The 72,089-nt window shown below is 41.7% G+C and overlaps 2 protein-coding genes and 1 long non-coding RNA gene across 3 annotated transcripts in view; 1 reads left to right on the forward strand and 2 right to left on the reverse strand.

Annotated features, from left to right (window-relative positions):
- Positions 1–2,807: 2,807 nt before the first annotated feature.
- LOC121073588 lies at positions 2,808–42,826 on the reverse strand. Its single transcript, XR_005821825.1, has 3 exons — positions 42,619–42,826; positions 17,153–17,261; positions 2,808–3,009 (listed from the first exon to the last, which is right to left on the reverse strand). It is a non-coding gene; the product is annotated as an uncharacterized LOC121073588 (long non-coding RNA).
- A 9,979-nt stretch (positions 42,827–52,805) lies between these two features.
- On the reverse strand, positions 52,806–60,403 carry ZNF503 (zinc finger protein 503). Its single transcript, XM_040564604.1, has 3 exons — positions 59,332–60,403; positions 55,228–58,247; positions 52,806–53,261 (listed from the first exon to the last, which is right to left on the reverse strand). The coding sequence occupies exons 1-2, from the start codon at positions 59,647–59,649 to the stop codon at positions 56,727–56,729; spliced, it is 1,839 nt and encodes a 612-aa protein (XP_040420538.1). The 5' UTR covers positions 59,650–60,403; the 3' UTR covers positions 52,806–53,261; positions 55,228–56,726.
- Positions 60,404–60,887: 484 nt separating this feature from the next.
- The window catches only part of LRMDA (leucine rich melanocyte differentiation associated), a 691,516-nt gene continuing 680,314 nt past the window's right edge, over positions 60,888–72,089 (forward strand). The window contains exons 1-2 of the mRNA XM_040564606.1: positions 60,888–61,300; positions 68,398–68,480. Of these exons, the coding sequence (XP_040420540.1) occupies positions 68,439–68,480 (42 nt within the window). The 5' untranslated portion in view covers positions 60,888–61,300; positions 68,398–68,438. The remainder of the gene's footprint in view (positions 61,301–68,397; positions 68,481–72,089) is intronic.

Consider the following 72,089-nt stretch of genomic DNA (forward strand, 5'->3'; position numbering starts at 1 on the left):
GGAAGCTTGGGAGAATTTAGATCCATCACTTTGGACATGATTTTGATGAGGGGGGGAAAAAAAGTTAATGATAAACGAAATAGTCTAACACATTGAGATGGTCTGTATTAATTTAACTGTAGATGCAAACTAGCAACCAGGCTACATATTCTAGGACAGGCAAATGTCCCTAATAAAAATAATAAATAAAAAATCTCCTGTTTGCCATCTTGATCTTTCCATTATTCCTTCAAGCTGTCTCTGAAGGACAACATGTTGTATTAACTCTCCTTTTGAAAAAAAGTAGGTCTTGGTGAACAACAAACTGCAAAGTGTAGCGACTTTAATGAACTCCAAAAAAAAAAATCTGAATCTGAAAAGTTTACTTAAACTTGAAAGGCGGGTTGCAAAAATCAAGCCATGGAACAGAAGAAATACATCAGAAGGCAGAGTCAGCCCAGGTTTTCATGTGTTTTGAGTGCTCCCTTTGAAAGTGGCATGTGAGTCAAACCAAAATATCACTGATGTGATAAATTTACAGTCTGTCTCATCATCTTTCTTTATTTTTATTAATAGTACTCTATTACTGCTGCATAGCTTTGGAACCAAGGGCTGGCATGCTAGAATGAAGGGAAGTTTTTATGGAGTGTTGGGGTTGAGGACAGTAGACTGGAGGAGCAGAGTAAATACACCTCACCAGCCCGATCGGGGCCCAGGTTAACAGGATGTTTACTTATGCTATAGTATGAAGTCCTACAAAATCAGGTCACGGCAAGTTAAATCAGGTATTGTGGGTAAAAGACTAGTTAGGTAAGTGGTGGAAGGCAAAGATAAGGGAGGAAGAGTGTAGTATTTTTTCTGCTAGGTTCCCCAAATCTTCCTGCATCCTAGTGTCCCAGTTGCACGTGGGTCAGAGGAAGAGGAGAAAAAACTTTCCCCGCCACCCATTCTTCCTTTGCTGCAGCCCAGAATGTTGTTACTCCCAGCAACAAGGTCAAAATAAAAAAATACTCTTCTTTATCTGTGGGCAGAAGAATCAGTTTTGTCAACTGTAGCAAAACATTTTTTTCCACTATTATATTTACTACTTTCATAAAGCCTGAGTTAAGATATTTTTGAGTTTACTCACAGATTCCCAAGTGGCCTTCCTCTTATTCCACTGCTTTGTCACTATGGGGTTGGTCTGGGAAAGAAATAAAGGGAAAAATGGTAATGTTATGCTAAGCATACATATAAAAGTATATGGAGTGTTGGACAGATAGCAGTGCTGTAAGAAACCATATTTGTTTAAAAAATATTCATTTTTACTTTCCTTTTCAAAAAATATCCGAGCATATTTGATGGTATTGTAGTGTTCATGGTGGATCTATCTACATTCTACATTCCTGGGGAAGTTCCTATATATCCCACTTTTTAAATAAGCTCACGTGACTCATACCATCTGCAAGATACAGCTGAGAAATGTTAGAATGCCTGCCAGTGAGGTTAGTGACAAGCTGAACATATTTGATGAGGTCCTGGGAGGTCTAAGCCACAATTCTGAATAGGACGTCTCCAAGACTAAGATGGCAGTACACAATGAAATGTGTTACAACAGGATAGGGTCTGGAGGAATCAATTTGATTTCTCACTCTGACTGTGAGTGCTTTTGCAGTCCTTGAGTGCTCACAGAAGAGTATCGCTCTTACTGGAAACACACTCATGAGTTCAACAGAATGTATATTAACTGAAAATAAAGAACTGCAGATAACAAAATAGATCTGAGTCAACAAACCCTTAGTAAGATCGTGTTAATAAATGACACAGCTATCTGAATTTTGATACCAATCTTTCACACACTGTAATTGAGACTGAGGTTTTATATTCGATGCCTTCATGAGCTTCCACCTTGGCATGCCTGAGCTTGCATGATATTTCGTGTAGACCTCTGTGATGTGTATGTATTGAAGGCATGCATATCTTCTGTTGCCCATCAAAACAAGAACCCTGAACTCTAATTAAAAATGACAACACTTAAAAGTGTGCAACTCCGAAGATAAATGCTTTTAGCAGACTATTGTGTCATGCTGGAAAGAGTGCCCTCTCAGCAGAATTGCACATAAGCATAGCGATGTATGCCTGATGCTTGTAGCTGGAGCCAGGCTAATGTCACTGCACGCTAGTTCCTTGAGCAGTGCCTGGAAAATGGCTCTGTGGTTTTTCCCCTCAGCCCACTTCACAAAGGAAGAGTTCCCTTCAACAGCTAAAAATTGCATCCTCTTTCCATTGTAAAATCAAATATTTCTCCCACAAATACGTGAATGCACGCAAATATGTAGATGTAGCATCAGTCAGAGAGTTCTGCAGACTGAATATATGCATACATAGCTGTCGAACAGCATTGCAGTTGTGCACAAGATTATCCCTCCACTCAGATGCTTCCCAAAACACCACAGGCTGAGGATACATAGACTTGTTATCTTGTTCCTTTGAGATGCTTCACTGTTAGCATCACAAAGAGGTGTCTAGGGCAACATGCCTATCTAAAGTGGTCACTCTAGTCGTCCTGCCTCGGAGTCTGTGGGTGAATAAGGAAAGTGAATAGGGCAGAGGTTTTCGCAGAATCATATTCTATGGTTTGGGTTGTAAGGGGCCTTAAAGATCACCTATTTCCAATTCCCCTTCCAGTAAGACCAGGTTGCTCAAAGCCCCATCCAGCCTGGCCTTGAACACTTCCAGGGATGGGGCATCCACAGCTTCTCTGGGCAGCCTGTGCCAGTGCCCCACCACCCTTGTGAAACTGTGAAGAATTTCTTCCTAATATCTAATTTCCTTACATCTGATTTTTTTTATTGAAATTGAATTTGTATTAGTCATCAGTAGTCTGGGCCTCCTTCACGTTAAGGTACCTCCTCTGACTGTCAAACATCCATAGAAATTCAGGTGTTTCTCTTAGCTGGGCCTTTCCAACATTGTTCTGATTTTCTGTTCTTTTTTTGGATTATCCCAAGTAGGCAATATCAGTGCAGAAAAACCCTGAATGGTCCGTAACTGTGGAAAGAAGAATACAAAAGCAAACTTGTATCCACTCATGTATACATTTTTGCAGTCACACATAGAAGGAAGGACAGGTCTTTTTTGCCCGTTTTTTTTACTAGCTAACGTAGTAAGTTATTGAATGCATTGACTCCAGTCTGTCTTGAAGTTCTGATAAATGCTAATCGATTACATACTTAAAGGCTACTGTGACTTGCTGTTGAATATCCATTTATTTTTTTTTTTAGGCAGTTCATTTTGCTTTTTTTTTTTTTGCTAATTTTCTAGTCATCTAGAGTTACTGAAGGCAATGAGTTTTCTAGCAGAACAGTTTGTAGCAACAGTATTTTCATTAGGTATTGGAAATGTTCATTGAAAGTAAAGCAGAAATCCGTAGATGTGAGAATTTAGATCAGAAAACTGAATTTTAAGAGTTACACCTATCTAGTAAGGGGACAAAAACTTATCTAAGATCCAATCAAAATTGCCCAAACACAACTTTTTATCTTTTACTGTGAAATACTTTGCAACAAACTATCTAAGACCAATAACTTTTTGGAGAAAGTACTTAGTTGGAAAATGTGAATTACAAGCAAATTAGAGAAAATCACTATCTGCTGGTGTGCAATTTGCTAGAATAAAAAAAGAGATGAAATGTATTGAATGTGTTACTTGTTATGAATTATTTGCCCATTACAAATTGATGACCTGCTCTTCTCATGGATCCGAGCCATATAGTATTTCTCATTTTCTCTTCTTGTGCAGTTTATTAATATTCATTTTTTCCAGTTTCTCCTTGCTTGTAAATCTTTTGCAAATGAAACAACATCTGCAGCTAGCTATAAATATTTATCACTTGAGAACAGTCATGACATAAAGACATCTGAAGAGTGAGACTGGAGGACAAATGGTGACTGTGGGTCACTGATGCTGCAAAATTTAGAAATGCTAAATCTAAAATATAAGTTTACAAGAACCTATAATGTAAGGCAAATAACAGCTGATCAAAGTAGTAAAGCTTCTCAGATCTACTCCTCACTTGAAGAAATAAGTTCCTATTTATGATTGGGAACCCATTTTTAAAATAACTTTTCCTCCTCTTGTTTCTAAGCAATGTGATAGGCTACTGTGGCACGCATAGATAACTACATCCTTCTTTGAAATTTGTGGTTTTTTGTAGGACAAAATACTTTTGCATGGACTACAGAATATTTTCAGAGCAAATATAGCATTGATTTGTTTCTGACCATAAGTTTAGTCTGATCAAAAAACAGCTATAAGGTGGGACAGCGACCTTCACTCAGGTATATCCCTCAGTGTTTAAGGATTCAGGCTGAGCCTTTCAGAAGTCCCTTATAAAATGAGTAGATATAGCTAATTTGACCAGTCACTCCAAACTGAAACTCGCTGCAAATAAAGAATGATAACAAACATTCACTGGAAAAAAAATGGGGGAGGGCAGCACTAGCCTAATTTTTCTAACTCTTTGCAGAGCCATTGCATTGGAGTTACAGCTGGCCAGGTTGTTTCCGGATTGTCCTGATCAGCCTTTCTTGATGAAACTGGATCCTTTGTAATGAGAATTTACGATCTGTCCATACCGAGAGTCCTTCACTTATTGAACAGACTTAGACACCTTTTTTAAAGTGGATTTTGCTCAGAAGGTCAAAACAAAGTCTATGTGCCCCTGGTCCTGAGCTCAGATGTTAATCTAATTCTATATATGAAAGTGGGTTTTTCCAGAAAGTCAGGGTCCTGCTTAAGAGTGCTAACGCAGGCAGAGCTCTTGTGACCCCACTGTGAGAAAGAACAGAGATTCAGACTGGCAATTCAGACAGCGCTGTGGGTCAAGTCTGCAGGTCTGAAAGCATCCTAGAGGATGCTGAGGCACCAATTTCCATGGCAATTGCATGTTAGGATTAAGCTGTTGTTATGCTAGTAAAAATCCCTTCTTTTACCCCCTGTGGGTATTAACGGAAAGCAGATGTTAGAATCAGTCTGTAAAAGAAAGATGCACTGGCAACAGTATTTTCAAACCATGAGGACTCTCTTCTTATTGTTGTTGTCCTCTGCTTGGAGACTGTTCCTGTAAAGTCATTGCAGTCTCTCTGGATTCAGGGAGAATGAGAAAAGTACTAAAGGCTTATTTCATCTGTTGTCTACCCAGCGTATTCTGGAAATACTGGAAAATCATTTGCAAGGTAGGACATGAGCCATCAGCTGATTCCACTGAGACATTATTCCTTAACTTTTTGATGTATGCACAGATAAAAGTCCTTCCACGAGCAATTGTTTCCACGGATAAGGGTTTATGAGTGAATCATTTCTCACAGTAATGGCAAAATGCAGTCCCTGGTGAGCTAGCTATCCCTTAAATGGTCACTATATGAAATGTCTTTTTTCCATCTGAAACTTAAAGGGGAATTTGGGGTACACGCAATGTAATTCCTCAGACTGGAATTTTCTCAGGACTTCTTTCAGGAGCACAAAGGAATTTGCAGTGGTCACGTTTGTCAAAACATCAGCTCTACAAGACAGCATCTCTCTAACAGGCAATAGTTCATTTATCAGGCACATTTATTACTGGTTTATTCGTGATTCAGAAGGTAAAAATGATGCTAAATTAATGGCTTTAATCACTTCTTGCTACAGCAGGCACTTTCCTTAGAAACTCTCCAAACATGTTTAACCAATTCTGTTTAGGTATAACTTCTCCATGCTCAGGGAAATAGCTCAGCACCATTTTTTGAGATTTGGCTCATGGTTGAGATTTGACCTGTGTTTGTCAGAGTAGTGTTTCAGTGCATCACTGAAATGAAATCTAGAAATGAAATGAATGAATTCCTGTGTATGTTGTTCATTCACTGAAGGCACATATATCATTATGAGGAGATGTGATGGAGGTATTTCTCTCTTGTATGTGGTCAAGCCACAGACATAGCCTTCCAGTTATTAAAATTGTTGAAAACTTTGAAAACTACTAGCTGAAAGCACATGCTGCTTCTGGAGGAAATGGCAGGAAAAATTAGGTGTGAGTTTTTTTCCTTTCTTGGAGGGTGGAATAATCTGAAAACCACTCTGCAGCCTTGTGTACAATTTCTACTAGGAGAACATCCTTCTAGCCTTCCCCTTCAAGTAGTAATATGACTCTGGAAAAGGAGTTGTCTACACCCTATCCCCACCAACCCCTATTGCGCAGAACTAGATGAGGCTCCTTGAGATTAAAGTACTTGGTACTGGAAATCTGGAATAAATTCAAAAACATTAAAAGTGATCAAACTAATGAGGTTCACACCTTGTGACCTGGTAGCTGATGCTCTCAGTCAAATAAGTGAGTTAATATAGGAACATCTGGAACATCTCAGATAACATTTGTAGCCAAATGGTGACTTTGGTGTCAGTCTCAAAATTGTTTCTCCTTTTTGCCCTTCCTCATCATGCTGTTGATGACTGTGTTGATGACTTACTGTAATCATAGACTTGTGCTATACACCAGGAAATTGATGCTATCAGTAGCAAAATTAACCTATGTTCGCCTACAGTCCCATTTCCCTTGTCTCTTTGTTTATATCTCTGTTAAATACCTAAGTCTGATCTTTCAGATGTTGCTTAAAGATGTAAGGGCGGCTCTTTCCTGGGATGGTTCACAGAAATGAATTGGCTTGAAAAATAGATCTTAATCTTCTTACTTGCAGTGGTAGAAGTGACAGGTGAGTTGCCACTGTCTACATCACGCTGTTCTATCAGGAAGATTTTTAACTTGTGACTGTAATTTCTGCTTTAGTCTTTTCCTGAGTAGATGAATATGATGATAAAACAAAATTTTCAAGAAAGAAAATATCCCAAGGCTGCAAGCAAGTCAAAAAACAAAAAAACAAAAACCACATTCCTAACCTGCCAAGAGAAAGACAGAGAGAGATCTGGCAAAACAAAAGCATTTAAAATGTCTGGAAACACTTGAACTTGTCTATCTTATATACAGTATGAAGCAGCATACAGGAATGTGCTGAATCACTCACTGTCCCTTAATATACCACTGTTTAAAAGGCCTTTGCCCAGACTCAGTGGTGTCTTCATTTCACAGGCAAGCAATTAGCTCAAAGGGAAACTGTAAAGCAGTCTTTCCCATTCCACCTTTGTACACTCCTGTATATTCAGGTTGATAGAAAGAACCTGACTCAGAATAAATCATTAGCATTTTAAGGGTTATACAGCATATTCCTGCTGTTTACAGTTGAAATCAATGCATGGAGAACTTCTAAACAGTATAGGTTTTTTATATAAAGTTTTGTGAGCATGTTCTTATACATTTTTTTATTCTGAGATCCCAACTCCAATAAACTCTGCCATGTTACACTACTTCACTGTGAATACAAGTTAATTTTTTCTTCGATAAATCCATTAAAAAACAACAGCAGTAAAAAAAAAACTCACCCTACTGATTTCCCTTTTGTAATAGTGTCCTTCCTTAATATGGTGTCATTTCACTCTTCTGCCTTCGCATAACCACCTCAACAACTTCGCTGGCTCTCCTAGTTTTGCCTGGAGGAGTGCAGGGGAAATAGAACTGCAGCGCATCAAGGGACACTGCTGATCATTATTCCCTCTAGCTTCGGCAGCTATGCAGCTATACTCACATGAATAAATGCTATGATCCTTATAAACTGTGAGTTGTTTATGGTGGTAAATGAGGGAAGGTGCATTTCAGCTAAGTTGATATCCCCTTGTCTGAATGAATTGGGTGGGGAAACTGCTACCCAAGAGTCTTATTCCAAACCACAACAGTAAGAGAATGTTACTGTGTATTTCACTGGGGATTGGTTGAAAATTACAGTGAGTAACTGTGATTTTAATTATTAATTAACGACTTCAGATGGTTAACAGGAGACATCTGAAAGCAGAAACTTCTGAACTATTTTTCTCCCAACCAAGCTCACAGCTGATTTTTCAGTCCTTAACCTATGTCTTGGAGCAGCACAAATGTGTGCATGTAGGCTAATTTCAGAAGCTGTTACAGTAAGTAAGATTTGTGTTGTGGGTTATTCATGAATATCTTGTGTTTTTCTAAAATCTATACCGCCAGTAAAAGAAAAAAAATCTAAAGTCAAACCAGAAATGTTTGCACTAACGATGCATAGAAATTAATTAACCTTTATGGGTTTCAACCATAAAATGGAATAAACCTCTTGTCATCTTCAGAAATGCATAAACTTCTGTGCATTTTCATTTTACCTCTTAAGCTCTTTAATATCAGCTTAAGAGTTAACTATTAACTTAAACAAGTTCACCTTAATCATTCATAAGGAAATAGCAAATGAAAGAGCTCTTGTTCCTAGAATGAAGGGGGAGGATGGACCAATAAGTGAACTACGTTTCAGAGTTGACACTTAGAAAACTGCAAGTTTAGAATGTCACTTAGCAGAGGTTAATGCTATCAGTCATTGGAATGAGCTGATGAAGTAATGATGAATATAGTCAATGTTTGCAAGCGAAATTCACTGGTAACATATAAATAAACCAAAGCAATTTTTGAGATGATTACATTTGAATTTCTAAGTAGGTAAATCCCAGGGAAAGTTGGGAGAGGAGTTCTTATTATTTTTTAGTATTGCCCAAGTTTCCACATTTTTTTCCTTTTGTTAAGAGTAAAAAAAAAAATGGACCATAGAGTTTATCTCGATCTGCTTCAGATTTTTAAGCAAAAGACTCTGTTCAAAAGATTAAATAAAAATTGACTTTTTTCAATGATATATCAGTGAGATTCCACCACTTAGTTAATTTATACAGCAGACAGGTTTATAACTGCTAAGTTAGCATCATGTTTTACAACAATTATTAAAAAAAATATTACAAAAGTGGACAGTAAATTTAAATGCTTTCTAACAGCTGTCTTCAAAGGCCACCACCCCATATCAGATATTCAATAAATCCTCTGTTTCAATAGTGAGCGCTTACGTCATGCTAAAGACTATTTTAATTGTTCGATTTGGATATTAAATGACAGGTGAACATTGATTTTTTTTTCATTACAGCTTTTAGCCTTTTTGCTACTGAAGTTATTGAATTTACTAGCCAGAACTCAGATTACTAATAGTAACAAACTATGTCTAATCCTGGTGGTTTTTGTCCAGTTCTCAGGAAAAGTAAAGTCAAAGTTGCTGCTCAGTTACATAAAGTACAGCATTTGTATTAGTCTTTGTAGACTCTGAATATTAAGCAGGTGATTTGCATAGTGTTGTGATTCTTCTGAATAGGTCTTATAAGTAAATTATAAAGTGGAAATAAGGTTGTGCCCAGTCACAGAGAACACTGCAGCTAAAAACTTCCACTAGCCCCTGAAGCTCAGTGAAAGCTCCACGATGCAGTGCTGTAAGAAGCAACATGCTGCTTTCAATCCCAGTCTCTTCCAAATCCTGAAAAAGCAGTGAGCAGACTGCAGTTCACAGCAGATAGGTATTCCAGGTAATCTCATACCTCATCAACCCCAAGCTTTTGTCTAAGAGATAGGACACAGATGTAATTTAGGAAGGCTTCCACGTTTACTAAACTCAAAGAAACATCAAAGTAATACTGGGCTGTTTGGGAGGCTGCTATCATAGTTGGCAACTAGTGGCTCCGGTATGTGAAGAATCTGCGAGAAGAAATCTATTTCCTTCTTGAACTTCCCAAATTTAAATACAACTGCATGTCTTCTTTCTGGGACATATTTATCACAATTAGGTAAGAGAGATGTACTCTATTGTATGACTTCTCTTCCTCATTTTGGCTTCCTTCTCTACTGCAAAGTAATAGGTCTGAATGCCTAGTGTGCTAAAAGGGTCATATTTCAGCAACACCCCAGGCTGTGTGTCTGAACAGCAGGTTTTTCCTCTGTTGTTCTATTGAAATTAACTGCAATGGTTTGCTTTCTTCAGAATATTTTCTGTCTGGTTTTGCTTGTCTTTGTTTTCATCACCCCATGCTAGAACTTCTGGGCCATAAAGCCTAAATAAGTGCACTGCCACCTCTGTGAGATCCTGCCAATTGCAGAGGGAATCACAGTGCAACAACTGATTGTGCTTTCTCAGTCAGAACCACTGTTACTCAAGGATCCCTTTACGCTGATGTTCTTTTTCTTTCCCTTTGGCAGAAAATTTTTCCCCTCACCTGCAAATACTCACTCACTGCAAAAATAGTGTTTGCATGCCCTAGCCATCAGGAGCACCGAAATGTAAAGCAACTGCTTCCATACACAGAATGAGGCTCCCTGGTGCCAGATTTAGTTATGGGCATCTCCGCTGATGTTAGCGATGAACTTGTCCCAGAGAGTTATTCTGTTCTGAACTTACACTCGAGGATAGAAAACACTAGCAGAGGCACATTAAATATTGTATTTCTATAAAATACCTAATCCAAAGACCAGTGGAATCAGTGGGAATATTTCCAATCATCCCTGTATGCTTTGGATCAGACTATAAATGCTTTCAGTTAGGAATGTGACTCGGAACTGGGTCCTACAAATAGTGGCTCCAAGGTCACTGATGCAACTTGATCCGGTGAAAAATGATGTGAGGGGCTAGAAGACTGTGATGTCCTTGTCATCAGCTTTTACACTGCATTGACAGACCTTTTGCCATATGAATGAAATGGGAAAGATGTGGCCCTGGGGAAAAGGGTTTGAGAAAAGAGAATTCCATCGGTTTTGCTTTCCTGCGGTATAGGTTACTGAATTGTTCTGGCTGTGTAAGTTCCAGACAGACCTTGGTGTGCAGCAGTCACTGAGAAACTTTCCCTGTCTGTTCTCCCTAGTTAGTTATGAGTGTTTTTATAGTCTTCAAACTTACTTATCAGTCCTGAGTGTGTACTTGGGCTATACTCTGTAATACAATTTACTCTCTCAGTTACTGTATTTCTATCTGAGAAACACAGCAATGAATGAACATGAAACTGTCTATTAGGTCAGATCAAAAGCACTGTGCATCATCAGGAAATAAGGTAAGAATGAAATGAAAACATTTCTTAGGGGCAGATAAAATGGCTTACAGAGGTTTCACACGCTAATCCAGTCAACCAGCACTGTGATTACTGGAACCTTTACAACAGAGTTTGACAGGTTAAAGTAGCAAGAACACTGACATGTATTTATATTATTATTTAGGTTACTTAAACTGCTGTACTTGAGGAATAATTCCTAATCTATCAGATTCTGAATACAATGTAATAAAACATGACTTAAATTCTGCTGGGAAAATGCCTTCCCTGATACCTATTAAAATCTCACACATTAATACTCTCATATATTTCTAAGGCAAATATAAGCAAAATAATCCATTAGTATTCGAAGAGGGAACTGTAATTAGAAATAAAAATATAAGATAACCACATCCACCTTCCCGAAAAGAGATTTACATTAAAGAATAAGATGAAAGTGTTTGCTCTTAAAGCTTTTTTTAACTGGGCAATTTCTAACAGAATAGATCTCTTATTCCTCTTGTTTCACATAGCTGTCCCAAAACAAGTAAGGGCTATATTTATCTTCAGTTCTGAATTTCTGAACTTGTGCTGTCGTTCAGCAGCTCTTCTTGGATAAAATACATCATCATTTACTCTATTAGAAAATAAATGTATGGATGTATTATGGAATTTGCATTCCATTACCTTGGTTTGCATGCCATAAAACATTTATTACACCCTTGGGCTACAGTCTTAATAATGACTGGGTGAAATGCACTAATGTGGTCTTGGCCTTGCTATAGAAAAAAAGATTAATGCTCTTTGATGTCACCCAGCTAATAGTTGTGCTCGCCAATTTGTCCCTTCAAAAGACATTACAGTCACACAGACAATCCCTGTAAGACTAAAGTGAACAAAAATCTTTAAACCAAACCACAAGCTGAAGCCCAGTTAACCCAATAAGCATAACATTAGATTAATCTCTAAAAATAAAGGTATGAAAGTTCCCTTCAGCAAGGGAAGAAAGATCTTCCATGTTTTATTCTCTCCTTTCCTTTTCTGATTATACCCCACTGACATCAAGTTTAAAAAGCACCATCAATATTTTCTTATACTTTATGGCAGATACAAAATAACATTTTAGTTAAACTCCTCGAAGACATATATCAATACAGTCTTCAATCCCAAGCCTCTCAGGTCCTTCTCATGTAATAAATTTCACTTCCCTCTGATAAAGCTATTGAACTTTTTTTTTTTTTTTTTAATCTACCTGCTTCTCTTTAGAGAGAGGAAGAAGACATCTCTTTATCCTTAAGAGGCAACTTCGAGTTTTGTAAACTTATAGGGAAAATGCGTAGTTAAAGTTGGTGGTGCTTTAAAAAAAAACATTGCAATTAAACTGTCCTGTCATACCAGCAAAAGTTGCAATCCTGTCAGTCTTCATGAACTGAGCAGTGGATCAATATTTGGATGACAGACATTGGAGAAAAAACATGTAAGGAGGAGCCTTGTGGCACCTCCCCACACCAGTGTCCCAGCAAAACAAAGTGGGGTATCTGTGCTGCTGGACGTGCCAGCTTTCTAATGATCCTAAACTGAGAAAGAGGAACCCCTTCATCATATGAGGTAAATCAGCATTGCTATTTTGAAAATAGAGCGGTGACAGTGACTTACAGCAGCAGAGTATTTTGACAAGACTGTGCTATTTGTCACACTGTGCTGTGTTCCAGTCTGGCGATGTGGCTTTATGCCCATTTGAATTTTCCAAGTAGTTTCAACAGAGGATTTTCCGGCTGCTGCAATTTCATATTTTGACCAAAATGGTTTTGCAATGTCCTTTCCAGTTGAAAACCAGCTGCTGGTATTTCCGACTAGAGGTGGTTGTGCTTCTGGGATGAAGGAAGTCTGTATCTGTTTGAAGTGAAACTGTTTGTAATTATGTAATGGAAAGCACCATATATATAATCAGTGTGTACTAGATTAAAATACTTTCAAAGCTCTAGTGTATTGACTGACAGGCTATCCAAAAGCATGCTTATATAGCATAAAGAAATTCATAAAGCTTTCAAAAATACTAAAATAACGGTCATAAGGCAATCCTTTGCAAGTAGTTGTGATTAGCATAGATGGGCCAAAGCGAACTTTTCCCTTCCCTTCCCTTCCCTTCCCTTCCCTTCCCTTCCCTTCCCTTCCCTTCCCTTCCCTTCCCTTCCCTTCCCTTCCCTTCCCTTCCCTTCCCTTCCCTTCCCTTCCCTTCCCTTCCCTTCCCTTCCCTTCCCTTCCCTTCCCTTCCCTTCCCTTCCCTTCCCTTCCCTTCCCTTCCCTTCCCTTCCCTTCCCTTCCCTTCCCTTCCCTTCCCTTCCCTTCCCTTCCCTTCCCTTCCCTTCCCTTCCCTTCCCTTTTTTCTTTTCTTCTTTCATATTGTAAGAGAAAGTACAGTCTGTTACAAACGTCCCAGTGTACAGGCAATGTGGAGACACAAGAAAGAAACTAAGATGCTGTGAGATCTTTTGAAAAAGAGATCACAGAAGTGAGTGAGAAGTTGATGTTTGTTGAATGGCAGATTGAAATTGTCTTTTTATTAGGAAAGCACAGCCCCTCAAAAAGTACCAAATACTGTACACCTAGCACTGAGATGTCAAAGAGATAATCCCAGTTATGTTCTTTTTTCCCAGATTTATTTTCACGTAAATGTTTTTAATGCTTCTCTAACTACATGGCAGACCTTATGTTGCTGTTTGTCTACACCATACATATCAGGCGCATGATGCGTGAAACACCAATGTTAGCAGTGAGGGTAGATATCAGTGAATGTATTTAGATTAGCAGCTTTAAAGATAAAAATCTCCAAAAGCCTGTAAAAGAAGAAAGATAAGCTCCAATACTTTACATTGGCATTCAATAGTTTTAACCCTAACTGCTTTTTTTTCTTTTTTTTTTTTTTTTTTTTCCCATGTGTTTTCACCAGTGGAATAGATATGGTAAGAATCCTCCACACACCACCTTCATTGCCTGTGCTGTCCTGGGCATGTCCAGAGCAGCATCCCACGTGTGCTCTGAATAAGGCAGTAGTTGTATGGAATAGATAGAATGCTTCACGGCGCATATGCAAAAGAAACCAAAACAAGGCTGTGTGGCCAGTTTGGTTCTCATCACCTGAATCTTGATTGACAGACTTGGAAAGACTGAAAAGATGATTTGTGCTATTGTTCCACATTTAAAACAAACAGTGCTTACGGCATAACTGCTAGTTTGTCCTCAACAGGTTTTAAATGATTAGATTTTAGATAATTTTAGATTATTTCAATTATTAGATTATTTATTGACCCAATACTAGGCTCAATTTCCAGGACATGAACTGCAGCTATAATCTTCTCTGCCCCAGTGAAACTAGCTTCTTGTCTAGACTTTTATACCGTTGCTTCTCCAACAGTACTATCTCCTTCATTTTCCACCTGCCATTCTGAACAGAGGAAACATTGCTTGATGTTTGTACTCTGGCCAGAAATGCATGACAGTGCTGTGTAGCCTATGTAGCTCTTACGGCACAAAAGGCATGAAAAGGATTTGGGATGTAGGTTATGACAGTGAGCAGAAACCAAACAGAGTGGCTGTTTTTGAAGCATGCTCTGGATGAAGGGGGGAAAAAAACAGTATGTCCCCTGTAACTGTAGGGTCTGATCTGATGCACAAGAATAGCACAGTAAAGCTTTCAAAATGAAATTCTTAATTATGTCTTGTATATAGAAGCTAATTCTATTTCTCAGTCAGCTTTGTTGAAGTATCTGGTCTTAAAATCCACTCCTCTCTCTCTTTCTCACATATGTGCTGCCACCAAACTGTAGCATTTTAAGTCTCTTTCTTCAGCCTTACCAACTACATTGACTTTGATAAGTAATGGTTTTTAAAATCTTGCGTTTTATGAAAAAGCATTTTACTTCACTTACTGCCATGATTAGTAGTCTCGTATACTCGTGCTTTTGATGTTGTGTTAGTTCTCTTTTCTGCCATGTATTATAATGCCTTTCAGGTCACCAACATAAATCAGTTACTCAAATTTAAAGCAATCGTACTCCTATTATAGAATTTATTGTATCCTAAAATGGAGACTTGCTGCATGTGAGAAAACATCTGTCTAACATGCATTCTTGAAAACAGGAAATTCTAAAAGAAGGATGGCTTACTGAACTTTTTCTGCTTAGACTATCTCAAGCAAAGCACTTCAGCTCTTATGGCACAGCTCAATCTAAGAATAGTAACCTATTATCTATTCATAACCAGTAATGCTCATCTGTGAGCACTAACCTTGCTTTTCAGTACAATGAGTACTGACTTGGCCACAGCCCAGTATGTTAATAGTAGTATTGCTGTTTAAACTGGGGAGAAAAAAAAAATCTGCTCATGGAGTGTCTGTGTTTAACATAGTCTTTGGTTTAGTAACCATTGAGTTGCCTGCACACTGAAAAATTTGGAAAGTGGTAAATAAAACCACTTGTTATATGGCTGTCTTCTACTAATAAGTTCCTGGATGCTAGAATCACTGCTGGTAGGTCAGTGAGCATCTTGCTTGCAGACATGTAGACAGACCACTTTCCTGTGTGGTAGGCAATTTTCTGTGTACTTTGCAGATCATAATATTCAAATTTACTAGGCACATTCTGAGAAAGTGAGAGGGTTTTTAGAGGACACATTTATACCAAAATTTTTGGTGGTGGTGTTTGTTTTTTTTATTTCTTCTTCTTGTGTATGGAACCTGGAGACACCGCTCAGTTACTTTCTTCTACAGACAGATAGTTAGTTGTGTGCTCCGGGTGACCGGAAAAGAGGCAGTGGTTCACTGACTGAGTTTTCAGCACTTTGCTATAGATGGTTAAGACATTGGTAACCTCTAGCAAGTCGTCAGGATGCATATCAAAAATCTATCTCCTGCAATAGGTAAGAAACAGGCAGTGCATCTACCTCGTATCAATCTGGTGCTTAAACTGACAGAGATCAAACTCAGAAATTGAGGAAGAGCTTTGGCCCCAAGACACAAGTGCATGCAGTTCATTTAATTACTTCAGGAAGTCATGTATACTTTGTTCAGTTCAGACCAAAAGGCCTACAGGTTGTATCTTTTGATTGCTTTTTCCACAATTAATTACAAGATGTTCTTGGCTGGCCTGGGGTCTGGTTGGTCTTCGCTGAGTCAATTCTTTTTTCTTTCAATAAATCTTAAAGAATGTTACGGGATGATTCTTTTAGTAGGCTCTTTGTTATGGGAAACTCTACAGGATGCCATTCTGGGCAGCTTTTTTATTTTATATGTATGTGAGAACATTTGAGACCATAAGTGGACTTATTAATGTTCAGATGGCACTCAGCTGTCTCTCTCTCCTGTCACACCGGAAGGTTTAATCTCTTTGCTCTTGTAGAACCAGATCACTTGGGAGGCTAAAAGGCAAGTTGGACCAACCTCAATTCAGATAAAATGGAATTTGGAAGGGTGGGGGGAAGTTCCTGAAGATGGTTGCTGACAGGGCAGATGTTCTCTTTGTTCTAAAGAAACAGGATTACATTTTTATTTTCCTCTGGCAAAACCAATATGCTGCTGTGACTTTCTGTACCTTTTTCAGTACTATCAACTTCCCTGCCCAGGTCACTAAAAGAAAAACAGAATACTGCTGCCTCAAACTGCAAACTGCAATGGCCAATTTAGGGCTGGATTAAGTACCATATCCCCAGCTTCTCATTCTATTCCAAATTATGTGCAAAGGAGAGCATTTAGAGAAACCCAGAAGTTGTCACTGTGGCCATGATTTTCTGAGTCTGTCCCAAAGGGCCAGCAGCACCTAAGGGAAAAGTGAAATAATTGAATGTAAAAGGCCTTAGTAAGTCACATCTGTATTCCAGTGAAGAAGCCTGAAACTGCTGGAAGCATGGCACATTGCTGGTAAACATACCTCATTTCTCAAGCTGACTCTCATTCAGAATATCTAGTCAAATTCAAGCAAATAAAACTTACACTTAACCTTCAGCTATTTGTATCAGAGTAACTCCGTTGTGGTCTGTGAAGGGTCAGTGATTGAAAAAGGCTGGTTTGCCTCTCTGCTTTTACTGATGCAAACGTACGTATAGCCACAAGCCATGTGTTTATATATATTTATATACATATGTATATATAAATCCAGAAATGAATGAACAGAGTTCAAGGAAAAGCATGATAAACACAAGACACTTTTCCTACCTGGCACATTCCTCCATTGCAGGTAAACAGTTGATAATACGTGCAATGAAGAAAGAATCACTGCATGACAAACTGCAGCTTCCCACAGTTACTGCTTTCCTCACGCTTCCTGCCAGAACAAGGGAATAGAAGGCTTTCAATTTGATGTTGACGTTATTTCCTTGAATGGTTTTGTTAAAGTGCTGAACATACAGTTTGTTTGCTAGCAACCTTTGGATTTACGAGTTGCCAGTCTTGGAGACATTACTGTTTGTCATGCATTTTTCTCCTGATTTCCCTTCTTTATCCCCCTGCCTTCAAACCTTTTTAAAGTCTTCCCATTGCTGATACTTGCTCTGATGCTAACCAGTAATAATAGAATGCTGTGCAGCTGTGGCGCTGTAGCTTCCCCCTGTATAATGCTGACCACAGACTCAGCAGCATATGCCAGCTCAGCACATCTTGATAACTCATAATCCCTACCATAGGTTTTTATAGTTTGTCTGGTCTACTGTAAATCTCTAACTCACTATCATCGACAGCTCTTGACCTGATTCATAGGCACCAGGAATTAAGCTCCTGTCACACTGTTAAAAGACAACACCATTTATGGTGTGATATTATACATATAAAAATAGATGCTTCTGAATATAGTGAATTATAGAACAACGTCAAAGGTCATGTTATTATTGTGAATCTTGTTAATTAAGCCAAATAACTAAAAAGAAGGAAAAACACACACACAAAGCAAACAACTAAACCCATGCACTAGCCAGCACTTGGAAATACAGGCAGGTTATTTTATCTTTGCTACTAATACATCTGTTAATTTGGGACAATCCACTGTGTAATAAGAAAAGCATGTACATCACTAAAAAGATATATTTTAACAATTTTTTCCCTCTATGTCTTGCTGCGAATGCGTAAATTATGTTCTAGCAATAGATAGATCTTGATCCTATTGCAGATTGCATTGGTTCTCAGCTATAGGCAGATTCTGTCCCTCTAAGGAAAAACAGACCCTTGAAAGTATTAACAGAAAATAAAGAAATTAAAGTATTGTTGATGCTTCCATGCAGCAGAAATTAGATAGGTTGTGGTGTAAAAAGGAGCTAGTCTAAATCTGTCTAGTTTCTCATTAAAGATGAACTTGTCCAGTAACGAGGAGCCTGGATAGGGTATCAAGACACCAGAATTTCATTCTGCATCAGACTCTAGTTTTTCATGGGTCTTCTGTACTGAGGCTTCACTTTGCTGGGCTTTTATTTTTTACTGTATCTATGTCAGTCTTGCCTACTCCTAGTGTAAAATCCCAAAAGACTGCAGCTGGCCTGGTGGAAGCTCTGATTTCAGGTGGAGGAGCAAGATGCTGTAATAAAATAAACTTGGTCTTTGGGGGCTCTAATATAAGACAGAAACATTGAGTTGCTTTGAGTAAATCATATTTTAAAAATGTATGAGCTAACTTTATTCAATCATTCTGAACATTTTGCCTTTGCTACATGAACAAATATTGATAATTTCAGCTAAGAAGGTAAAGTGTTTTAGATACAGGATGTAATAAGTTGATTTTTATGGAAGTCTTTTTGTATGTTTAGTTATCATATTTGCCAACATGAAATCATTTAATAATGAGCAGATCCCTGACTTCATAAGGCTAACGAAACATTCTCATTATACAAACATGACTCAATAACAGAGGCCTTGTTTGAGGGAGCGCGAGTTTCTTTTTGAGAATTACACAGGTTTCTATTTTGCATTGTTTGGTAAATGGTGATGGAACTATCACTGCTCCTCACAGTGCATTTTCATGAAAAAATATGGTTTGCCTTGCCCATATATTACATGAATATGTTAGTGCTCAGAAAAGTATTACTATTATTTCAGACAGCTCCTAGTCCCCCTAACTCAGTCACCTTCATGATCAAATTCCCAAACTAAAAATCTGGTGAGTAAAAATACCTGAAATTGCAGAGAAATCACAGAGAGATGGAATAACATGGTGTTGGTAAGAGAGGAAACTACACAAGGACCAAACTGCACGACCTCTCTGCTCTTTGACCATATCAATAGTTATAATCTGAAAAATGTTTTGTGAATTAAGTTGTTTATTTTAGTTTTTTTTTTAGAGGAGCTGGCAGAGAAGGGGACAAGGACCTCACGATACTACCCAATCTCCTTCAGGCAAATTCAGTGCCAGTTAGTAAGGACTGAATGAGCACACACCAGCTCCTCAGGATACTTTTTCCCTTTTGGCTATGATGGAAGCACAGTGGCACACAGAATAGTGAGTACTCTGTCTTCTCCAGTCTATTGTGTTGTCAGTCTAGAATTCCAGTTTCTGCAGATGGTGATTTAGCTTCTTTCATTCACATTAAGTTCACTTGAGAACGTTTGTTTTGGACTTTGAATTGCAGAGGTATATTTTGTCATTAAAATAACTTTATTGAAAATTTGAACCCATTTAACCTCACAGACATATTTTGTCTCTAGTGGTGTCAAGATTAGATGATGTAGCATTTTAATTTGTCATAGATATGGCCTGACAATATCTACAAAATCGAAACACTTAACAGCATAATTCAGTATTCTAAATTCAGTGACCTATCTGTGGTGCGATACATATGATCTATGGCATTTCTGTCTATATCTGTAAGGCATGCTGGTGCCAATTGATCCTAGCGAAGGAGACACAGAAGGAAAGGCAGCCATTCTCTGGTACGTATTTCTTCTAGCCTTAGGATACAGCAAACCTCTGTGTGAACTCTCGAGTGCTCTGACTGTACTGATCAGCAAGGAGAAGACCCAGCAGCTCCTCACCCTCAAGCCATGCGGAATGGGTACAGGTTACTCGTGTAAGGGCAGGCAGGGGTAAGATGACTGCTGCAAGGCTAGCATTGCCTGGAGGCTTGGGTGGCCATAGGTGGTTTCAAGTCTTGGTAACAAAAGCCCTCCATTTGGATGCCTCTGGCACCGACACAGGCAGGATTTCCAACATGCCTTCACAGAGGGGTAAATCTTGGGTTCTTTTGAAATCTACTGATAAGGGCTATCTCTCAACTTGCATCTTTTGAGTCCCCTGCAGGAATAATGAACCCATTGGGACAGGACAAAAATGTAGATAATTTGTAGGCTGTTACATTGTCTTCATAACCCTAAACCTTTTTAGCCATAACAGGACAACTGTTAGAATTGATAGATATTAATCTCTCCAGGAGAAAGAGGGTGCGGACTACTTGTTAGCCTGATGCGTGTCAGCTGGCTAAGTGCTAAAGCTCTGTCACTGCCTCTGCAACATCACTGCATGTCTTATCTTTAAGATAAAAAGAAAATTAATGAAAAATTATGTAGATTAAGGCAGTTAATATTCAGATCTGTTTCTCCTCTCTATTGGAGAAGCTATCTAACAATGATAATTTCCAAATTCCAGTGTTTTTCTGTGATTTTTGATATTTCAGTATGCTGTCACTTGAAATTAATTGCAACTAATTAAAAATGATCCAGTTAGGACAATTGGACAATAGTGCTCTGGAGATTGCTTCATTCCCAGAGGTTTTAGTGGCTTGCTGCTGCACTGGTTCAAGTCTTCAGAAGGGTGCTATACATCATAATGTCATTTTACATTGTTATTTCTCTGAAAGCAGCAATTTAAAAGAGTCTCCAGTGAACCTTGAGCAACTTTGCACTAAAAAGAAAAATGTTACTGTTCAAGATCTGTAAAATATAAAATATAGATTCAAAGAAATCACTTGACATGAATAGTAGCATTAAATTTGTGCCATTATTTGCATGTAATATATAATGTTGTAGTAAAAGGCTAACAAAGCATTTAGGCTGCTCTGGTGCTCATTGATTTTCTGCACCTTTGTTCAAACTAGGTCAAAAACAATGTTGGTCTTATTTTATCACACACGTTTTTCTCATGTTTGAGACTTATGTCTTAAAGTGATATAATGCAGTTTAAGCCCACAACATACTGTGGCCTACAGCACCTATTTAGAGAGAAGCAATAGTCCCGTTTTGGTTTAAATTACCCTAACCAAGCAGCTGGCTAATGTGAACTAAACTTCAGAATATACAGAGGACACATTTTTTAGTAACTTGGGTGAACTGAGGGCTTAATGGAATAAGGCTCACTTTCATGTTAGGGTGAAGGCCAGACATTTAAAGAATTATGAAAATGAACCTTGTAACCAGTGCAAACATGTGGCTCTAACACCACTAAACAGTTCATTTGATATTCTGCCTCACCACTATAAGCAGAAGCATAGAGCCTACTAAAATTAGATTTTGTCCCAGGTCCCAAAGCAACAAATCTTGCTGGCTGTGCAACCCATACTTAGCAAACTTTATTCTGTGAAGAAATAGAGATGTAGAATTGAAGATCGACATAGTTCTCAAAGAGGAAAAACTCAAGCTAGAGGCTATTTTTAGACAATGGTGAGGCTTTTAAACAAATCGTATATAGTCCTGACATTTCACATCATTTCTCCACTGTGAAACATGTGTTTTATCATTGGAACCAGCTTATTTGTTACATTGTGTGATCCTTCCTCCCACTACAGCACAGCTGGAACATCACCTCCTCTCAACATATTTTGCTTTTATTAATTCATCTGATTTCTGAACAGGACCATCAGTCAGTCTTTGAATAGGTTTGATTCAACACTGTGTTATTTCATTTATACGCTGCCGTAATAGCACAAAAATCAATGGAGTTGCACAGGCATACAAATGGAGTAACACAATCGCAGATCAGACGTACCGAGCCTATTTTGATCGTAAAACCGTTAAAAATGGTTTTAAAAGAACTTCAGCAGTGAGATAAACAGTAGTTTCTTGCATATAACCCATCCTATGTTTTAATACTTGTGCTCATATTAATAGAAAATGAGTGGACTTTTTACTTTGGTGTTAGAAAACTTTTGGGGAAAGTTATATTAAGAAATGTGTATATTTCTTTGTACAGCAGTAATCTCCATGTCTCTTGTATGGACAGAGAACTGATATGCTACCATTAGTTAATTACAGAACAACGACAACAAATGCTGCTCCCACTGAAGTCAGTTGCAGTTTTACCTCTGACTTTGCTGGCATTAGGAATTTATCCCAGGGATCTCCTTGCTTTATTTATCCCAACTCAGCCACCCTAAGCAACATACAAAAGTACATGCTTGAACATATGCATGGCATTATCATCGTCTTCATTAGATCAACACAAATTTCTCAGCCTTTTTCTGGAACTATCCCAATATCCTCTTGCTAAATGCAAAGTGAGATTAAGCAGACTTTACTTGCTGTACGTTCTGTGCACGCAGAAACTCAGGCTTTGGCAGACTTTGAGAGGGAGAGAGAGAGAGTTCCAGAGAGAGTCGGTAGGAATGTTTTGTCCATCAAGATGTTTGAACCAGACAATAAAAGCACTCCAGGCAGTTGTAAGTTATAACCACTAGAAGATACAGAGAAAAAAGACAGTCTCAGAGATAACTGAATCCTAGACAATGTACTTTGGTTGGAAGATAACTCATGTCACCACTGCTGCAGTTGGTTTTTAAAAAGTAATCTTTTTCTATTCAAGGCAGAGAAGAAAATCACTAAAACAAATTAATGACTGGGTGAAACTTAAAGAAGCCTCCCATGCATTAGCCTTTATTTTGTTGGTAGACAGATATGTTTTGCTCAGAGGGCTGGTAACAGATCATAGAGCTAGAGGGAAATAGTACTCTCTCTCTCTATTTCTCTCCTCTCTCCCCCCTCTCTCTCCTTCCCCTTGTCTCCCCCTCCTTACACCTTCTCTCCCTCACCCCCACCCCAATCTCTCTCTGTCAATTTTGAACCTGATTCAGGCTGTGATCTGACATTCACTGCAGAAACTGCTTTACTAGCTTAAGACAAAACTGTTGTTTTTACCTCTTCCACTGCCAAAGGTTATTGCCCCCATAGCAGCGCGAAGTTAAGTGGATTACTTCAAACAGTCTTGTATGGTAGGTTACAGGGCCTTGGCCAACTGTGCACAGACGTGGCTGAGGATCACTGCCCTGCCCCGTTCTGCTGGCTCTGCAGGAAGCTGTGGAGAGCAGCACCAACAGCTGGTGGCCGCTACGAAGCTGGCGGCCCAGCCACCTCTGCAAAGCATGTCTGAGCACATCCACAGTGTGATCATAAGTAAAAGTTCACATTTTTAAGTATCATTTGTGCTCAATCTGCTTTACTAAGGTCTCTCTGTGGCACTGGAGCTGTGTACTTCCACACCCATGCTAAAAGACCAGCTCAGGATTTGCCTGGCTTTAACCCACCATCGGTAGCCACCTCTGTTGGAAGAGGTACCTGGGGGAAGAGCCCTGGCAGAGCAGATCTCTCAGACCTGGCTCCCATTTACTGAACTTAACAAAAGTTCAGTCGAATAAAGTTAGCATGGTTTAATTTGCATTAAAGAATTGCCTTGTGGTATTTCAGAATCACTAGGATAATCATTAAAATACTTTGACATAATTACATATACTGTGTATTTCCTCACAGAGGCAGACACACAGGGACCGGATAGTCACTGTTAGTACATATGTGGTATTGCTCGTACTTTAATTAATTAAAATGATAGAAAAAGAGTAGTACAGAGTTTCATTCTTTAAACTTTTCAGTGTAAACCTTCTGGCTTTGTATTCCAGCAAACCAGTAAACAGAAATCTGGTTTTTGCAAACACTATAAGGACTCTACTCCACGGTCTACAACACCTGGTGTATCTCAGCTCTTGGCAAAATTTAAACAAACAGGCCATGTAACACATCTCTCTCTCAGTCAAATAAAGCAGACTTGGTGTTCTGCCAATTCTGCTCTCATTTATTTGCTAACCCTGGGTTTTATTTATTCCCTGAATCATCAAACACATTGCAGAGAGTGACAGGAGCAGACAATATTACATCTAATAGCTATATAATAATGTAAATAAAATATGGTAAATCATCAGGTACAGTACTTGCCTGTTTTTAACTACCCCGCTTCATTTTGTGTGCTTGAAACAAAAGTGTAGTAAATGAAAAAGCTTTTTGCACAGAGCAGAGTTAGAAAGAATATACCCATTGGATACTGAAACCCTGTCATTTACATTAAGTGAAAAATACCTTTTACATAAAAACACACCTGGATGTAATACAAAATTTGCTGCATAGTCCTCATCCTATGCTCATTATAGTCTGTGGTGAAATCTTTTCTGACTTCAATGACTGTGGCATCAGCCCAATACTGCCGAACTGTGGGCTGCAGCCCTGTAAACAGTAACTGATGTGAGGATCTGCGATACACTGAAACACTGGAATGCTTTCCAGTGTTGAAAAAGAGTTACTGAGAGAATTCCTATGATCAGAGGGAGAGCAGAATTAAGGGAAAAAGAGGGGAGGAAAGGAATGTTTTGAAGTTAAGAAGTGTGAAGGAGATTGCTCTTGGTTCCCACAGGGGAGAAGGGTTCATGGTCAACAGACCATTGTGTGGATTAGATAGGCAGAACAAGTGTGTAGGTGACAATGAAGCTGTACGTTTGTTTAAGGTTTATGCTTTAATGAGATTTGTCTAGCTAAGGTCTAGCTCAACTTTACACCAGATTGTTTTCCACTAGAGAGCTGATTTAAACCCTCGCCAGATGAAGGATCGGAGCTGACAGGTCAGTTACGTGTCACTTCTAACTTTAACTATTGAAGAAAGAAATTCTAATTCTTATATCTGTAGTATTGCTATTGAAATACATTTCTGAAAGCTGACTCCATGAAGACTCTTCAAGGGCAGCACGCAAATAATGAAGGGAAATTGACTGCCTGAAGACTTTTGTGTACAGTTTCTGACTATAATATTCACCAAACACTTACTTTCTTCTGTTTATTAGTTGGCCAATCCTGCTAGGTTAATATGGGAAGAGAAGACTCTGCAGTACTTGGGGTTGTGCCTTGACCACGTAATTGGAAAAGTAAATGGTTTCCCTATGATCAGAGCTGGAGTCTGTGCCAAAATGACTGAGCTCTATTCAAAAACCCCTTCTCATGAGTCATTCTGTGGCAACACATGCTAAAAGAGATGGCAAAATACCAGGAGTAAAATAATCAGCACACCTCAGGCTGCTAATAATAACAAAATAAGCTTTTCCTACTGTGAAGCTGACTCCTCTGTAAAGTCTTCAGACTTATGTGAGCTTCCTATGAAAGAGTCTATCTGAATCAGGCCACTTTTTTTTTTTTCTTTAAAACTGTACATCAAGAGACCACTTTACCTCCTACCCTAAAATGTAAAGAAGTAGTAGTTAAATTTCCCATTTGTTAGCTAGTCACAGTGTCTTTTAACATGTACCCCTTACAGAAAGAGTGTCTGCAATATTTTGTATCTGAAAAAGAATGAATGGCAAGGCACAGTTGCAAAGGCTGGAACTCAAGAATCATTGGCCTCACTACTGAAAGCCATGAATTACTGATTTGACTGTTCCAGGTACAGATCTGGACCCCTTTGTCCCCTAAACCCATCACAATGTATTAATTTGTACTGAAGCTACTCATGCATTGTGCAATACATTCATTTCTACTCTCTCCTACTCACACATTGTGCTCAAAAGTCACAGCAGATTTTTTTCCTGCTTTTCTAAAAAGCAGCAGAGGGCCCTGAGTCCTCACAGATTTTAATGGAGTGCATGCTAGAGAAAACAACTATTTCTCACTTTCAGCTTATCAGGTAGTTCTCCAGGATTTCAATAACCATACTGAGGAGGAGAGTGTACCCCTTTTACTTCTGAGGATTTAGGTCCTTCCTCTATTATGTGGGCTGGGCAAAGAGCATGGCCCTAAGTATTCTTCATGTGATTTATTCTACATTGACAACCACTTAAGTGGAGGCAAAGTTAGACCCAAAAGGCACAAAGTGATGAAAGCTGGAACTGAAAAATAGCATGACAGTCAAAATTGCTGAGTTTCACACAGCCCCTGCTCTGACAGTGTTAGAAAACTCTTGGTCTAAAAGAATCCCAAAGAGCCCTCTGGAAACCCAATCCCATGACTCATACGCTCTCCTTGAAGGCTTTTTTCCTTCCCTTCACTAAATGACACTGAAAAAAGCCTTGAGGACTTCACTACTTGTTTTAAACAAAATGTTTTCCATTTGCAAGAGAAGAACTTCTCTATATGCCGACCCAAGAGAAATGCTCTAGCATCTGCAAGTCAAACTGGACTGTTCCTGGTCAGCCATAGGCTAGATGGTCCCACAGAGATGCACTGCTTCCTTGGCAGGGGGTGGGACAAGACACAGAGGTGTTATGCTACCTTAGGAACTTCATGAAGTCTAAAGCCTGCTGGCTGCTTCCCAACTACCGATGGGAAGTAGTGAAGGGATGCCTTGGTTTGCTTTGCTTGCATGCATGGCGTTAGCTTTCCCCAGTAACTGTCCTTATCCCAGCCCATGGGTTCTGGCACTTGGACTTGGTGATTCTGGGGAGAGCAAGCGAGCAGCTGGGTGGTGCTGCGCTGCCTGCTGGGGTCAAACCACAGTGCTCAGGTACTGGTGCCAAGGACTCCCAAGAGCTCAGATGTCACTTACTGCATGAACACTTCTGCGTTTGCGTGGCTCGCTAGGCTGGCTTTAAGAGTGACAGGCTGCGTTACCTGCTGCAGGTGAGGCTAGGAGGAAGCGATTCTGGTCAGTAGGTAGATTATGATTGTTCCCATGCAAAAGTAAATGGGAACAAAGGACTACCCTGCCCTTCCTAGGAAGCACTCTATGTGGATTCATAAAGGCCAGATGCTATCTGATCTTGCCACTGGAATTCAGTTAAGAATGCAGTCATGATCTCAGGGCCTGACTACCCAAGCTCCCTCTGAGTATTATACGTAACCAAAAGTTAACTGAGCTACTAAAAGAAGCGTGCTTTACACACGTAAATAAAATGTATTTGCGGACAGAGCTGTTGCTTTGATGACTGCTTTTCAGAGTAGAACTTCACATTAAAATGAAGACCTAGGGAATTGCCTATATGAGCACTGAAGTGTTTGTAAGACAGCTGTGGCTCATCCATTGAAGCCAATCAGTCTTTCCATGTTAAGTCTGTTCTTTTATAATCCAAACTGTATAAAAAGAATTGTTTCCAACTCCACTCTCAACAGCTAAGAAATGGTACAGCACACATGCTTTGGTCTTCTTCTGTATGTACAAAGATGTAAGCTGATTTTTCTTCTCCAGCATCAGAAATGGCATTTGATAGGAAGGAAATAAAAAGAAAGAAAGTAAAAAAAAAAAAAAAAAAAAAAAAAAAAAAAAAAAAAAAAAGGAAGGTAGGCAGGCCTTTTCTAAATGATTTTTCTAAAATAAAAATTCAAAATTAATTAATGCATTTTGAGGTAAAGATTGGCTAAAACTACAAAAAACAAGAGCTTTGTTCCAGCTTGTGTTTTTTCAGTGTGCCTTAAATTAACTGTAATAATCCCCATGCTTGCATGGTGGATCTCCTGTAACTTGCGAGAGAAAGGAAACTTTGAAAGGAATCTTTAAAGCCACGAGTACATTAACTTCTGTGTAGATGTATATGTTGTTATAGCACAGGTTTAACAGGGGGTGTATTTTCTGTTCAGTCTGGGTTTTCCTCTTTTAAACACGGAGGAAAAAAAAGCTGCAAGACTGTACATGGAAATCCATGCTTATGTCACTGTTAAGTTTGTAGATGAGAAAATGGGAGAGCCTAATTTTGCTTACTGGTGAGCTATGTATATTTTGCATGTTTAGGAGATCCTCAGTGTTTTCTTCTTTCCTTAGGTTTGAGCTTGCAGTTCTGTTACTGTTCCCCTTGCTACTATGCATAAGAACTTTCGTTTCTCTAAATTAGAGGCTCCACAGTCCGCTGAGATGAAAATGAAGGTGTCAACTCCAAGGTTAAGGTTTTCTTCTTAATGACCCAAACAGTGGCAATGGAGATTACTCATCAGGAAAAGCTGGGTCACAGAAGTGATGTAGATCATAAAGCAGGCACTAGTTTGTCACTGCATAGGCACAAAAACGTACTCTATATGCCAAGTGGCAAAATGGAAAATCAGCTATCAGGAGTTTTTAGTTATGATCACGAGGTCTCTGCTGCATTGGTACCTTTATCGAATTCACATTGTCAAGCCACCATGTTTGAGGCATGTTCCACTGTTTTTTCATTCTATTATTGATGTTACAGAACAAACTCCCCATATCTAGCTTATGTTAATTCCCATCACTCCTGAACGCTTTTTTGTAGTAGCATAAACCCTTCACGTAACCTAATTATTGCTTCACCCTTTATCCTTTACATTGACTTTTAAAGACATTCTAGATTTCAGATACAACCTCAGAGCTACAATGCAATAACCAACAACTTATTCCACACTGACTAACATGTGAGAATGTAACGATTTTTTTCAGTAGTCATTACAACCCTGAGCCAAATCCAAACTGACAACATACTGGCGAGAAATACAGGGCCTGAATTTCCAGTGCTGCATATTCCACCATCATTTTCACCAGCACACAATGGTAGTAAAATAATAGTACTATGACTTTGTTGTATGTTGCTCTGAATATCCTTCACAAATGTACACACAGGAGACTCCAGCCTTGTATATCAGTCTTGGGTACCTGGCATCTTCTAGTCGACTATTTAGGGGTCTTTTCCTCAGTAATCACGTCCTGATAATAGAGAGATGATAATGTAGATATTACTAACATGTAACTAGTGACTTTACTAGGATTAAAACATTGTTTTGCACTATCTTGCTTAGTATATTGATGCATAAAGTTGCAAAACCTATAAAATAGCAAAAAACATACACATAAAAATTAAGATGCTTTCTATTCTTAAATATTTTTAGATGTTTTTTTAGGCATGTTTTCAGCTTGTCTCCTTTCAGGTTGCTCCTAAAGAGTATAGTCTATTTTGGATGATTGATTATAGGAATCCTGTGCATGGAACCAAAGCACAGTATTTTAAATCACGACATCTTTTCATTTTCAAGGAATGAAATTATATCTTGACATGCTTTATCATTTTGAGAATGAACCACTTATCTGTATGAGTTCAACATGTAGCTCTTTAAACTGATAGATTATTTTCATGACTTAATAAAAACAAACAGGACTTCCTATTACAGATGTATGTCAAAAGGGAAACAAATGGATTAACTAGTTCTCTGTAATATTATCATTAGTTAATTGTATTTTTAATAAGTCTTCTGCTAGAAAAAGTTACAGATGATACGGTATTTTAGTACAACAGTGGCTATTATATGAGTCCCACTGCCAAATACCTTATAAAAAATCTTAAAGTTTTTATCATTTATTGATTAAAACTTGTACTCTGGGAAGAAGAAATAAGTAAGAATAAGAATAAAAATAATGTGTCTTTTTACTCTTAAATATCAGCTAGTCCCATGGGACTGTCCTTATCCTTTTTATGATCTTCTTTCTCCTAATCCACATCCCTAATGGGCATAAGAGTAAAAGTGAGCTATTAGAGATACTCCTGCTGTGTTTTGCCCATTATTCGAAATCTAACCTACTACTTCTGATATTTTTAGTCATCTCAATGGAAAAAAAAGATCCGCCCATGTAATTTCCCTTCAAAATGTACATGCAGATAACAATATTTGTTGTATTATATACTGCTGGAGCAAGAGACTGAGGCGGCTGACCAACAGCCTGCGTATAAGCTGTGTGCTGACCTGGGTAAGATCCAGGGACTGTTCTGAAACACCTGAACCACAGAAAAGTGAACCAGGGACTTAGGTGAGCATTCAAATAGCGCATCAGTGACCTGTGAGCCCACAGATAGGCAGCTGTGTTAATGTGTGACCATATCTTCAAAGATGTTGTGATTTTCAAAAAAAAAATTCTCTAATAATTCATACAGAAAGCAATGTTCAGATGTGGAAAAGGTATCAGATGTTATCTACTATCAAAATTTCAAATGTAAATTAAGTATACTGGTAAAACGATACACTATTTTGCCTCAGATTTCTTGTGTATGTTTGGGCAGATAATAGTATGTTTTTGTTCCTTTGTTTCTTTGCAGACAAAAAAATAAGACAAACCATCCTTTGTCTTGTCTTTTTAGATCGTAGTTATTTTTGTCCCAGTGCTGTTTCTTACTAAGACTTGGTCTTCACAAGAAAATTTTGGTGGCACAGCTATAGCAGAGAGTTCTTTCTTCCATTCAATTCCACCACACCTGAGCTGGCAAAACTTCTGCTATATAAGCATGTATACCACCAACAAGTCCCTTTGTCAGTTTTGCTTGTGTTGCTTAAGAAACAGGCTTGTTCCTGTTGTCTACCTAAGTCATATCCTTTCATAAACATTACTTTCATCTTGGCTTTACCAGTGAACCCCTGTAAAAGCAGACACATCTAGGAGGTACTAGGCCATGGGTTTGGAGGACAAATGACACTCAATGGCTCAATGCCACCATGATCTCACTAAGAGGTTATGCAATAGCACAACATCCTATGAGAAAGATGATTTTTTGTTGTTCCTCACCAGTGACTCTTTTAGTCCTCTAACAGCCATCACTGATGAGCTCCGTAGATGCCTTAACATATCAAAGATTAAGAAACTTCTTATACAGGACTTCAGGTATTGGAATACTGAGAGTAAAAAGGACAAGGACAGAACAGGGAAAGTCTTCACAACCCCAACATCACAAACACAGCATGGATAAATACAACAGATTCCTAAGGTTTCTTGGTAAGTAATGTGACAATCTAAGTCATAAAATCTTTAAAAGCTCTTCAAGGGTCAGTGGATTCCAGTAAATTTGACATTAGTACTTTGAGGTTTTGAAATTAATGCACTTACTGAGACATTTCATTAACATTTTTTACTCTAGTCAATAGATGTGGTTTTACAAAAAGTCGATCTTTGTGGCCTACTTCTTTAAGCTGCCATTATGTCAATCAAAAATAAGTCCAGCTAATAAATTATTTTGGCAAATAAATGAAATGTTTTTTTGTGGTTAGTTTAGTGTTTTCCTTAAGTCCCAGCACAGCCCAGGAAGCATTCTGCCTTCTCTCTTAGCCCAACTTACTGATTGCCATGTGTCAGCCACAGGCACTCTCTAATACCATTTTTGCCTCGCCCTTACAGTCGTACTGAGATGCGTCTTAACCCACACTGCCGTAAAAACAAATGTAGAAGGCAGTGGTTACTTTCAAAATTATTACCCCAAACATTTCCCTAGTGAAACATAAACACATATTATATAACATGACATTAATAATTGCATAAAAGGAATGCTAAAAAAAACAGTTTCAGGAGAGAGAATAAACCATTAATGAATTACTACATTAGTGAAGTAGTTTGGGTAATAGTTGAGATGTTTGTACTAAGCTGATAAATGCTGCGCTAGTAAATCACTTGCATATATCTTCTTTTCTAGCCTCAGTTCAGGCTCCTTTAGATCTACAAAGGTTGTAGATAATTTTCGCACCCACTCAGTCAGTGACTGGCAATGCGGCGTGTAGCCGCAGTCATTCATTCTGTCAGTCAGCAGCCCTTGATAATGTGCCTGTCAATATAATTCAGTGCCTGTTCAAGGAAAGTGACACTTTGAATAGTGGACACTTTTCAAAAGCATTCATACAGGGTCAGTCTCATGGTAAATAAATATATTTTGTGTTTGGAACAAATAGGCAATACACAGGAGCTGGAGTCTGAGCAGAAATACACAACCATTCTGCAGGACACAATAAACTGCAATGAAGAGTGAATATCATAAACGCACCTTGTTTTTCATGTTGTATTAATTGCAAGATAATGGATAATGAAGTCGTAGGGATCCTGCTTAGCTCAGTGGAGCCCTGATCCATGACCAGGGGCACTATGCACTACTACACTACAAATGAGATACTGGAATAATACTATCAATAGTTCTTTACACCCTATAAAAAGGACACATTTTCATTGCTGAATGAAAAACACAGGCAGAAATCTTTAATTACCACTAACAGCATGCTAAAGAAAGCATTTATATGGCATACAGTGTGTAGTTTCTAGTTTCTATTAATACAGGCTGAGAATGTGAGGAAGAAATATGTGATAGTGACAGGATTTTTAATGGTACCTCACCTTAAATGCATTTTAAAATATGTAAATCAATAAAAAAATTATTTGTAATAGCAGACTAAGAGTGCTGGTTAGCCTTACTGCTGAATGAAATGTATGCTACAAGCCCTATTACCATACATCGTGGGAGCTGTAGTTAGGATTAATCTGTCAAAAGGGATGGTTTAGTGTTGATGAATATGACATGTGACCATTAATGATGTTGATTTTATCTCCTGAGATTAGCATGATTTACTTCGGATGGATAATAATGTCATTTGCTTGATGCAGTAGATCTGTTTACGAGCTGATTAAATTGTAAGGCCTTGCTTCATTTCATGCTATTTGGTTTACAGCTTCATTACTGCAATCACAAAAGCTGTGGAAATGTCCCACATCCCATGTCACAATAAATCATTGTTTAAAATTGCAGCTATGTATTTTAGCATTTCAGTTTTGCACGGACCATGCATTCCTTAACAAATATGTGATTGGGAATACATTAACACGATATTCTAGAACATACTGCTGCAGAAATGTAGAAAATCAGCCTGAATCTTTTAATTGAGATTAAGGAAGCACTTGAGTAATTAGCTGTAACAAATTACCTTATTATTTAGACAGTGAAGTAAACGTTTTTGTTGCAAGAATGATTATCATAAATCTGCAGAAAAGTGACAGTCAAACAACCATAAAGAAAACTTGTAAACAAACTACATTTTCTGCTTATTACCTTTTACATTTAAATAAAATTTATCAGAGATGTATTCTAAAAAGAACGTATTTGTTCTTTAGGAATAGTATACATTTCAAGATACACCATCTGTAACTACTGCACTGGGAAGAGTATATGTATGTAAATCACAAAGAAAAAAAAAAGAATCTGTTAATTATAATGGCAAATGCTAATATTGCCATAGTTAAGGCTGTGTCAACGTTTTCTTTATAAACCCAGTTATAAAGGAAGAAGGAGAGAGGGAGGGTGGTAATCAGCCATCAGAGATTGCCATATGCTAAAATTTTGTATACAAAAGGGCACGCTGAGCTCTCTCACTGTGTAAATTAGAGGTATCTGTGAAACCACACTTGCAGTTCCAGTGAGACCAGGATCAGGGCCAAGCTCTCAGCTTGGGAGAGAGAGTGAATTTTTGTTGCAATAATTTTTTAACATTTCACATAAAATGATATTACTACTTTTATTGTAGATTTAAAAAAAAAATAAATTACATTTATCAGTTCAATGGGGCCTTTCAGAGCTTGTGGCTTACTGCTGGCTGAATCCGATAACTACAGTTGATTAAGTCCTGGTTCATGTGCTTAATTTTAATGTAAGTATTTATAAGTTTGAAGAACATGCTTAAATGATTAGCTTAATATGCACGTCTTACTGTAATAGAATGGAATTTCTTCTTCCTCTTTCCTCTTTTTTTTTTTTTTTTAAACCCCCAAATTGGTTCCCAATGGATTTCAGGGAAAAAGCTGAAGTTACTCTGCGTGTGAGATCAGCTGGGTTATAATATGTTCAAATGTGGGCTTGTTTGTGGTGGATTTGTGATTTTTTTTTTTACCTTCACTTTTACCTAGTGAAAATCCAATCTCCATCTCAAAACTTTTCAGTCAACAGATAAAGAACTGGGAACCCCAAGAGGAACTATACCCAGCTATAGTCTTATACATGCTCTGTAAGGATATTCTAGGTCAATCCTAGAGTATCCTTGGATTACCAAATGCATTGCAGCAATGACCACAGTCATGGTTTTTACAAATGTTTCATGACTTGGCTGTTCTGGGCATCCAACCTGAGATATCTGGAAAAGTACTTTTTTTCTTTTTTTTACTCACTTGCTTGTTTTTAATGGCTGATGCATGATGCTTTCTGGAAAGCAGATTCTTTCAGGAGAATTCATGCTGTGGATTTGGAAAGAGGGGACAACTATAATGCTTGCAACTCAGTTCTTTCTGGTGGTTTAGGGACAGATTTACTGAGATGATTTAGCTTTCCACTATATTGTGGCTCCTGGGCATAGGTCTACCACCTTTGACTTTTTGCAGAGCCACTCCCTGTTAACTTTGGTAAAGCTAATGAAAATGTTTCACGTGTTGAAGTGTTGGTATTTCCAGCAACATTGCAACTGACCAAAAGAAAACAGTGGTAAACATTTTCTCCAGTTTTCCCAATTGCTCTAGACCTGAGTTAAGGAAAATCCCTGAAAATAACTGCATGAGTAGTTGTCCCTCATCTTGTCCCAGCCCCCCTCCAAAATAAAATAAATATAAATATAATAATAATAATAATAATAATAATAATAATAATAATAATATGATGGCTGGGGCAAAAAGAGGAAACCACACTTTGAATCTTCATTGCTTCAGGAAACATTTGGCAATATATTACAACCCTGCTTAATCTGGCTGAAATGTTATTACCACTGTTTCACAGTTTTATGCTTTTTAACTTTTAAATTAAACAAAACAAAGGTTTCCTTTCCTGATGAGCAGCACCTTTTGACAGCAATTTGGTTTCTGGCCAAAAAGAAAATGCAAAGGCAGGATTTATCAGGGTGCACATTCTTTCAGTCATGTTCTTGTTGAAACTAGGAATGCCCTTGAAAATCCCAACTGCTGGCTTCACTAGAAATATATGATTTCACCACCCACCTGCCAGTAATGGTTAATTTAGGGAATTTATGCATAGAAGAAAATCCCTTCCTAGAACTATGAGGTGAAGAGACGATCAGCCAGGTTGACAGAGTAATGGTAGCTTTGTGGAAAGAGAGACCTTTAACCTGAACAGTTGAAGCCATCTCCACAACTTTCATTAACCACTATTCGTACTAACAAGGACAAGATGAGTAATGGTATACAATTTGTTAGTTCAATTACAAGCAGTCCCCAGTCTGTCCTCTGCCATTTCTGAGACTCCATGATGTTTGGGGAATCTATTTAAATACAGGTGAAGAACTCTGGCTGATGCTTTGAAGTTGCTTTTTTGAAAATTATGTCGATGTGTAATGTATGTGTGTCTACCTTACTGCTGAAGCTGCTACCAGGATAGAAGTGAAGAGACTATTTGATCTTGATGACTGAACCCTAAATAAACAATTTATACATTTAGGAAGTTGAAAGTTGCTGGAAGATGCTTCATCAATCTTCTCTGCAGGTGCCTTCCAGCATGACAATTACTGAACCAGGACAGAAGGACAGAAGTCACAAAGACCGGTTTAAAATGATTTGGACAGATTCAGTTAAAGGACAGTTGAAACTCTGAGCAGAATATGGGAAATCATATATAATTTTTTGCAACAGGAGAGTTGTTGAAGATCTGTTCACTGGTAAAGGAAGAAAGCTAATCTGAAAAAAAAGAAAAAAGAAAAAAAAGAAAAAAGAAAAAAAGAAAAAAAAAAAGAAAGAAAAGGTTGTATTCTACAGTAGAAGGGTCCCAGGTAGCTTTAGGCCAAAGAATTTTCCAGACTGGTGTTGAAACTCAGGCAGGAGATATTACAACCACTGCATGCACTTGAAGATCTAAATTATATATCCTAGGTGTATTTCCTACACATAGCTGTCTATGAAACTGTGGTATTGTGGAAGACAGTGCTGTTCACGGGAGCTGCTGAAAACTGAATTGCAGAATTCCAGACAGAAACCTGAGTCTGGCAATGCAGTAGCACAGTTTTCTACTTGAAAACTAATCCTGAATAGGGATAGGTTCCCAAATTTAGGCCACTAAGAGAAGGCACTATATTTGCCTTCAGCAATCAATTTCTGTTCTTTCCAAAACTTGCTTATGTCAGCAGAGTTGGGTAGGCATGTACTGGGGCCAAGTTTTCTTTAAAAGGCTCTCAAGGAATCAGCCCACCCTATGTCCTTGACTACTCTAGAAGTGCATCCAAATGGCTGTTGTGGAAGGCCGAAGGTGTAAGCAAGGAAAATCTACAAGACAGTGTGTGCAGGTACTGACATTATGTCCAGTGGGAGACTCATATTGAGAGGCTGCTTGATGACACTTGCAGCAGTGAAATCTGAGCAGCTTTAGGAATCACAACCATGTGTCTTTTGAAGAAAGAAAGATTCCAAAAAGATATCTTGTTGGACTTTGGGATGAGAAAAATCTCTGTGGTGGTACACTGATTTGCTGTATTACCAAGGCAATTTCATTGAGGAGCTTCTGCATTAAGTACAGCTATGTTTGATTGAGCTAGGTAAAGAATATGCAGAGAAATTAAGGCAGGCAATTTGTTATTTACTCCCTTCATGGAGTTCAAAAATAGATTTTGCAAAAAAGCAATTTTGCCTCGTTCAATTATTGCACTAACGCTAATGTAGAGACTGCTGTAGTCAAGCATTTTAATGAACAAATTTTGTAGAATTTAAGGTCTCTGAAGTGCAAAGCCACAACAGTGTGGCTCTTAATGTGCCATATGAACATTATGTTGCTTGCTTTCTCTGTCGAAGCTGGCATGTATCAGAATGCAATAAAAGAAAAACTATTTCATTCAAAATTAAATGGAGACATCCAATTAAAGAAAAGACCTCAAGTCTGAAACCGTAAAATCTATTGAAACTTTCTGTTTTAGAGGAAATGTAGCAATTGCTAATGGAAGAGTTACTCTAAACGGCTGGCTACGAGTTAACTATTATGCGTTCTAGCAGGATTTGTAGTTGGATTTTTTTTTCATTCCTTTTCCTCAGAAGAGGTGGAGAAAAGAAGAGAAAACTATTGAAAAGATTTGCTTAGTCTTTTATCTTTTGAACCAGTGTCATACTAACAAAAAGATGTTTTGAAGTCTTTAACCATTAATTGACTAACTGGTTTTCTTCAGACATAAAACTTGTCAAGGCCTTGATTGTTGTGAAGCCATGGTGATAGATTCTGGCTGGCTGCCTAAGTACAAGGTCTCTGAACACTAGGATAACACTTTCTGAAACAATTTGGGCTTATCCTCCGTAATGTCATTTAAACAAACTTAATTGACTAAAACGTTAATTTTCTTGCATTATGTATATTTGAGAGAAGAGGGCTTCTAGGAACAGACCCTAAATGGCAAAATCTGACCTCTGCCCAGCCTTAAATTTCTCAATGCTAGTTTATTTACATGAAATAAGCCAATATTAACTGTATTTAAAAATCACTGTAAGCAGAAAGCCTGTTATATACACTCATTTTCCTTTGGTGAATAACCTTTAGAATGGTCCAAACTTAGACTCTCTGAATAGCTTAAAATTCACACACTTCTGCAGTAAGAGTAATCATTATCTTGAGGTAATTGCCCGTGCATGTCAGTCAGTAAGCTTGCTCCATATGAAAAGAATAAAAAGTTTTAGATTGAAAGATGACTTGACATTTTTTTGTTGCAGTGAAACTTTACTGAAGAGAAACCCCAGGGATGATTTTCTTCAACTGTGAGTCCTGGACATACTCAGAATTACACACCCACCTCTACAGAATAGCAATTTGCATTTTCCACTTCTCTTTCACTGGTGAAAAGGTTTCGTTTTGAGTGGAAGTAGTGTATCAGACTTAAAAAACATACAGGAGTGACAAAACTGAACTCTAACAGTTTTTCCAGGGACCATGACAACTCTGGAATGACTGTTTCATCTCTAGGAAGTCTTTGAACATCAGAAGGTAAGAGTTCTTAACAACTAATGAGTTTTGAATAGCCCACGAGACATGAGTTGGTGATAGTACTTCTGTCAAGTTGTCAGTCTGAAGTGGAAAGCCCTTGGGGCTCCAACAGGCTTGAATGGCCCTGATCCGATCCACCCAGGACCTCTCCCAGCCCTTGCCCTCAGACCCAGAAGCTCTGCTTCAGTCCATTATCTCCATCAACTTATATAGGTGACACCTACAAAGTATTACGTCATTATTATGCAGGACTCATTTGACTACAAAGATGCTGAGCATCACTCAACAGGAAGGTGCTGTGTCCTTAGGTTACGTTTTTTATTTTTCTGGACAAGACTTTCTAACAGCATCTGCCATTATTTTACAGAATCAAATCTGTTGAGAGACTATGGTAGACAGCTTAAGCACACAGTTGCAGATCAGTAAAAAAAATAAATAAAATGTATGTATATATATATATGAAGGAAAAATGCCAATAATGCTGCTAGGACGCTAGAGTGCCCAGTGTTTTTTATGCTGTTTTGTTGTGCTGTGTCTGTATACCTAAAAATTAGGTGCAGAATGAAAATTAATACTGAGAAAAAGGCTGAAGGCTTAGTACTAACAAGAAAAAAGCATCTGCCATCACTGAGAAAAAGGATATGCAATACTTTTAGGACTGTGTGCATCATCTCCACATTGAGAGGTAACCTGTGTGATGCTATAATGGGGGAATAGAGCATGCTGATGTACTGTACTGTTTACTTACTGTTGTTTTTTTCCTAACATAGTAAAATAGTTTGAACATATCAGAAGCCTTTCATAATAACCCCTCCTTTCCCCCCAAGTACTTACACCTTAACATATTTTATAATTAAACCAATTCATTAACAAAAGAAAGTACTGAAATACCAAGTATGGTGATGAAAACAATTGCTGGAATCCCTACTGCCTGCACTAATTCACAACACTGAAAAGGTCTGTGTTAAAGGAACATTCATATCAGGTAATACAGTCTCATAAGCAGTGGAAAGCTGGGCGGTTTTGTGGGAATTAGTGAGAACCAGGAATAGCTGCTCACTGCACAATAGCTGCTGATAGACTTGTTCCTCACCTGCCAGTCTCTGCAGGGCTGTGAGGGTGAAGGGCAATCTGCTGGTACCCATGTTAAAGCAGGAATCAGCAACGTACGGCAGTGGGGCAGTAGGGTAATCCTCCGACTGCCATCAGTTCTGCTCCTTCATCTCTGTAGCTAAGCAGCAAAGAATGAAGGGGCTGCATTTTCATCCCTGTTTTCTTACTGCTTCTCTTTCTCTTCTACCCTTTCCAGTTCCTCCAAGAATAAGAGGTGCTGGATTTAATCTGCTTTAAGTGTCTATATGCATTTCTTGTCACAGGTTATCCAAGAAAAAAAAAATCCCTGTTGGATCCCCACCTGCTCTCCAGTAATCTGGATGTTTGTCTCAGAGCTATTTAAGGTAGAAGGTTCTACCAAAGCAAGGAAAGAACAAAGATTTTCTATCACTGGAAAGAAAGAAAAAAACCTTTCTTTCTACACTAAGCACCTTGCAAGGCCAGAAGTTGATAATATTATTTAATTAATTTGCCTTTATTTAATCTCTACTCATTCACAAGCTGTTTCAGGCCAGTTTACTAACTCACAGAGAGGCTAGTTAATTACAGATTTAATACACCTAAGATCAAAAACTGTCAGACCTGACTGTGGCACAAAGGGATCAGACTAAAAGGCTGACACATTACTACTTTTTCAGATTAGGGAAGCCTGGATGCAGGCTTCCTTCCATCATTCCTAAAACGATGTTAATCCCTATTTTGTACAGACCTAAGGTTTTGCAATTCTATAGCAGGACAGCACCTATACTAAAAGGATTTTCCATTCCTGCTGTCTGCTTAGCAGATTAGTTATAGGAGGGAACTCTACAGAACAGGCCATGCTTGACCTGCACAGGATCTCCAGCTGTCTTGGGTTTTTCCAGTTAAGAATTTTCTCAAGCATTAACAACTAGCAGTGGAGAAAAATTAAAATTATGTCCGTATTTTACTAACCACATCTTTATTTTCCCCTTCTGAAAAGGGAGAGACCAGATGCCCACTACAATTGTGGCAAAATAACTTCTTAATTTAATCCTTAACTTAATCCACTGTGATACAGCATAGACAATGCCATAAAGCTAGAAATAGTAAAACTATATTTAAGAGTATAACAGTAATATGGAGTTATATACTGAAAGTGCATGAAGAAGTATGTTCTCATGTCTCTCCTATAGTACTGCCTCTGAACGTTTCTTTTATGTCTTAAGGCTCACATTGTGCTGTATTAAAGACTCCTTGTGAGACTGCAAACTCTGTGCTGATTATGAAGTGAAGAAGAAGGTAGAACATTCTTAGAACATCCTTTTAAGAGAGGAAGGAAGTAGATCATTTTTAGAACTGTTTTGGCATCTTCATTATGCAGGATTTGATGCTGAAATTTTTAGTTATTTCAAGCCAAAGGCTAATCATTTGCTCTTTGCTGTTTTTTGCACAAGCTTTCATACAGAGTACAGTTGTGCATGTTCCTCCCAAAATTACACTCTCTTCTTTACTCACACCAGAACGTGATCAGAACTCGCGTGTGATCTTCCATCCAACAATCAGTTTATAGAGACATCTGACCAGCAACTGTTGATGCACAGCCAGCTGTAAGAAGCAATGTCTAACACAGAGAACGAATGTGGGAATAAAAAACAGAAGGGCCCAAAATCATCACACTCGGGAAGTGTGGAGCTGACACTGGAAGACCATCAAGTCAATATGTCCCCAGAATGAGAGGACATGGATTCAAGCCACACATAAATCCAGACTGAGCTCAGGTAAGAATCTGGGTTACGAGAAATCTGTAAGGAAAGTCTAAGAAATCTGTGGTGATTTCATGTATTTAAAATTTGTTTTCAACTGAAGGAATTCCACAATTTTGAATAAAGATTGTTTTTTTTTAAATTGTTATTTAAAATAAATCTTTGCTGGAAAATGATTTTAGGTTGAGTCATGGTGGGAATTCAAAGGTAACACCCCTGTATAAATATTCTACATATAGAGGCTTATCATATAACATGATTACCTTACTCTGGTTTGTATTCTAGAACAAGCATGTCTGCGCAAGAAGTTATTCAGTAAGAATGATGCTTTTATTCCTGAATAATTCTATGCGCAGTCAAGCCTTCAGTCAAATCAGTGCAACTCTGTACATAGATAAATCATCAGTCTATCACTGCTTGCATTTACAGGAAATCTGTTGCTAAATGCAGCTGACAGATCTGAAAAGGTCGCCTTTGTTTTAGGAATAAGCATAGATCTTACAATCCCCCCCACCTTTATGAACCTGTTATTTCTCATGTTCTTTGGAGACTTCATGAACTTCATATCCTTCATATGTTGCATTCAATGTCATTAGCAAACTAATAAGTGCTATGGAAAGAAGGAAAAACCTTTTCTTCCTTTGCTGAATAGCCATGAGGGAGAGTTTGAATGTGACAATGTTACACCAACTTGAAATAGAAGTTCATAAGAGGAGAACAAACTTGTTTTTCTTTTGGAAAAATAAGAAAAATCTTTGCACTAGTTCATTTTTCCTCATTTAAAAGAGTAAGTCCTTTTAAACATAAAGGTTTTCATTTCTTCGTATAGTCTAAGTATTTGTGTTTGTCACTGGTATTTGTCTTGTCATGAGTGCTGTGTGAAAGCCTTAAAAAAACATTAATGTCCAAACCCTGGAACCTCTACTGTTACATTTCTATTATTTATCCCTGTTACTGCTTTTAGCTGTGGTTATTTTTTAAAAAAGTAAAACAGCAAGCTATACATTTAAAGGGAGACATAAGATTAATAAATGTACGCAACTGAAACCTGTTCCCATGATTTAAAATATCAGTAGGAACCATTAATATGTAGTTCAAATCATTCATATTCTACTTTGTGTAGTTTTTGTATACACACACACAGCCTTTAATATTATTTTCCAGTACAGTGTTTAGCAATTACAGACTGGGTGGCCTGATTAGTATCTCTTTTTTTTTTTTTCTGAATAATCAAGTATATCTTTTAATTCAGTTGTGCCTAAAAGTTGCCAGCCACCAAATGGCTACTTTCTTGTCCATAAGAAATTAGGTGGTGCTGGGGTTTCTGGCATGTTTAACATGAACTTGCCTTGGCAAGTTGTCAGAGAACAATTCTTGAAGAGCCCATGAAGATCGATCTGGTTTTTTTCCTACTGCAGCTACATATTTAGTCCCCAAACAGGGTTTAATGAAGAGGTCAGTACTAATATCACATTTACTATTTCCATGCCATGGGCATGAGTCCATATCCCTGTCACAACAGACTACAGATATCAGGCATTATACAAACATTCAGTAGTAAAGATTTTCAGAAATGTGCAAGCATGAGACCAATTGGTTTTCTTGCCTGTGAGGTCATTCAAAATTTACAAAATAGGATCAGTGAAGAAGGTAATTCCTTCATTTCAGATACGTTTTTGTTCTTTCATTATGTATCATCAGCCTTACCCATCATTGGTTATTCTGATCTATGTTGCAATAAAATAAAGGTATATTTAGGAATGATGCAATCTATATTTGTGTCACTCTGCTTGCACAAGCTCGGTATAGATTTCAAAGATCATGAGCTGCCCAGTACTCAAGGTAAAAGCTGCCTTGGAAAAGACCATTCCTAATGGCCTAAGGCCTCTCCTTTGCAGCTCTGGGATGTTCAGAACCGGCACAATCCAAACCACTCTTCCCTCACCTGCCTCAGCTAACTGGAGCAAGGGGACATACAACACGTGATATACTTAGACATGGAGTTTTCCTCAGGGTTGTCATATCAACAGCACCTTGACTCAGAATATAAAATGCCCATTCCTTTCTTCCTTGTGTGTAAGAGCAAAGCTGATGCAACTGCTGCAGCTACAGGCACTGTTTGTGGAGGCCTTCACAGGGCTGACAGGCACCTGGGGCAGCTGGGACCCTCTGAGGGTTCTGGAAGGTTCCCCAGTGCCTTCCCCACAGGAGAGGCGGCACAACACCTCAGCACTGCGGCCCTGAACCCATGCATGGAGCCAGACATGCCTGCTGGGGGGGATTTGTGTGTCCCACTCCCGAGTTTCTGTGGAGAGGAAACCCAGGCCGAGGTGTAAAATACCTGAGCACAGCCACTGAAGCTATCTCCCAGGCTTTACAGCCACCTCACAGAAATCTGCCAGGCCACAGAATCCATCCACAGTGTGGGCCGTTGAGTAACACTAATTAAGAGAAACCGTGTGATTCAAGTTGCTTAGCTGGGAAGTATTGACTCTTGTCACATTTGGCTCTTCGTTAAAAGGAGAAGAAGGGCTGCTGTGAGGTTTTGGTGCAGGCAGCTTGGTATCTTGTTGTCTGGGAAGAGGGATGTAGGTGCTGTTTTATGTTTCCCCAGAAGATGGAGGCTTGGGTGCTGAAATGCCTGGCTCTTCGCTCTCCCAGAACTTTGGTCACAGGCTAAGCATTGGTGTGAGGAGCCCACGTGTCAATGGCAGGGAGCACCTGTGAGAGTTTCAAGCAGGTTAGTGACTAATAAGTAACTTTTCATTTATTTTTCCTGAAGAAGATCTTGTGTAGTCACGTTAATTTCTTTAATGTCTTTTTAAAGTGTATGTTGAGGAAAATCCTGTCACAAATGATTGTCTACCTAGGTCTTGTTTGGTTCAAATGTTATTCCCTTTGCTTTTAAAAGAGATCTTTCTTTATGAGGTGTTGTTTTTCTTTAAAACAGGTGATTTTATGTTTGATATCAAAATGGCCTTTCTGATTGTTCAGTATGTTCACTATATGTTCACCTTGCAGCATGGTGTTTCATTTAAAGGAAAGTTCACTTGTTTTACTTAAGGTTTTGTGAGTTTTGTTAATAATCTATCTTCCAAAAGGAAAAATAATAATTTGTCAGGATGGTATTTCTCTTCAGAAGGAAGTTTTTATTTGTAATGGGATTGGCTCTAACTGGTTGGTTTGTGATTTATTTCTAGCTTCTTTAAAAAAAACAGGTTGGAAGAAATATATTGTTTTAGTTTGTTGTTTGCCTAACCATTAGTACCATTCAGGTTCCTTCTATTACAAAGCTATTATTTATGCTGTGTTTTGGGCCTGTCTACTAACTCCTCCACTGCAAGGCCCTAAGATGGGATGATGCTAGCTGGGTTTCTGAGTCCTTCCCTTCCCATCACAGTCACTGGGTTATGTAATTCTCTTCCAAAATGTGTTGTACTCTACCTTAAAAACAGTTGCGTGTTTTAACCCTAGTGTTCCCAGAGGACAGCTGTTAAAAAAAACTTGAGACCTTTACAGTATTGCTGGTGAGCCTTTTGTCATTGGTACTGACTTGGGTTAGAGTCAAAAAAAAAAAAAAAAAAAAGCTACCACTATACGCTTTAAAACAAAAAAAAAAGCCCTGCACCAGCTATCAAAAAAGTTCATCACCAGTGCTATGTTGATTAGGAACCATCTTCTAATTTCAAACCTAGTTTATTCGAGGCCAGTTAAAATCCATTTGGTCTTGTGCCAAAATTCTCTTCTAAATAGTCCTTCCCCCCCCCCCCCCCTCAGCTTTTTAACTAACACAGTTAAACAGCAATTCTGTCCTCTCAGCTTTTGTTATAGTAGACTAAACAAATCAAACTTGTTTAATCTCATTTCATAAAATAGGTTTTCCATTTCACTGATCTTCCTAGTAGTCCTTCTCTACCTACTCTAATTTCAGTTGGTCTCTTGAATACAGGTGACTAGACTCTATGAGGTATTTCAGGTGAGCTCATCCCAGTGTTTTACACTGTGCTATTAATTTTCCATGTCTCTATTGGAAATTACTCCAGCTGCCTTACACCAATGATCTACAGTCAGATTGTATTTTGGGAGAGCCTTATTAATCCTGAGGAATGATACTGATGATGCTGCTGTAGCTCAGAACGCTAGGGTTGGGTTTTGGTATTTGTTTTGTTTTTATCAAAGTCTCTTAGTGTGTTGTGATCCAGCTTGAATAATTCCAGACTGTATTTTTTAAAATATTCTTCTTTTCTGTGCCTTCTTGCTTTCAATTAGTCGTTGCAAAATTCTGTGTATTACTGGGTCAGAATGATAAGCATGCCAATCTCAGACCTCCTTTTTCCCTTCTTGAAATAGTCTGTTCATTCTTTTTGTGGTAGTTTTGTTTTGATTAAGTTTGGTAGAAAGTCCTTGCTACTGTTATGGTTTCTCATTCTAGAACTTTCAGAGTTGGGGTGGAGATTACAGCTCTAAACTCTAGGAGCCTAGTTAACAGACTTGATTTTGTTTCTACTTCACTTGATTTTCATTTTCTAACATCATTCCTATTAGCTATTCACCTTTCACCCTATGCTCTGTGTTGCACTTCTTTAAATTAATGCAATGTATCAATTTGAGGTTGGGAACATGCCTGCGTTATCCTTAATCTCTGCTGCATTCCTTTCTTTGATTTTATTTATGTAACTGAAAAATAATTTTCATCCATTTTAATATCTTTTGCAGAGCTGAACAGCTTCTCTTTTGGCAGTCTTTGCTTCGCCTCCATGCTCCTTACATAAGGACTGATTAGCAAAGAAAAGGGTTTTTTCACATATTATTTTTGTTTACATGTAATACATTTCTTGAGGTGATAGTACATCCAGTTAGGCCTGGGATACTTTATTCTGGGTTTCTTTTTCTTCTCTGGTATTTAGAATAAAGATTCTTGACCATTTTAACACTCCTGACATAAAGCAATGCTAAGCCTTTGCTCAGTACTCAATCTATTAGCTCCCCAGTCCGGCTGATGTGACCACACAAGAGTTTGCCCTTCTGAAATTGAAGCCTTTAGTTAGAGACCTACTTTATTTGTTCTTCTGATAAATGTAAGTCAGTTTTGTCTGACTTGATCCAGAGTTGACTTTACAACTGGCTTATTTCTAATATTCTCATTACTTAGTAGTAGAACATAAAGCATCTTGTTGCCTTTTTTTTTTTTGATTTGATGAAGTGCATTCAACATTGCATCCAAAAATAACTGGATGTTGCTGCTCTGGGTAACATTTGTAGTCCAGTCTGTCTCTAGATTTGCAGCTACAAGCTTCAGGAAAAAAAAAAAAATAGCTGACACATGGCACACAATGGACCCTGACTTAGGGAATGCCAGAATCTAAGATATTTCCCATGCTTTCCTGTATTGTAGTGAACCCTGTTAATACTATGACTAGAGTTAAGCTGAGCTTTTTTTTTTTTTTCTTAAGAAAAAAAGAGAATTGAGCACCTGCAGTTCAGCTCCTCTGAAAATCAATTTCTTAGCCTATAAAATGGATTAGTCTCTAGCCAATCTTTAACTTGCTTTTGAGTAAGTATGCATATGTAGCCCACTGTTCACTGTACTACGCCTCCTACTCTGTCTGCGTCTGGCCAGCAGCGGATATGAGTGTGCTACAGCTGCTTTCTAGGGTATTTAACTTGAGGTGTAAAGGTTTGTGATTTAGCCCTGGAGGTCCCAGGTAATGAGCAAGATGATGATTATTACACTTCCAGAATTATATGTACTCACATTCCTAAGGAGAGCTTGTGACGGGGGTGTGGAGAGCATAGTTTCCTTTTATCTGTTCTGAAGCTCACAATTCATTTCTTTCCAGAACTGAACTGTTACAAAATACATCAAAAGAGACTTCACAGAAATGTCTGTCCTCACTTTAGTGTCTGCAACACCAAGACTAGGATAATGTTGCACAAATGAGCTTAACATTTAATAGATGATGAAATAACATGGTCATGCAATAATTGTTTTCAAGATGAAGATGTAAAACTCACCACCGCATTCTGCTAGCACTCAAGTTAGTGTGTAAATGAGTCTGTGTATCTGTGCATACAGAAACTGAACTAAATACAGAGCTATAAAATTAAATTATTGTTAGTTTCATTCAGTATGATTTGCAATCAGAACAGATGTAAATATTTTCAGAGTTGCTCTGCATAAAAAAGCTGTTCTTTTACATATAGAACCTGTAATTTTTCCTTTTTTTTGCTTATTTATTTAAAGGATTTTAATTTTTTTAGTTAATTTTAAAATTATTTTTCCATAATTTTCTTGGAAGAAAGCCTGGACAAGTCTACCCAGTGTAAATAATATATACAAGCTGAAAATGCACACATTTTACCCATTGCTGAAATGTAGCAATCTTTTGAGTAAAGCTGAGAGGTGACTGGGCAGATGTGATGATTAAACTCCATACTCTTGCTACCTTGGGAGGCATCAGCTCATAGTTGACTGCACGTGTGATACAATGGCCAAAACCTACTTCTTTGTTCTGTTTTACATCTACACATGATTGTGTGTGTGTTCAAGGTCCTTTTTTTTTTTTTTTACCTGTTTACTTCTGATCCACCTTGAACGGTCTCCAGATTTTATCTGAACCTTCTCATCACGGATGTAAAACCAAAAAATTCCCAGGGCTTCCTCTAAGGAACTCCTAAGCCCCTTCCCAAATTTCTATGAAACAGAACTGTGTTGCACATATTTAATACAAATTCTAATTCCATATAAATGAGGAAGTTTTAGGACTTTTTCTTATCCTAGGAGAAATCCTGACTTCATTAGGCTTGTTAGAAAACTTTTGATTTCAGGTTGACCAGAATTTCACACCAGGTTTTAAATTTAGTGTATGTGTATGTTTAATAGCTTAAAAGTATAAATGTAAAGTGACACAATCCCATTAACCAGCAAGCACAATTAACCATGTGGAACATGATGTTTATACAAGTTTAACTGTTTTAGTTAGCAAAGTAAATATTTTCTTCCTTACAGTGATTTAGCTTTTTCCCTAACCTGTGATCTGGTATATATGCAGCTATGATGGTACGCGAGTACCTTCTCTAATAGGGATAACCACTATTGGTAGCATTTATCAGTAATAGCAGGCTTTACCAGTATTCTTTCTTACTTCTGATAATATCTCCATGTAGGGAACTGTACCCTTCCAATTCAGCCAGTGTAGAAGCAAGTTAAGTTAAAATAGTGTAAAAAATGTGCTGTCTATTGAGGAGGTAAGACCTGCTCTAACACTTACACAACTCATTTAACTCTAGAACAAGATTGTGGCACTCCTAGGGGCCAGTTTTCTCAAAATTTGTCAGTACCTGATTTGTAGATAAATCAACAGCCATTTGTTTTTCAACCAAAAGATACAGTTAATAAACTTTAAAAAAAAAAAAAAAAAAAAAAAAACCTCCATCTGGTCTAAATTCCATTCTCAATCTCTTTATAAACCTATTGATGTAAGTAGGATATCTGCTTTTGATCAAGCATAGCTTTTCACCCCAACTCTGTAATGTCAGCATGAAGACCATAATTAAAAATGTGATTAGCTCTCTTCATAAAATCTGTTTGACACCTCTACTGGAATGTCTTTAGCAGCTGATCCTTCTAAAAAAGAACTTATTTCTACTCATCTGTTTTATCTGGAACACATTCCCAGAGCCTGCTGGTGCAATATATATTTAAGGAAATTGTAATCTTGCAAAGGGAGGGGAATCTGGGGGTAGGGAGGAGGATGACAAAAAAGAAGTGAATGTTCTGGAGTCATAAGACGAAGTGTTCTGTCAGAGAAAATGGCTACACTATTTAAAAATATATATATATCCAATTGAAATCTGAGAAAAATACCACTAGGGGCAATTAATGGTTTCTTAACTGGTTTTGTTTCTGTTGGTGACTTGGGGAGCCTGATGCTGGCAGGGATGAGCAGCAGTGGGTGTGCATGAGTGTGTTAAGATGGGATGGTCACCAGTCCTTCCCTATGGGGTGGGCCCAAGTAACAAATACAGACCCAAGAGGAGAAACGTTTCTCCTTGTGCTGCCAGCTCTAGTACAAGACCCTTGTTACCAGTTTTACTTTGCTGTGTAATCAGTGCATGTGGTGAGAAATTTTGCTCTTTTTACTAAGGCCTTGTTAGGCAAAGCTTACTGTCATCACTTGACATGCAGTAGTGGCTTCTTGGTTTCTTTAAAAAAAAAAAAAAAAAGTGACTTGTAGGTCCCTATTCTGTTGCTTACCTAACTAGTTAGTGGGTATAGCTCTGTATTCCTTTCCTGTCCTGCCTGAGTAAACTTGTGTCCAATTCTATAATTACCGTCTAGGTTGCAAAGGGGATGTTGAAAGTGTTACCTCTTTTCTGTAGAATGCTTGCTTTTGTTTTGTTTTCTTGGGTGAAGATAAATTAGGTGGGAACCTGATTAAATCTCTTTCTGAGTGCTGACTGGGAGACCTGAGCTCCAGGCTTTGGCAAGCACTACAACCAGTAGACTAGTCTTGTTCCTTCCTTCTCTTTTCCCTGGCCTAGTGCATTTCTATGCAAAGTGAAACACCTTCAAAGAAGGGGTGGAGGTTTTTCCCATACTAGAATAGCCCAGTGACTAGGAGGCCTAATAAGAAGAGAGAATTGTGGGCTTGAATCTTTCAGATCTGGGAATTGATATGTGCTGTTCTGCCTTCAGATGGAGAAAAGGCAGCAGATGATAGCAGTTGACCTGTACTGGTAGGAAAGCAGGTCTCCACCAAAGAGAGGCGAACCTGGGGCTAAGCTTACGAGCTTCAGTGAGACTGAAGCATATTGCAGCTGCAGTTCTGTGCTGGCTGAAAGGGTGTCAGGAGTGGGGTCACTCCCACAGCGTGCGTGTCCTCACACCGGGGCTGCCTGACCCGGCCCCCTTCTTGGAGAAGCTAGGCCTGCAGGTCCCTGCTCCTGCGGGGCCGGGCAGCGGGGTGACCCCAGGCGGGAGGCAGCCGGGTGTCTGCGTGTCTCTATCCCCGGCGGGCAGCAGCGCCTGTGAGCGACTGAGGGGGGTAGGGGCAGGCTGCCGGCTGTGCTGCTGTCCCGCCCCGAGCCTCTGTCGCCTGCAGCAGTTTGTCCCCAGCCGGGGTCCGAGGCTCCCTGGCCCCTCGAGGTGCCGGCTCCTGCGGAGGGACGGGGCAGCGCCCTGCCTGCTCGCTGCGGCTCCCAGTGGCAGGAGGCACCGGGGGCTGGCTGGTGCCAAGTGCGAAATGAGCCCTCTGTTTAAGGCTGGCTGGGTCCTGCTTTCCTGAGGAGACAGGGACAAGGCGGGAGGGTTTGAGGAAGCTGCAGCCCATGTCCTTGCAAATCGAATTAAACTTGCGGTTATACATACCAAATCCTCTTCGAACTGCTGTCCATCCAGCAACCTTAATGACTCACTAAGTGTTTCATCTCGACTGCCCGGTAGCGTTTCATCCCCTCTTCTCCCCCCACCCCCTTTCCCCGTTTAAAAACAATGGGGAAAAATGTGTTGTTTGGATTCATAATAATTTTCGCCAGCGATAAAGGGGCTGTTTTCTGTAACAGCATAGATTATTAGAAACTTGTAGTTTGCAGTTCACATATGCCATCAAGATCACAGCGGGGGGGGGGGGGGGGGGGGGGGGGAAAGGAGACTAGAGTCTGCGGTAGCTTCAGTAATTCCCTTTCACGGGTTTCATGTGATGATTGGAAAAAGCAAAGCTTTCGGAGCAAACTTGCTTGAGTTTAATATACAGTGACTTCAGAAAGTGCAATAAAATCAATTAATGTTGCAAAAGCATTGGCCAAAAAGAAAGCGGCGAAAGGATTTATGGAAATGTAATGGATTTACAAGCATTTATCCTGCGACTTGATAAACAGCAATGGGAAGCCGAGATGGGGAAAATAATTAGTCCCGCAGCCTCAGTGAATTTTAGCAATTTATTGTTATAATTTTATTTTTTCAGTGGTTATTCAAATTTATATTTTAATTTTGTGATGTGAAGCGCAGGGGGATTAATCTAAAGTTTGGTCTCTGTTTCCTCGGGAGCTGGGTTTCTTCTGACATTTTCTCCGCTCGCAGAGCGACGTGTGATCTGTCATTTGCCAGGGCTTCTCCACACTGGGAGCTCACTCTTAGTTTTGTTGCATGTATTTTAAGGACCATTATCACTGGCCTCAGTAAATAACGGTGCCCACCGAGGGAAGGATGAGCTGTTTGCCTCCATGGGCGCCAGAGTTTTCTCTTCCTTTGGATTTTTTTCAAACGTGTTTCACCAAAACTTCCCAAGAGTCTCCAAGGGGAAGAGGCTGCAGGAGGATGCGCTGGCTGCTGAGTACGCCGAGCACTGAAAACTTTTTCTTGCTCTCAGAAGTTTGCAGTGCTATTATTACAGTAGGAGCGAGACAACATCTAACATGGAGTAAAGATTACAATTTCCAGAAGTCAGAATTTATTACAGTTAAACTGTGATAAGATCCCATCTGTTATGAACACATGTAGCACCAATTGTTTTTCATACAATTGCAATTTATTTACCCTTCAGACTGAATGAGATTACAAGAGTGATTTAAAAAGGGGGGAAAAAAAAGTAAAGAAAAGCAACAGCATCAGCACCACGCTTTTTCTTTAGGCCGCCCTATCTGTGTCTATCTCGCGAAATCCATTCACGCCGCGCTGCTTCCCCGCGGCTGAGCTCGACGGCTCCTCCTGCCCCGCACAGGCGATGTTATCGGCCCGGGGCTGGGGCTGCGGCCGGGCCCAGGCCCGGGGGCTCTGCCCATGGGGCTGTGCCCGGGTACCGGGGCTCCGCGCCGCCGCCCCCCGGCCGAGCCCGGCGCCCTCCGCGGCTCGGGGCCGCCGCTGCCCCTGCGCTGCCCCCGCCGCGGGGCCCGGCAGCGCCGCCTGGCGGGCGGGAGCCCGGCCCCGGGCCTCGCCGAGCCTGCCCGGGCCCCGCAGACAAAGGGAAGCCGGCTCCGGGGCTCCGTCCCCGTTGGGGTCCCCGCCAGGCAGGCTCCGCTCCGGGCGGCGGCCCCGAGAAGGGGCAAGAACCCGCAGCCGCGGCGGGGGAGCGGGTGGCCGGGTGCTGCGCGTGGACCGCCGTGGTTTCGGAGCGAGAGAGGTGCCAGCTCGCCCTCCGACCCCTTCCCACAAGGGTTTCGGATCGTCCTCGCAAATAAACCGGGAAATACAGAGTGGTCGCTAAAAAAAAAATAAAACATTAGACGGTCTTACCGCGGTAGACTAAGAACGGTAATCTAATTTCGTTCTTTCAAACTCTTTCGAGTCATACATATACCTGTGTGTATATGTGTATATATATCCTACAGGTTTCAGTGGGCGTCTTTCTGCTGCTCTGTTATCATTATTTCTTGCCTTGATGTGACGTTGAAGACAGATGACAGCATTGTCAGGTTGTCTTTAATTCATTTGAAGATTTAAAAAAAAAAAAAAATACACACAAGGCTTCTTACAATATTAAAAGCCTGAACGGATTTACTTTTTTCACAGAGGGGACGGGGTGGCTGGGAGGGGGGAGCGGTTGATGAGTTTCAGACGTGAAGGGAGAACAAAGTCCATGCGGCGTTGTGCGTGCACACACGCACACAGCGAGCGGCCAGAGATGGGAGTCTCGCAGCAGCAGCACCTGGTTGATCTTGATGGAGAAATACCCAGCATCAAACCAGTCTCTTCGTATTTATGCACAGATCCAAATGTATAATCTGTTCGAATTTCAGTCCTGTCTCTGCTGCCAAAGCAGTCCACCTCCAAAGAGGTGAGAGCATACGGTTTCAGGGTCCGTCTTTTTTCTTTTGACACCTTTCTACTTCTTTGCAACATTTTGCATTTAAAAAAAAAAAAAAAAAGGCAATGTGCCCCGAACTCCCTCAGAGTGAGCTGCGAGAGAGACTTAGCAGGGATTAGACACCTCCGGTCACGAACGAGCGCTTGTCTGCCGCAGGTCTGCTCGCGAAGTGGTGCGGGCTGCCCTGCGGGGCGCAGAGGGGATCGTGGGGTGACGGGCTAGGAAGGTCTGAAATGCTCCTCAAAATCTGGATGGAAAGGCGATTTGATGGTGGTGCCTCCAGCAGTTTTCCAACTTTAGATTCTCTCCTTTTTTTTGTTGTTGTTTTGGGGGGAGGGAGGGGGGGGAGTGAGGAGGGGATACTGAGCGGTGCTATACTAAGTGCCTGGAGTGAAAGCCAGTAGTGTTAAAGAAAGGCAGTATTTCTCTCCGTCCTTTCTAAATATGAAAGACTGAAGTTCTATGAAGATCTACGTTTTTGCAGAACAGGAATGCACATTTACTTTTGTTTCAGAAAGCTTGGGCCTTTCAGGACTCCACTTGCTGGGTGATTTCGAGTGCAGATGTGGACAGTTCAGGAAAAAACTCAGAGTAAAGAGAAGAGAGTCAGATCCAGTCCTCGCACTGCGCGTACCTTGCTTGCTGTACCGAGGGTAGTTTCGAAGGCAGGGGATGGGCAGTGAGTGACTTTCCAGTCTTAGAAAATGGAGCCTCCTATCGCTGAGTAAAATCTTTCCGTCGTAAAGGCACCCCTGTATTTTAGCTCCAGCGTACGTTTTGCACTCTGAAATCAGGGAAACAAACATGTATGTATGTGTTTGGTATCGCCTTGCGCGTGTAAGCCAAGCTACATATGCCCATATAGGCTCGGATATATTGCAGAAACTCCTTTGCTGTCTGTGGAGTCTGGTGTTTTATTGTTTCATAAAACTAGCTTAATTACATTTCCCCATAGATAAGATAAACAGAACCCTTCTTTTCTAAGCGTTGCTTATCAGAAGTATTTTGTCGAAGTGGCATCCAGAGTAAGCCTTTGAGAGCGGATGGAAATTCATTAATTTTTTTTTTGATTCTTCAGTTGCACTTAGCATATGACAAAAGTTGATTTAAATATTACATGAGTTTATCTTTTAATGTTCAGAAAAGATTTGTGAGAAGGATGAAACTGTTTAAATTAAACTAATGTATGCCTGACTCTGGTCAGATTGATCTGAGTTTGGGGTTTTGATGGGTTTTGCCCTTCTGTTGCTTGTCCTCTCGAGCTGGTTTTTCACTGTGAAATTATTTTAGTTCGATGGCATGGACCAGCGGCTGCTGTCAACTCCACAACCCATCCAGCTAGTAAGAACGGGGGAATAAAATAACAAATGCAACCCTTTTACCTAAAAACATGAGCGTCCATAAGTCAATCTCTATTAGAAAAAATAGCAAATTTCCTAGATTAATATAAAAATCCTACGTGACACTTGCCAGGTCAAATATTTAACAAGCCTGGAAGAGAGACCTCCTTACCACCACCATGCTACATGTAAAATAAGCTCTCTTAATTTTTCATTTATGTCGGTGACAGTACCTGAGCCAAACAGCAGTAATAATGCTAAGTGTTCTTTTTAGCACTCGCATCAGAAATCCTCGCCTACAACTTTCCAGAGCCGAAATGCACAAAACTGCGATCAGGGCTCCAGCACGCAGAGATCTCCCTCGCTGTCTGTTTCAGCGAGGCCCGCCACACCTGACGGCTGATGGATTTTAGCTAGACAAGACGGAGGTGCATCTGGTAGAAAGCTGTAACCGTAAAACGCTCATGGAAGCAGTGCGCCTGTGTGGCTGCGGTGCTTTTTAGCCGCGCTCGCTCTCCCAGCCGCAGCCTGGGACGCGATTTTCCCCCAACGAAGGGCGCTCGGAGCCCCGTAGCGGGGCGGGCGCGCCGCTGGGGCTGCGGCCGCGGGGGCGAGCGGCGGGGGCGAGCAGCGAGGCGCAGGCCGGGCCCTTCCCGCTGCCCCGGCTCGCTGGTCGGCCCCACCGCCGCCGGCACCTCCCCGGGCCGCAGAGCCCCGCTGGCCGTGCTCGGGGTCGTGTCCTACTTGGTCGCCGAAGTTTGCCTGGCGCGGGTCGCAGCGCTGCCCTCCCCTCCCTTCCCCTAGCTCATCAGTTCACGGCGAGAGCTCCATTTACATTCCCTAAGGCAGAGCCGCGCACCGGTCCTTTTCCCATGTAAGGGGAAAAAAGAGGCATTTGGTTAAAGCAGTTCCCGTGCCCGTTACGGATCCGCGTCCCAGAAGAGCCGCGGAACAGCCGAGCACCGCCGGCCCAGCTCCGGGCCGGGACGGCCGGGCGGGTGCTGGAGCTTCATTAGCCGCCCGCTTTTCTCTGCTTTGCACATCACCGCTAACTTCCACTAATTATCGCGAGTAAATGTATTAGGCTAATTAGCATCTGGGTACCACGGGAAACTTTGAACAGTAATTGCGCTGTGGGTGCTCCAGAGCGCGGGAGAAAGCACCGGGCTTTGTCGCGGCACGGCGCCGCTTGCAGCCGCTCCCCCGGGCTGTGGGGCCGGGGCCGGGGCCGGCCGGGACGTGGGGCTGTGGGGCCGGCCGGGCTGTGGGGCCGGGGCCGCCCGTTCCGCCTGCGCCTCTCCCGGCAAGCGGGCGGCGGAGCGCGGCTCTTCCGCTTCCCACGGCCGCAAGCGCTCTCCCCGCGGTTGCGGCGGCGGCTCGGGCTTCCGCGGCGCAGCCCCCTGCTCCTACCTGGGCGCGGGCCGACGAGCTGGAGCCGGAACCGGGCGCGGGCCCCGGGAAGCCCGAGCTGGGAGGCAGGGAGGCGACACGGGCAGGGGCAGCCCCTCTCGGCATCACGTCGAGTTTGGCACTGCGCTTCGGGAGAGAGCAAACTCGGGCTGAATAGCGGACGGGCTTCTTTTTGTTTGGTTGGTTGTGGTCTTTTTCCTCCCCGTCCCTTCCTTTTAAAAAGAAAAGGAGTTCTCAGAGCGTCCGGTTTTTTATTTAAAAAAAAAAAAACAAAAACAAAAACAAAAACTTGATGATCATTTATGCTGCGGTAGGAACTGAAGAAAGAAATTGAAAATAACTGGATGAGATCAAGTAGCGCTTCCCCAATTACTTCTGAACTTCTCATTTAGAAAAGGAGATGAATGGTTACGCATTACACTGTAAAAAGCTTTCGGATAATCTTCTTACTCTTTTACAAATAAGTCCTGCCTTCCCCGGTTTTCTTCCTAAAGAAAGAACGAAGTCTTTTAATTGAAACCCAGTTTAAAAAGAAAACGGTTTTCACAGTAATTTTTTTAAGTTAATTTTCCTCAGGAAAGTGAAAGAGATGTAAACGATTCTTAGTTTTCTTATTTCGTGCCTATGAATTCTACTGAAGTAGAAGTGGAGGGGAAAAAAAAAACTTATGATTTTTCTTTAAAAAAAAAAAAGAGCCCTGGGGTTACAATAAAAAAAACTTTTTTTTTAAATTTTAATTAAAATTGAATAAACTCTTAAGGAGAAATTAGCAATCGCCTCCATCCAAGACCTACTCGGGTTTATAACAGAATCAAAGCATATTTAAAAAAAAAAAAAGTAAAACCTTTTAATACATCAAATATACGGAATTTTAATCTTTAAAGCAATACATTGTCTATTTTAGTACATGACGTAAACCTTAACCCTTTTTACAGGGTGGACTTAAAAATTAAAAATAGTTATGTTCCTTTTAAAGAACAAAATAAGGCAAATGAGGTTTTTGGAATAGAATTGTTTTTGTTTTTCTTCCAGAATACATACAAAAAAATACCAATTCTCTTTCAAGGGTATACACCTTAAAAATAATTGCAATTTGAAATTATAACTGACAAATTGCGAGTTGTTTTTTAGTAACAAACATGCATGTAAATTTTTTGTTTCAATGAGACATTAAATAAGAACGTACAATACAATCATAGCAATTTTAAAGTAACATTAAAGAGAAGACCTCTATCTTTTTATTTATATTCTACAATGGGTGTTCCACTTTTACTTAACTGAGCTCAATAGGTAATGCACTTTATGAGTCGTTGTCCCGCTTGAAGCTAACATAAATAAATACAGTGCTCATGGATCCAGTCCTCAAATGAACACCATTTTATAAAAAGTCCGATTTTAATATTTTTTTATTTTTTCCTTTCCAACTTTTATAAAGTTTCGGAGGGCTCCCTTCCCTCCCCGCCAGGCCCCGGGCTGCGCCGGAGCCGCCCCGCCTGCGCTCACTGGTAGCCTAGCGCCGAGGCTGTGGTGAGTCTCTGCCCGTAGAGTGCGTAAGGGGAGTAGTAGGGTCCCGTGGCGGCGGGCACGGGCACGGGGGCCCCGGGGGTGGGCAGCGGGCTCTTGGAGTAGGGGTGGTAGCGGCTGCCTAGTCCCAGCGCGTGGTGCGGGCTGCGCAGCGCCAGCGTGCCCGGGCTGCCCGGAGCGCCCGTCGTGGGGATGTGCATGTGGCATGCCATGGCCGCGGCCGCCGCGCTGGCCAGCGACGAGGAGCTGGGGTAGCTGGAGAGGAGTTTATCGGTGCCCGGGAAGGCAGTATGGGTCCGCAAGTGGCTAAGCAGCTCCTCCGAGGTGGCGAAGCGCTTGTCGCAGGGTCCGTTGGCTGACACCCAGTTGCAGATGTGCGGCTGGGGGTCGTTGGGGAGCATGAAGCCGTAGGGGTACAAAGGGTGGCCGGCCAGCGAGGGCGGCGTGGCGCCGGTCAGCGAGGAGTGGACGCTGTGCAAGGGGTGCGTGGGGTACACGAGGGGGTATCCGGACTTCAGGGCCTGGTCGTGGGCGCAGGAGGCGCCGGCGGCGCCGGCCAGGTGGCTGGCGCAGTGGTAGCTCAGGCAGTAGGGGTCTCGGCACAGGCTGGCCGTCATCACCGAGGGCGGCGACGCGCCCGCCAGAGGGCTCGACCCCGCCGGCTTGCTGCAGCCCAGGCTGCTGGCAGCGGCCAGTTGGGCTCCCACCAGGCTGGAGGATTTGGTGGGGTCCAGCGCCACTCCGTGCGGCAGGAACTGCGGCGGGTAGCCGGCGTAGGCTCCAGCCAGCGTACCCGGGTAGCTCATGCCCGCCGGGGGCAGGGGGAAGACGGTCTGGCCCGGCTTGTAGGGGGAGACGGGGGCTACGAGTCCGGAGCCCAGGACGGAGGTGGAGGAGGTGGCGGTGGTGCTGCTGCAGGAGGAGGCGGAGTCCGAGGCGATGGGCTTGGAGCCCGGCGCGCTCTCCTGGTGCTGGTTGACCTCCACGTTAATCCCGGCACAGCTCACGCTAATCCGGCTGTGGCTGATGCTGGTGGTGCCCGGGCCTCCCTCCGAGCCGGAGCTGCCGCTCTTTCCGCAGCCCTCCGAGTCCTTCTTGTCCTCCCCGCCTTTGCCCTCGGCCGGCAGCAGCCCCGGCGAGCAGGCGGAGGCGCTGGAGTTGGGGCTGCCTGTCCTTGGGGTGAACGGCTGGCAGGTGGCGCTCGGCACCCGGAATCCCGACTTCTCCCCGGCCGCGACCCCCGTGGCGGGGACGCCCGCGCAGCCCGTCGCCCCTGGCTCCTTCTTCTCGGCGCCCGGCTTGGAGTAGGGCTTGAAGCTCGACTTGTCCTCCACGCCGATGTCGCTGAGCTTCAGGGGGCCCGACTTGGAGTCCTTGTCGCCTCCGGAGCCATTAGAGGTGACCGACGAGAGTTTGGAGGAAGGGGACGGGTCTGGCTTCCCTATCTGCGAGCAAGTTTGTGCCAAAAGGGCCAGGGGACTCTTCTTCGCATCCAGCTGCAGAAATCAGAAGGGCACACATAAAGACAGAGGTTTAATGGGGGGTTCTACGGAGGGGGAAAAACACAAACAAAAAAGCAAAAACCCGGAGCGTACCTAGGACACTCGTCCCGCACGTTTTGCAGGGAACAGCCTGGAAGCGATGAACAATTTCGTGCGCATTCATCACCCTGACAGCCCCCTCCCCTGCATGCACCATTTTCCACAAAGCCTTTAAAGAGGGCTAGGGCTTTTCGGAGCCGGGCGAGCCCAGCGCGGCCGCCTCGGGCATGGGGGCAGCGGCCCGGGCAGCGCCGAGCTTCGCCCTTCGACTCCCCATCGCGCCGGGCGGGCAGACGCACGAAGCCGGCCGGGAACTCGAGCGGCTGCAGCATGTCTGCGCCCTGACTGCTGACACTATTTATAAACAGAGCCCGAAGAGCCGGGCTCCAGGGGCGAGCAGCGCCTTCGCTCCGCAGAGACCCCGATGAAATCATTCATTCCCACGGACACACCCTTCCCACCCCCCACTCCGTTCCGAGTTTCGGTCCCTAACACAGTGAGCTACGCGGAGGGGGACCGACACCGGAGAAAAGGGCCGAATAGGGCCCCCCAAGTCCGAAGGCACGTAGGGCTGGGGAGCCGAAACAGCCGGCCTGCCGCAGCCGCGCTTCAGCCTGTCCCTCTCCGCGCGCCCCCGCCCCAAACTCTCCGTGCAGAAGCCCGCTTGGTCGCCGCTCCGAGCGCCGCTGAGTTCCGTGGCCGGATCGTGACCCCAGAGCGGGTCGTTTCCTTCCACCCGACCCTCCTCTCTCTCTCTCTCTCAAAAAAAAAAAAAAAAAAAAAGGAGGGGAAAAAGACAAAAAGAGAAAAATGGGAAGTTTGTTTAAAAAGGCCTCGCGAACGAGCCCAGCAAACATGGGAACAATAAGCAGGAGCGGCTCCCGGCGCTAGCGCTCGGCCAGGAGCCCGTTTCCTGGTGGGAGCGCGTCTCGAAGCGGAGGCGAGCGCCGGGGCGGCTGGCCGGAGCGGGCGCCATGCACAGCGAGCGCCCGGGCAGGGGCAGGCTGGGGGGGGACAGGGACGGCTCCCGGCTCCTTACCTCGATGGGGCTGACGGGCGTGGAGGGTAAAGGCTGCAGGTACTCGGGGTGTAAAATGTGTCCAGTCCGCGCCGTGAGCATTTTCAGGACTTTGATGGGAAGGCGGTTGGCTTGGCGTAGCGGGTCCGAGGGGGGCACGGCGTGGAAGCCGGGCTTGGCGGCGGCGCTGCTGCTGCTGCCGCTATTCCCAGCGTGCCCGGGCGGCCCGGCGAGGTCGGCGGCGCTGCGGCTGCGGCGGGGGCTGCCTCCGGGCTCGCTGAGGCTGCTGCTGCGCTTACTACTACTTCTCGGAGCAGAAAGCGAGGGCGATGTGATCATGACCCAAAACCTCGCATGAAAACTGGGGCAAGTCGCGCCGCTCGCACTCGGAAAGGCTCGCTCGCCTTCTGCGGGCGGGGAGGGAAAAAAGCCGCACGCCCCCCGAGCGGGAAAACAACCATAAAACGTCCTGCGGCTCGCTCCGGCGGGGAGGGCGTGGGTGGGGAGCGGGGGGGCGAGGGGGAGCTGGCCGGAGAGAAAGAGGAGGAAAGGAGGAAAAAAAAAAAAAGCCGAGTAATCCGTGGGCTGCGCTGGAGGCGGGGGGGCTGCGAGCGTGTGCCGCCGTGCCCCGGGGCCGCTGCGGGCTGCCCTCGGCGGGGCTGAGCGGGGCCGGGCGCTGCGCTCCGCCGCTCAGCTGCGCTGCGAGCCGCTGCCCATCCAGCCCGGGATCTGGCGGAGAAACTCACTTCAAAAGCAGCTGAATTAGCCGGAGATTAAAGCCTTTGCCGCCTTCCAATCAAATGGGACCCCGAGGTGATTGGAGGGTCAAGGGGATGTGACGTTCCCTTTTCTGGGGCTTTTTTGCGCTGTTTTTAATGGTCTCTCGCTCGCTCTTTTTTTTTTTTTTTTTTTCTTTTCCCTTCCCTTTCTCGTCCGCCTTCCCTCTCCCCTCCCCTCCTTCCTTGTTTTCGCTCCCGGGACGGGCTGGGCGTTAATTCTCTGTTTCACATCACGCGGCCGCCAGCCTTTTCCTTCCTCCGCAGCTAGCGCGGGCGGCCGCACGGCTCCGAGGGTGGCAACCGAGGGGCTCCGCCGGGCCCCCGACCCTCCACCCTGCCGTCGGCCCCGCGGCACGGCCCCGCCGCCTGCGGGCCCCGAGGCCGGGCGCGGGGCTCTTTCGGCCCCCTCCCGCCCGACAAGGAGCGGGCCGCGGCGGCCGAGAACCTGCAGAGCGCCGGGCGGCCTACGCGGTGCCGCCCGCGGCGGGCGGGAGCCGAGGCGCTGCGGCGGCGGCGGGCGGGGGGCCTCCACGCACCGCTTCGTGCCCCCCCCCCAACCCTCCTCCTCCTCTTCCTGCTCCCCTTCTTCCGCCACCACCGGCTCGCGGCCCTGCACCATCGGCAGGCCGGGCCGAGCCGTGCCGGGGCGCCGGGCACAGCCCCGAGCGGAGCCCGCAGCCCTGCCGCCGCGCCCCCGCCCGCCTGTCTGTTTTCCCTTTGTACTTTCCATCCCGCTGTCCCCCCAATTTCCTCATCCCATAACGTTTTTTTTCCTTTTTTTTTTTTTTTTTTTCACAGGCAAAATGTGTTAATCAATCTTTTACTTTTGTTTCCGGATCTGACATGGTGGCCCACACAATCTACAACATTAACAAAAAGGTCACTTAGAGATAAAACACGTTTGACAAGTGAAGAACAAGGCAAGTGCTTTAGGGGTCGCGTCCAATTCCTGACCTGGACTCCGACCAGAACAGGCGCTGATCCTGGAAGGGGTGGGCGAAAGGAAGGACTTTCACTTTCTCGCCTTTATATCTGCTGAACCAAGTCCTTTTTCTTCCCTCGAAACACCGATCTCCCCCAGCCCCTTAGCAGATGGATCAGATAGCCTTTAATGATCTTCTTTCCTTACGAGGTAGACATAAGGCACGTTTTCCTAGATATCCTCCCCACCCCCCCCCCGTAAAGCGGTACCCTTTAAATCCTGCAGCCAAGTAAGTACCTCTGCTGTCTTTTATTAAAACCACTTCACTCTTTCAACGTAGTCTGCAGAATAGGGTAAATACGCGGAACTCCCCTGACTTCTATAAAGATAATTTTAACAAACTTTTTAATTTCTGAGTTTTCTCTGAAAACAGAGAGCTTATTGCCAGAACTTTGCGGTGGAAACTCATAAACGTACTTTCATTTCGCAGTCGCCGCGGTCGTCTGTAAAAGAGTGAAAATTAAAGGATTGGGGGGGAAGGGGGGAGAAGGGGAGAGCAGAGAAAGAAACGTTGTATAAAAATGATATTGCTGTAGGATTGACAAGAGCTACAACTTGCCCTTAAGGAGCTCCCCCCCCCTTCCTTTATACAGAGTGGAAGTGACTTGAATCTGCCCCAGGTTTTCGCCCAGTTCTTTCTTTTGTTGTCAAGTCCAATTGATAAATGGAGTGCAGTAAAACTCTGGAAGAAAAAAAAAAAAAAAAGCTGAAACCTTCATTTGTGTTCATTTGCATTAAAGTGCTTGGAACAGCTGTTTTCCTTACAGGACCGGGGAGACTCCTATCTGTTTTCTCGTTGTATTTATCCTGCCTCCCAGGGTGAAAGACTAAAGATTAATTGTTTTAAGGTAGAGTCAGCTGTGGGAAGGCTCCCCCTCCCCATTTTCCCTTCTCTCGCTTTTCTTGCAGAGATGAGGGGGATTTCGGGAAGGGGTTGTTTGACTGCCGAGACAGGGAAGCAGAGGCGGTCCCCGGGACATGTGTAAAACAGGCAGCGCACCGGCGAGGGGAGTGAGGAACGCGAACCCCGAGCTCCGCGGCTGAAGCAAGAGCCCTAGCGGGTCATTTAAGCAGTAACTTCAGAGGACAGCTTTTCATTTATTTATTTATTTTTCCGCCGAGCCTTTGAAATGAGATTTAAATCACACTCGGTACTGTAAACTTTTTTATGTGAAAGCTTGTAAAATAAAATAAGAAAAAAAAAAAAAAAACAGCGCTGAAACATCCCCGGGCTCTGCGCGGGTCCCCTCGCCGGGCTGGGGCTGCCCATGCGTGGAAAGCGGGCCGTGGGCTGGCTTCGGCCCCGGCCGGCCTTCTGCCTCTCTTGAGCTGAAGAAGATGGATTCCGTCCTGCTCGTTACCTTTGCGAGGGATCCGTCTTTAATGAGTCCGCGCAGACGGTTTGCTCTTTGGCATTTACTTGTGCAGTCTTGTTGAAGTTTTAGTGGCTGTAGCTTTTATTCTCCATTTAAAAAAAAAAAAAAAACCAACAACAAAAAGTGAGGGTTGGAACCCGTCTTCCACCTCTTACAAAGGAAAATTGTAACTTAAAAAAAGGAGAGCAAAGGAGGAATTAATTAACAAGTGCCAGTCCACACTTTCCTTTACCTACCAGCTATTGGCAAGCATGTCAAGTCGATTTTATTTGCACACAATGGAAATGATTTATTTTCTCTTAAAAAGGAGTGGGCTGGCATATATTTGAGGAGGAGAGGAGAGCGAGAGCGCAAAAAAAGTTTGAAAATGCCTTGAACTATTCACTGTCGAGATGGCTAATCAGTATTGAGGCTCGAGGGCACTCGGGCAGCTTTTCAATGCGGTTTTCCTTTCATCTCAAGCTGGATGGAGGCGCTCAATTAAAAGCCTATCAGTTTGTAAGTAAATCAACGCCTATCAAAGTTGTCACATCAAACAAAACGATTATTATTGCAGCCCGCCTCCCCTATTAATCTCCCTCTAAAATAATCCGCTTGACAGGTCAGGCTGGCGAACTGCAAAGCCTGGTCGGGATCAGCCAAAAAACCCGGACTGCCTGTTTTTCCCTCGGGAGAGGGAACTGCGGAAACCTCGGCACCAGCATGCCTGATCTGCGAGCTCGCTCTCTTGCCGTTTTAGTGTCAGGTTCTGTACATCATGTTGGTAAAGGGCGTTTAGTCTTTTAAACTGAACAGCAACAACCCTACAGGCCCTTCGATTTTTTTTTTCCCCTTTCCACCCCCGCTCTCTTCTATCGCTTTAGAACAAGGTTAAGCTTTTAATTAACAGAAACACAGTTGCTGAGTTGTGCCTGTGCTGTATTTCTGTGCATAGCGCGTTTCAGCTACCTGTCTGTCCTGCGCGTCAATTTTATTTGCTTTGGTAGTGCTTGCCTTTCACCGTCTACCCCAAGGCTTTTATGAAGGTATGATGCATTGCAATCGATTTTTGTAAACGATGCATCTCCCTTTTTTTTTTTTTTTTTAACCTCCCCTGATGGTAATACTTCGGATGAGAAATATGCTGCTTTATGAGAAATACCAAACTACGAATTCGCAACTTTTGGATTTTTTTTCCTTTTTTCTTTCTTTCTTTCTTTCTTTTTTTTTTTTTTTTTTCTTGCATGTGAGTCTGCATGTGCCCAGATAATAGCTGATACATCTGCCCAGGTATCTGGCAGAGGTGTGGGGCATTTCTTCCCGAATGTTATTAAAGCAAATAGTTTGAATGCTTGCCAACAGAAAGCAAGATTTCCAAACCCCTCCTCTGTTTGCACAGTACTTGAAAATATTTACACTTATGATTGTAATTAATTTCCTAATATATATGAGATATATATTTTACTGTGCATGACACGTAGGTAATCGTCTTATAAGCAGAGATAATTTTAGAGCCATCTTCAAAATAATAGTCACGTTTAAGTGAACACGAGTTTTATTTGGCTGTGATATTTTTCCTAATCGAGCAGCAAATTACTTTGTTTGTTTGTTTGCTTACTGCTTTCGGAAATATACCTCCTCCTAAAATGTTTTCGAATGAGTTTGTGTAGTTATCCTCCTTTTGTTCCGCTGAGGGGGAAGGAAGCGATTAATACACCTAACAAAAACCGCCCTTCTCTTGTAAGCCATTTGATAGATTCCTTTATTGACGTTGCGAGTTTCATGTACGAGTGTGAAGATTTTTACGCCCGTGTTGAAACACTTTTACCAAAGGGTAAACCACTTTCCCAAAGTGTCCCCTTTCATATTTAAGGTGGTTTTTATGCAAACAGCTTTTATTTTAAATAAGCCTTAAGGTAATTTTCTCGACGGAGAGGGCGAGAGCAAGCCAAACGAGTCTGGTGGCACGGCAAAGGCTGGCTGCTTCCTGCGAAGCGCAGAGATTTTTAGTTGCCTTTCAGGTTACTGAGTGTACCGCGATTAAAACGACCAGCCGAAAGCAAGCGAACACGTTTCCTAATTCGTGCACGTGTACTCGACCTAGTGTTTGCTGTCTGCATTTTAAGAGTGAAAAGGAGTCTTTTAGCTTCTGTAACACCTTGGTCTGATCATTGAGGCTCAGCAATCATAAAGGCATCTTTGTGTTTATCTTCTGCGAAAGCCTGGAGGCTACGTGAGAGAATTCAACTAACTCCGCACACATTTGGTTACAGCAATCCTTCAGAAATTAACCATGGCACACAAGTGGAGGCGATCTTTAGCTTCTTCGCTTGGATCCAAAAGGCACGGAGTGTTTATTGACAACTTTGTTATGGAAACTGAACGGATCACCCAGATGCGTCCCCAACAGCATTAGGAGCAACGTCTTGTTATAAAGGCGGAAAAGTTTTAAGGCTATGGCTGGAAAAGGCACGGGAACCCCAATAATTAACCTCATCTAGGCACCCAAATGAACAATAATCCTTGAAGTAATTACAAGATAGCCACGTCGGGGCGAGGGTGGGGGCAGGAAGAAGCGAGCGCTGCATCTTCTCTATCTCCTCGAAACAACCTAGGTCCACGATCCGAAAAGGTTAAAATAATCTTAATTTTAATAACTATTAGCTTGTTTTCAGTCATCCCTAATGATGCATTTAGGTGTCTTCTAATCCCAGCCGCTTTCATCTTCAGCTTTTTACACCCTAAAATTAATTCCACCTAAAGTACATTTTTCATTTTGTACTGTACTAGCGACGTGCAAATAATTTACATCAGTGTTCATCAGGACTGTCCTGAAGTGATGGATCATTTTGTTGAGTTGCAGTAAAAGTGCAGAATGATCTATAATGATGTAATATATACATTAAAAGGGTGTCTGGATGATCAGAGTTTTGCTAAAAATGTAAAAGGGCTTTTTGATTGATAACAGGGTTGCTGTTTTTCTGCAAAGGCTGTCACAGGCTGACACAATGCTTGAGTTATTAGGGCAGAGAAGGGCAACCATAAATTTCCAACGTCAGGCAAAAACTCTCTTTATTGTCTATATGATGGATGGGCCTCCGTACTAGACACCAAATACTTCGTATCACCCTTAAATGGGAACACATTTTTCGCGGCCATAATTCATGTTTTTTAAATAGAAAGTTTGAAATGCCTGCCTATATTTCACAATCCTGACATATTTATGAATCACTCCCTGCATGCAAATATAATTATTTAAAGCACCGAGGTGACATATGGGTTAGAAACGTACCAAATGCTGTTAGCGGAGTGATTTTTTTTAATTCCCTAAATTGAACACCGTACAAATCTCTGCCTGTCTGCTCAGATCAATGAAGTCGAAGGTGAAGTTTTACTGATTTTGTCAGTGCCGCGTACGGCCGCTCGGTTTCGAGGAGGTGAAACCGACCAAACGGGAGCCCGCCGGCAATTCCCACGAGGCCGATGAAGGAGCGCTCCCCCTCCTCCTCCTCCTCCTCCTCCTCCTCCTCCTCCTCCTCCTCCTCCTCCTCCTCCTCCTCCTCCTCCTCCCGGCACCCCGCTCCGAGAGCCGGTCCCGGCTCCGACCGGCGGAGCCCCGGCTCCCCGCAGCTCTCCCGGGGCCGGTGCGGGGCTCCGGCGCCCCGGGGCCGAGCTGCCGCACTCCCCGCCGCCTCCCTGCCCGCCGGCCGCGGCGAGCGGAGAAGCCGGCGGCTGCCCCGCGCTTCCTTTGCTTCGCTTCGGGAGCGGGGCCGGGCCGGGGCCGGGGCCGGGGCCGGGTCTGGTGCCGCCGGGCAGCCCCGGGGCCGCCGCCACTTCCGCCGGGGCGGGCGGAGTCGCAGCGCTGCGCTCCGCCCGCAGCCCGCCCCCCGGCCGGGACCCGCATCGGGACCCGCAGCGCGGAGCGGAGAGCCCCGGGCGCTGCGCCCCGCAGCCACCCCGAGCTCTGCTCGAGCTCCTCCGGCCCCTGCCCTGCGCCTCCGTCCGCACTTCATCGCAACTTAACCAAAGTTAAATTTTCGGCAGGGCTCGAGCGAAGCGGGCGTCGGAATCGCTTAGCGTCTTGAGTCTTTTCTGCCGTGGACTCGCGTGTGAATGTGTAAAATGTTCGCAGTAGTCCAAACTTACTATAACAGGTTGACTCTTTGCCCATAAAATGTTAAATCAACCATGACCAGACTCATTTTCCCATGTCAGCCAAGAGGACTCTGTAAATCAACACATTAGGGCTTCGCTGGGTAGGAGCTGCGTGTGCTTCATGCAAAATGGCCCTGACAGCCGCTCTCCTGGTGCCGCGGTTGTCAGCCTGTGGCTGAGTGCGGAATTGTCATGTGGCAGCGGGAAATCTTGCAGGTAGAGTGCAAGTTCATTGGCAAGGCAATATGCGAGAGATCAAGGGCTGGCACTGCAGAAGGAGACGGTAAGGGTTGTTTTACCTTTCAACGTTACTGTTTTGCTTTTCAGTCTCTCAGGTGTTTTGCAAAGCCCATCCCACCAGCTTGAATCACTTAGATGAGCCTGTGCCTCCCCTGAAGGCCCGGTGCAGGCACTTCCAACCATCTCCAGGAGGAGCCCACTCGGCAGCCCTTACACAAAGCTCGTTTCGAGGTTGCGAAGGAGCGTGATAGCTGTACCCGGAAGGAAATGAGCACTTTGTACAAATACGGCTGGGGAAGAATAGCCTTGGCTAGAGGAGACAGTCCAGGAGCAACCAAGACAACCTCCTCTTTGTTCAAGAAACAAGAAACATTTTTTTTCCCCCTTACCTCTAAGCAGTGTGCTATGTTCTGTAAAAAGCCTCAGCCAACCGGCCCTTATCTAAACTGCTATCTCTGGGTAAGAGTTCAGACATTGGAAAGCTTATTTCTGGGTGCTAGTAGGTTCAAAAGAAAAGGAGAGATAGCACAGAGTATAACAAAATAATATAACCCCTCACCGGTCCCAATAGTTACGCGCATTGAATCAGATTAGATTCAGATATCAAGGTGGGGCTTTGTGCTATATTTCACGAAAGGGGCCTCAGCATAGAGAAATCATTATCCAGTGCTCCTTGCTGGATTGCCTCCCACTCAGAGAGGTGACCCAGCTATGACCCAGATTCTGAACAGTTGTGTGTAAATTTAATTTTCAGCATTACATCATTCCAACCGGAATCTCACCTCTTTGCTCACTGTTGTGCTATGTGGCTTACCTGGTGTTAGAGAAAGAAAAGAAGAGGGAGAAAACACACCGAATATTAGGAAATACAGAGTTCACATAAAACCAAACTTATAGCTGCTTCTACCCTGTGGTCTAGTGAGACAAAATGAGTTAGCCACCACCACTAAGGTGAGAGGGAAAAAAAATCACATGGTAAGTTAAAAAACCTACAAAGTGTCAAAAGGAAAAGCGTTTCTAATGGGGTGATGATAGAAAATCTGCTTACAAAGTTTCCTGTTAAAAACAAACAAAAAACAAACAAACAAACAAACAAACAAACAAAAAAGGCAGTAGTCGAAGGTCTGTAGCAGTGTTTGTTCTCAGCCAGTACTTTCACTACATGAAGAGGGGTTGAACAGTGAAAACTTGTTCTTCGAGCTTCAATGTGTTTTCTTATGTGTTTTTTGCATGTTTGTTGTTTTCTCTGGCAAGTTTTTGGAACACGAGTTGTATAGAAAACAGCAAAAATTAAGAAAGAAAATTGTGCATTGTAAAAGTTTCCCTGTGGGAATCATCTGTGCCAGTGAAGATACATTTTTAAGGGAACAAAAGCCAGTCTTCTTGTGAAGGCTGCCTGTTCCCTCAAAAGTTAAAGAATTTAAGGAGACTAGGAATAAAAATGAACTAAGCCCACACCCTTCTTCATCTAATTTTAATTTTTGTTTTGTCTTTAGCAGACCAGAGAGTTACCCGTTAAATCATTTCTTTCCCTTATGAAACATATTTATTTTTTCTGTTTCTTTTTCATTCACAGAAAGTTCATATGCTCAATGGATGACAAAGTAAGGCTGCAGTATGAGAGTGCGAAGAGTTTTTTTCCAGACCAGCTTCATTCAGGTACTCCCAACTCTGATAAATGTACTACCTTTAGTGTCAGGAGCAGAGATTAAAGGCAACAGGAGCTTGGCCAAGGTCACAAGTCCTTACAGTAAATAAGCGGTCCGTTCAAGTAAACTTATTAAATTGTGGCCACAGAAGAACAGAGGCTAGACAGAGTTAGCAACTCTTAAATTCCAGTTCCAGGTTTACCATTAACAGCATGTAACTTTATTGTGTGGCTTTGTATCTGTAAAATGGGGTCGTGCTATTTAGTTATCAATTACAAAGAGTTTTAATGAGGATAAAATAGTAAACGCTTTAATGCATTACCATGTCATAACAAAGCCAAGAACTTAATCTCATATTCCCTAAAGCAGTGCAGTAACACAATGCACTGTGTCTTTCTGCATAATAGTGAAGTTGAATCAAGAATCATCTTTTTTCCTGTTTAGGGTGTCGTGCTCTCTTGTCATAACAAACAGTGTTATTTCATATGCCAGTGCTGCCCCAAGTTTTATGTTTTGCATTACTCGGTGACCAGAAGCAAACATGCTTCGAGGTTTCTGTTTCCTTAACTGATTTTTCAAACTCATGAAATGATGTAGTACAATATGTGTGTGTAATGATGAGATTTATTTGGTCCTTTGAATTAGTAGCTGCCACACATTTCTATAATATTTGAAGTTAGTGGTCATGCAGGTTTTTTTTTTTTTTTAGATTTATGCAATATGGTTTTATTATTATTTTACCTGTGACCTTGAACTCATGAATAGTCTCCATGCTAGTGTGACAGAGGTACAAATGGTATCATTATATAGCTTTGGTTGTCTTGTTTGAATGTTATTAATATACAAAGGTAAAATCAATTAACAAAACACCCTTTTTGAAATGTAATTTATTAACTCTGTGTTAGAGTATTCTTCGGTTGAATAGCTCTAAGAGAGAGATAATATAATAGTGTTGTGGCTACTTCATTTATGGCTTGCTTCTTCTCTCCTTGGACTAAAAGGCAAAATTTTCTCATTTACTTATACATGAACAGAATTGGACTGTGGTAAGCAGCTGTTTTAGTTCAGTAACCAACCATTGTTTCATTCCCACGTTTTTATCATGATCTCAGTGGGAAAAGCAAATTTAAGTAGGATGCTTTTATAGGTATGATAGGTTTTTAATATCAAAGTATATTAATAAGAAAGAAGAATAGTTGGACCCAAATTGTAATATCTAAGGAGTGCAGTAAACATTACAACTCAATTTAAAATACCATAGAGATGCTTCAGTTTGGTCTGTTGGTATCCATTCATATTTGTTATTGTTAATAATAATAATAAACCATATTAGTTAAACGGGGGGGGGGGGGGGGGGGGGGGATAAGAATCTGATGTCATTTCTCCTTCTTCAGTGTGAAAACCAGGAAGAGTAGACAGGATTTCTTTAAAGACTATATATTTATAACTACAGCATTCATATAAACCACTGCATGTTCTGTAGCAGGCGCTTTACAGGGGAGGTAGAAGCTATTCTTGTCCAGAACTGCCTGCTTCTTTCAAGGTGCCTCTTAAAATTGCCTGTGCAACAAGGACAATGAAAGAAGGTTGGCATGGGGCTCAGTTGTGGATATGGAGATAAGTTGACCGTGATTTTTTGGACCAACATTTGAAATTTTTGTGACTCACATGGGGTGAAAATCCCTGCTACTTGCACTAGTAAAGGACAGGATTAGTTCAGGTTGGTTCTAGGTGAGCAATCCGGTGTAACCAAGGAGAAGAAGGTTGAAAGGAAATATGTTTCTTTTCTATAGCAGTATTGTGGTTCTATTTATATGTTTATGCTGGAGTAATGAAAGCAATAACATTTTTACTGCAAACAGTAAATAATCATGGGATGCCAAGATACCCTACCCTGGGTTGGGTATATTTATGTTTATAGTGTGTACATATATATAAAAGTATTACCTCTTGGAGTGGTGTTTGTCTGAATATGGTTTGGTATCCTTTACGCAGTCTTGGCTTCATGTCTCTAGATAGATCAAATGTTTATCAGTAATACTCTTACGTCTTCCCAGAAGGCCAAGGTATGCTTTTCCTGTGGAATATTATGAGGTGTCTCAGGAAAACAAAAACAAACAAACAAAAAAATCCCTGCAGCCTCCACAGATTCATCCACTTACCAGTCCTCGTCGTGGGCACTAGAATATCAGTATGGATTTGTTGCGCTGGGGGCCTTTCTCAGACATTGTAAGGCAGGGTGAATTTCATCTTTGTAAGATTAAAAACTGAAACAGACTCCTGAAGTACAGAAAATTAATTTAACAGTTATAAAGACATCAAATTGATGACACCAGAGGATGAAGTGCAGAATGTCCTCCTCTGCCTTGCCAGAATAATTAGAGAACAGTTCATTCATATCCTCTCTGTTGAATCTGCAAAAATACCAGTTGCGTGACTGGATTTCTGCAATAGAGTTGCCCACTAATTCTTCTCACTGATGACCTAACGGCCAGTGTGTGGTCACATTGTTGATACGGACTTTGTTTGACTTCCAGCTAAATAAGATAGTGGCTACAGGCTCCATGTTTCATTTTCTGAAAGTAAAGTTACATGAAATTTTTGTGCCTGCTCATATACTTTTTTTGCTTATTTTGATTCTTTGCCCTTTAGCGCTGAAGATTTTTAGTTCACCTTTAAGTGACAAGTTCAGATATGAACATCTCGACTTTTATCAGTTGGGTCAAATCACAATCTGAGCTTTTTGGATTAAAAATGGTTAGTCTTCCACCCTTCCACTCCGTATAAATAAAATTGCCTGAAGATATCTACCATAATCTAATCTCTGATATTCTGATACATACTATCGACTTTAACATTTTCTAAAACTTAAGTGAATATCTGCTATCACTGTTTAATACAAATAGTTCTAAATGATTTTAAAAATATTTAATGCATAATGCATATCACTCAGGTGTTATTGTCAGTAATGGATGAGGAACAACGTTTGGATAATTTATAAAACTAGACAAAAACATTTTCAGCAGTTAGTGTTTTCAAGGTGTTGGTTTCTAATAATAACATTTTGGTCATAATACCTTTTTAACATAATTTAAACTACTTTACTTATGCAAATTGGTGAACTAACTTGAGTGCTTTTATGCTACCTGAAACACTGAAAGTGTCTTGCATTATAGAAATGTGTATAAAAACAGTTTAACTCTTTTGCTTGCTTCAAGTCAAACCGTAAAACAGATGACAATTTTTCTTAGTTACAAAGTAAAGAAGCTTTCCCCCTCACACCTTTGTGCGATTTGTGAGGTGCCAAGGAGGTGGTGATGATCTTTAATAATTAAGTTAGTAGCCTTTACTTTTTTAGCATTCTGACTTATTTTGAACCAGCAAAAATATTATAGCAAAGCTATCAGGTTGTAAGGGCACGCAGGTAAGAAATAGGAGCTGAGGAGATCAGGCCTGCTGGAGGTAGCCCAGGCCTCTGCTGAGGAAGAGTTTCTCAGTAGCACACAAGAAGAGGTGACATGATGGCACCTTAACAAAGCTGGTTCTGAGCACAGGAACCAGCAACTCAAAGGAGTAACCCTGAAAACCAACTACTTAAAAGATAGGAACGTCTTCAGAC

This window comes from Cygnus olor, chromosome 7, assembly GCF_009769625.2.
Source record: "Cygnus olor isolate bCygOlo1 chromosome 7, bCygOlo1.pri.v2, whole genome shotgun sequence".
Taxonomy (NCBI): Eukaryota; Metazoa; Chordata; class Aves; order Anseriformes; family Anatidae; genus Cygnus; species Cygnus olor.

Coding starts and splice junctions, on each gene's coding strand:
- ZNF503 (XM_040564604.1), bottom strand. CDS start 59,649: ATGATCACATCGCCCTCGCTTTCTGCTCCGAGAAGTAGTAGTAAGCGC. Junction 58,248..59,331: donor CGCCCGTCAGCCCCATCGAG/GTAAGGAGCCGG, acceptor TGATTTCTGCAG/CTGGATGCGAAGAAGAGTCC.